This window comes from Scyliorhinus torazame, chromosome 7 (genome assembly GCF_047496885.1).
Source record: "Scyliorhinus torazame isolate Kashiwa2021f chromosome 7, sScyTor2.1, whole genome shotgun sequence".
Taxonomy (NCBI): Eukaryota; Metazoa; Chordata; class Chondrichthyes; order Carcharhiniformes; family Scyliorhinidae; genus Scyliorhinus; species Scyliorhinus torazame.
The window spans coordinates 27,402,309-27,474,397 of record NC_092713.1 but is presented as its reverse complement, the minus strand read 5'-3'; the positions used below and the strand labels follow the sequence as shown (position 1 = coordinate 27,474,397).

The 72,089-nt window shown below is 47.1% G+C and overlaps 1 protein-coding gene across 2 annotated transcripts; it reads right to left on the bottom strand.

Annotated features, from left to right (window-relative positions):
• Positions 1–35,683: 35,683 nt before the first annotated feature.
• Positions 35,684–70,220, bottom strand: znf326 (zinc finger protein 326). Of its 2 annotated transcripts, none has more exons than XM_072510467.1 (13): positions 70,041–70,220; positions 64,327–64,392; positions 60,707–60,788; positions 57,783–58,230; positions 51,977–52,145; positions 50,030–50,085; positions 44,085–44,187; positions 43,892–44,006; positions 42,620–42,767; positions 40,535–40,637; positions 38,426–38,556; positions 37,600–37,695; positions 35,684–36,486 (listed from the first exon to the last, which is right to left on the bottom strand). In XM_072510467.1, the coding sequence occupies exons 1-13, from the start codon at positions 70,150–70,152 to the stop codon at positions 36,361–36,363; spliced, it is 1,755 nt and encodes a 584-aa protein (XP_072366568.1). In that variant the 5' UTR covers positions 70,153–70,220; the 3' UTR covers positions 35,684–36,360. The 2 variants fall into 2 exon arrangements, with proteins under 2 accessions (XP_072366568.1, XP_072366569.1); XM_072510468.1 differs by having other exon boundaries at positions 44,085–44,184.
• Between the last annotated feature and the right edge of the window lie 1,869 nt (positions 70,221–72,089).

Sequence of the window (72,089 nt, the reverse complement as noted above, 5' to 3'; positions counted from 1 at the left end):
CCCGCATGGCAACTCTCTTTTCTCTTCCGACCCGCATGGCAACTCTCTTTTCTCTTCGGACCCGCATGGCAACTCTCTTTTCTCGTCGGACCCGCTTGGCAACTCTCTTTTCCCTTGGGACCCGCATGGCAACTCTCTTTTCTCTTCGGACCCGCATGGCAACTCTCTTTCTCTTCTGACCCGCTTGGCAACTCTCTTTCTCTTCGGACCCGCTTGGCAACTCTCTTTTCTCTTTGGACCTGCATGGCAACTCTCTTTTCTCTTCGGACCTGCATGGAAACTCTCTTTCTCTTCGGACCTGCATGGCAACTCCCTTTTCTTCGGAACCGCATGGCAACTCTCTTTTCTCTTCGGACCTGCATGGCAACTCTCTTTCTCTTCGGACCTGCATGGCAACTCTCTTTCTCTTCGGACCCGCATGGCAACTCTCTTTCTCTTCGGAACCGCATGGCAACTCTCTTTCTCGTCGGACCCGCACGGCAACTCTCTCTTCGGACCCGCATGGCAACTCTCTTTTCTCTCCGGACCCGTATGGCAACTCTCTTTCTCTTCGGACCCGCTTGGCAACCCTCTTTTCTCTTCGGACCCGCTTGGCAACTCTCTCTTCGGACCCGCTTGGCAACTCTCTTTCTCTTCGGACCCGCTTGGCAACCCTCTTTTCTCTTCGGACCCGCTTGGCAACTCTCTTTCTCTTCGGACCCGCTTGGCAACTATCTTTTCTCTTCGGACCCGCCTGGCAACTCTCTCTTCGGACCCGCTTGGCAACTCTCTTTTCTCTTCGGACCTACTTGGCAACTATCTTTTCTCTTCGGACCCGCCTGGCAACTCTCCTTCCCTTCCGACCCGCATGGCAACTCTCTTTCTCTTCGATGCCCACCTTGGTCCATGGTGACGTGACCAACTCATGGGGCTGCAGGGTCTCACGTGGTTTGGCCGGCTGGAAGCGCTGACAAGTCGGGCAGTTGAGCACTGTGTTGGCTATGCCCTCATTAATGCCGGGCCAGTACACTGCCTCTCGGGCCCGTCGGCAGCACTTTTCCACGCCAAGGTGGCCCTCGTGTAGTTGTTCCAGGACAAGCTGGCGCATGCTATGCGGGATGACAATGCAATCCAGTTTTATAAGAACCCCGTCTACTACCGCCAGATCATCTCTGACATTATAGAACTGAGGGCATTGGCCCTTGAGCCACCCGTCCGTTAGGTGGCGCATGACACACTGTAGCAAGGGGTCAGCCGCCGTCTCGCGGTGAATTTGGACAATGCATTCATCCGTGGCAGGTAGATTGGAGGCCACGAAGGCCCAATGGGCGTCAACCTGGCAGACAAATCTCGCTGGGTCACATGGAGTGTTGACTGCCCTGGAGAGAGCGTCGGCAATGATGAGGTCTTTGCCCGGTGTGTATACCAGCTGGAAGTCGTATCGCCAGAGCTTGAGAAGAATATGCTGGAGGCGAGGCGTCATGTCGTTCAAGTCTTTCTTTATTATATTGATCAGCGGGCGATGGTCGGTCTTGACGGTGAATTGAGGAAGTCCGTAGACATAATCATGAAACTTAATAACACCGGTCAGAAGGCCCAGGCACTCTTTTTCTATCTGCGTGTAGTGCTGCTCCGCGGGGGTCATCGCACGTGACGCATATGCAACGGGGGCCCATGATGAGGCCTCATCACGTTGAAGGAGCACTGCCCCAATGCCGGATTGACTGGCATCAGTCAAAATTTTGGTCTCCTTTGCTGGATCAAAGAAAGCTAAGACCGGGTCAGTTTTGTTTTGAGTTCTCTCCAATCGCGCTCGTGGGCAGGGAGCCGTTGGAAGTCTGTCGTCTTCCTGACCAGGTTCCTGAGAGCCGTGGTATGAGAGACGAGGTTAGGGATAAATTTCCCTAAAAAATTGACCATGCCCAGAAATCGGAGGACCGCCTTCTTGTCCTCTGATGTTTTCATAGCTGTGATGGCAGCTACCTTGTCCGCATCCAGCCGCACACCCAACTGGGAGATGTGGTCCCCGAGGAACTTGAGTATCGTCTGACCAAAAGAGCATTTGGCCCTGTTGAGGCAGAGGCCATGCTCATGTATAATTCTGAATACGCGCTGGAGGCGACTAACATGCTCCTGGTGGACCAAATGATTATGTCATTGACATAGAGGTGAACACCTTCAATGCCTTCCATCATTTGTTCCATAATCCTATGGAACACTTCTGATGCAGATATGATCCCAAACGGCATCCTGTTGTAACAATATCTGCCAAAGGGGGTATTAAATGTGCAGAGTTTCCTGCTGGATTTATCGAGCTGGATTTGCCAGAATCCTTTTGAGGCGTCGAGTTTGGTAAAGAGCTTGGCGCGAGCCATCTCACATGTGAGCTCTTCGCGCTTGGGAATTGGATAATGCTCCCTCATGATATTGCGATTCAGATCCTTGGGATCAATGCAAATTCTCAATTCGCCGGAAGGCTTTTTTACACATACCATGGAACTGACCCAGTCGGTCGGTTCCGTGACTTTGGAAATCACTCCTTGGTTCTGGAGGTCCTGCAGCTGCTGCTTGAGGCGGTCCTTAAGGGGACTCTGCGAGGTGCGTGCACCACAGGTGTGGCATTCGGTTTTAATAAAATCTTGTAGGTGTACGGGAGCGTGCCCATGCCCTCGAAGACGTCGTGGTGCTGGTTGATAATGGCGTCGAGCTGCGCCCTGAAGTCGGTGTCCTGAAAGGCAGGCACGTCAGCAGGAGAGAGAGAGTGAACTCTCTGAACTAGGTTCAACAGCTTGCATGCCTGCACGCCAAGCAGGGAGGCTTTCGAGGAGCCCACGATTTCAAAGGTAAGGATGGCTTTGCGTGACCTGTGCGTCACTTCAAGTTGGCACGAGCCGCTGGCAGCAATGTCATTGCCATTATAATCTAATAGCTGGCAGGCTGATGGGAGGATGGCTGGTTTGACACAATCAGATTGGCGGAGGCACCAGTGTCCAGGCGGAATCGTATTTGGGACCGGTTGACCATCAGGGTGGCACGCCACTCTTCGTCTGGATCGATGCTGTATACCGATAGAGGCTGGATTCTTTGCTTCGGGGACACCCTGTGTTTTGTGACGATACCGACTCGAAAAGGCGCCTTCGGGTCCTCGGTGTCAATATCGGATAGCAGGTCCGAATCGGGCTCGGTGACCGTGGGTTGAATGGCCCGGACATTCCTGCGGGTCTGGCTGGAGCGACGAGAGTTGGCAGGCTGAGCTGATCTGCATAAAGCAGCATAGTGGCCAAGTTTGCCACATCGCAGGCATCGTCGGGATTTGGCAGGGCATTGCCACTTTAAGTGGGCGGAGCCACAGTTGCCGCACGTTGTAGCGTCAGTACGTTCGCTGCGCCACCGCGCATGCGCGGTGCGGTCGTACGTGGTGCGCGCCTGCGCAGTACGTTCGTCGCCGTTGCCGTCCCCTCGTTCGGTGCGCACAAGCGCGGGAGTCCGCGAAAAGTGCGTGAAATGGCCGCCCTCGTCCAGGCCCTGGAGTTGTTCGATTGCTTGGACTCGTTCCGCCTCGTGGGGACCTTGCCGTGCCGTTTCAGCCGCTTGGATGTGGGAATACTGACTAGTTATGTGTTCATGTAGCACGCAGGTCTCGATGGCGGTCGCTAGGGTGAGCTGCTTTACCTTGAGGAGCTGCTGGCGTAGGGGGTCCGACTGAACACCGAAAACAATCTGGTCGCGTATCATGGAGCGGAGGTGGACCCGTAATTACAGGACTGCGCAAGGATGCGGAGGTGGGTGAGAAAGGACTGGAAAGGTTCATCCTTACCCTGCAAACGCTGTTGGAATACATAACGCTCGAAACTTTCATTCACCTCGATGTCTCAGTGACTGTCAAACTTAAGGAGGATCGTCTTGAATTTTGATTTATCTTCACCATCAGCAAAGGTGAGAGAATTGAAAATGTGGATGGCATGTTCCCCGGCCGTGGATAGGAAGAGAGCGATCTTCCTGGTGTCTGAGGCAGCTTCCCGGTCTGTGGCTTCAAGGTAGAGCTGGAAGCGTTGTTTGAATATCTTCCAGTTGGCCCCTAGGTTACCGGTGATGCGGAGCGGCAGCGGCGGGCGGACGCTGTCCGTTTTGCAGGATGGCTGCATGCTGGTGGAAGGCAGATCACTTGCAGGTAGGTCTAAGAAGTTCTAATATCCCTCAACTCCTGGTACCATGATGTGTTGGGTGCTCTGGATCCGTGGAACACATACAAGTCACCAACACTTAAAATAGTGCAACACTATTTTATTAAGTTCGAAAGTGTTGAACATACTTTCACTGTGGGTTAACACGAAGTTAGATTAAACTAAAGACCTATGCCTGTCCTAAGCAGTCTTCGCACTCAGCACATGGTGACGATCTGTGCTGCAGGCTGTGAGCTCTGTCCTTCTAGGAGGCTGCATCCCGAATGAGCAGGAACTCTGATGCACCCTGTCTTTATAGTGCGTGTGCTCTAACTGGTGATTGGCTGCGGTGTTGTGTGTGTTGATTGGTCTTGCTGTGTGTCCATCAGTGTGTGTGTCTGCACCATAATATACTGGTGTATATTATGACAAGACCCTTATCTTGAGACTGTACCCCCCCCCCCCCAGTCAGGGGTAACAATCTCTCCCCACCTATCTTGTCAAATGCCTTCAGAATTAAAAGGGCTGCTGTGTTAGTGCTTTTGTCCTCCCAGACGATTGACAAACAACAAAGTTGAAAGTTGTTGGGCTTCCTTTGTTGATAGCTGTAAGTCGTCAATGTTTCAAAGCCATTAAACAAAGTGCTGAGAACACAGGCTTAAGGGTCAGTTTGGTGTGACTCCACGCCCGCCTGCATTTTCTTTGCTGGTGGGATTTGGGCACCTCCAGCTCCACCGGCAGTTATTGCCCAGGAGAGGGCGCTGACGTGCCGCTTCCTTGAAACTGCAGTGCATGAAGCGTAGGTCCACTTTAGAGAGGGAGGTCCAGGGTTTTGACCCAGCAACAGTGAAGGAACGGTGATATATTTCCAAGTCAGGACGGCGTGTGGCTTGGAGGGGAACTTGCAGGGGGTGGGTGTTCCCAGGCATCTGCTGCCCTTGTCCTTCTAGGTCAGTAGTGTCAACCTGCGGCCTGGGGACGACATGTGGCCGATCTGGGTTCTGAGTGCGACCCACAAGACATTTTGTTGACCGTTACCCATGGGTGGGATCGCCATATTCCGCTGATTTCACCCATGTAGTTTTGTACGTATCGGTATGACTGATGTGATACAGGCGTAAAGCGAGGGCGAGTGAAGTGAGGCGTGTGCCAATTGTTCACAACATTGATTGTGAGAGCCGGGCACACGCTCTGCGTCTAAATGTAAATAGTTATTTTGTATTTACCATTTAAAGTTGATGATAGATCTATTAATATATGAATGATTAAGCATTTTCCATAACATGTTCTGAAATATTCAGCGTGTATTAAATGTATTTAATCTTATTCATGGGGTCATGGTTCGTGAACAAGTTCAATTGCAATCTTGCGGCCCAGACGAAGGAGGGCCACTCATGCGGCCCACTCACTCGCCAGGTTGCCCATCACTGTTCCAGGTGTTAATGATCGTGGGTTTGGGAGTTGCTGCGGAAGGAACCTCGGTGACTTCCTGCAGGGTATCTTGTAGACGGTACACTCTGCCGCCACTGTGCGTGGTTGGTGGAGGGAGTGAGTGTGTGTATCCAGTTCTGCATCAAGAAACAGATTGTCTCTCACCATGGTGCAGAATTTGCTGCCCACTTCCAGTGGGGTGATATTTGATATGATCGAAGGGCGGAGATTTCACACCCTGACCCATTATCACAGTTTTCCTATTGCTTGTAGGAAGAGACAAGTCGCAGGCACGGGAGAAATAGGCCTTGTGAGTGAATAGTGCATTACCTTCAGCATAGAGGAGCCCTCGGATCAGGACGAACGGTATTTTTTGCCTTCAGCTTCAGTCTGGGCAGATTGTGTCTGTGCGGAGTCTGTACTTTCTCCCCGTGTCTGCGTGGGTTTCCTCCGGGTGCTCCAGTTTCCTCCCACAGTCCAAAGATGTGCAGGTTAGGTGAACAGGTCATGCTAAAATTGACCGAAACATTAGGTGAGCGAGGGGTGGGGGATGGGGCCTGGGTAGCATGCTCTATCGGAGCTCGGGCCGGTGCGGACCCGATGGACTGAATGGTCTCCTTCTGCACAGTAGGGATTCTATGAGTCTATGATTGTAGAGCTTGCTTCTAACTTGATATGCAGGTAAACACCTACCACAACTGCAGGGAGGGCAAAGGTTCGGAGAGTGAAGAAGAAGGCATCAAATAAAATGGAAAATGGGACACAGCCCGATTTCACTCCACTCTGTAAAACCTCAACTCATAATAATAATCTTTATTACTGTCACAAGCAGGCTTAACACCGCAGTGAAGTTACTGTGAAAAGCCCCTAGTCACCACATTCCGGCGCCTGTTCGGGTACACAGAGGGAGAATTCAGAATGTCCAATTCACCTAACAGCACGTCTTTCGGGACTTGTGGGAGGAAACCGGAGCGCCCGGAGGAAATCCACGCAGATACGGGGAGAACGTGCGGACTCCGCACAGACAGTGACCCAGCCGGGAATCGAACCTGGGACCATGGAGCTGTGAAGCAATTGTGCTAACCACTGTGCTCCCCTGTCAGAAGTGGTGCCGCCAAACTGCATGTTTTCAGGGAAAGAGCAGAACAGATAACCCAACAAACGGCCAGTGATGAGAGACCAAATGTGGAGTTGCCGGCGTTGGACTGGGGTGGGCACAGTAAAAAGTCTCACACCAGGTTAAAGTCCAACAGGTTTGCTTGGAGTCACTGGGCTGGATTCTCCGATGTGCAGACTAAGGGCTGCCGCCGGCGTGGGGACAGTGGTGTTTTACTCCAGAATAAACGGCGCAAAAGCTGCACCGATCCTCCGCCCGGTGGGGGGCTAGCAGCCGAACAGCGTAAAGCCCCCGGCTTTACCTGCGTGTACGGCCGGAGAATTCCCAGTCCATGGCCGCGCATGCGCACGGCAGCGGACGCGCCGTGAAACTTGGCGCCTGCCGCGCGCGGACCCGGTCTGTCACATACTGTCCCCCAGCCACCCCCGGACCACCCCCCAGCAGTGCCCCCAGCTCCCACCAAAGCCCCCTTGCCTGTGGAATGGCGCACCACTGACTGTGGCAACGCTGGACTCAGTCCGGTAAGCAGATACAGGCAACACAGTGTACGCAGATACAGGCAGCACAGTGTACGCAGATACAGGCAGCACAGTGTACGCAGATACAGGCAGCACAGCGTAAGCAGATACAGGCAGCACACTGTAAGCAGATAAAGGCGGCACAGTGTACACAGATACAGGCAGCACAGTGTAAGCAGATAAAGGCGGCACAGTGTACGCAGATACAGGCGGCACAGTGTAAGCAGATACAAGCAGCACAGTTTAAGCAGATACAGGCAGCACACTGTAAGCAGATACAGGCGGCACAGTGTAAGCAGATACAAGCAGCACAGTTTAAGCAGATACAGGTGGCATAGAGTAAGCAGATACAAGCGGCACAGTTTAAGCAGATACAGGCAGCACAGTGTACGCAGATACAGGCAGCACAGTGTACGCAGATACAGGCAGCACAGTGTAAGCAGATACAAGCAGCACAGTGTAAGCAGATACAAGCGGCACAGTTTAAGCAGATACAAGCAGCACAGTGTAAGCAGAAACAAGCGGCACAGTTTAAGCAGATACAGGCAGCACAGTGTACGCAGATACAGGCAGCACAGTGTACGCAGATACAGGCAGCACAGTGTAAGCAGATACAAGCAGCACAGTGTAAGCAGATACAAGCGGCACAGTTTAAGCAGATACAGGCAGCACAGTGTAAGCAGATACAAGCAGCACAGTGTAAGCAGATACAAGCGGCACAGTTTAAGCAGATACAAGCAGCACAGTGTAAGCAGATACAAGCAGCACAGTTTAAGCAGATACAGGCAGCACAGTGTAAGCAGTTACAGGCGGCACAGTTTAAGCAGACACAGGCAGCACAGTGTAAGCAGATACAGGCGGCACAGTGTAAGCAGATACAGATGGCACAGTGTAAGCAGATACAAGCGGCACAGTTTAAGCAGTTACAGGCAGCACAGTGTAAGCAGATACAAGCGGCACAGTTTAAGCAGATACAGGCAGCACAGTGTAAGCAGATACAAGCGGCACAGTTTAAGCAGATACAGGCAGCACAGTGTAAGCAGATACAGGCGGCACAGTGTAAGCAGATACAGCTGGCACAGAGTAAGCAGATACAAGCGGCACAGTTTAAGCAGATACAGGCAGCACAGTGTAAGCAGATACAAGCGGCACAGTTTAAGCAGATACAGGCAGCACAGTGTAAGCAGATACAAGCGGCATAGTTTAAGCAGATACAGGCAGCACACTGTAAGCAGATACAGGCGGCACAGTGTAAGCAGATACAGGTGGCACAGCGTAAGCAGATACAGGCGGCACAGCGTAAGCAGATACAAGCGGCACAGTTTAAGCAGATACAGGCAGCACAGTGTAAGCAGATACAAGCGGCACAGTTTAAGCCGATACAGGCAGCACAGTGTAAGCAGATACAAGCAGCACAGTGTAAGCAGATACAAGCGGCACAGTGTAAGCAGATACAAGCGGCACAGTTTAAGCAGATACAGGCAGCACAGTGTAAGCAGATACAAGCGGCACAGTTTAAGCCGATACAGGCAGCACAGTGTAAGCAGATACAAGCGGCACAGTTTAAGCAGATACAGGCAGCACAGTGTAAGCAGATACAGGCGGCACAGCGTAAGCAGATACAGGCAGCACAGTGTAGGCAGATACAAGCGGCACAGTTTAGCAGATACAGGCAGCACAGTGTAAGCAGATACAAGCGGCACAGTTTAGCAGATACAGGCAGCACAGTGTAAGCAGATACAAGCGGCACAGTTTAAGCAGATACAGGCGGCAGAGTGGAAGCAAATGCAGGCGGCCCGGCTGAAAACCCGGCGTTCCATGCACTGCTTCGAGCAAAGTTTCCCAGGCACCAGTGCAGGCAGGTCAGTGATTGTTCGTGAGGACAGGCATTTGACAAATCTCACATGGCCAGTCAGTTAGCTCAAGGCTAACCACCATGTCATGATATCCAGATCAGCATATCATGGTGCAATCACACACACACTGACGGACAGGCATTTGGACCAACCAACACACACATAACATCGCAGCCAATCACCAGTGAGAGCACACGCACTATAAAACAGGGAACACCACAGTTCCCGCTCATTCTACCAGGAGATAGCTCAGAGCACAGAGATCACAGCGTGCCACACAGACATAGACCATGTGCTGAGTGCCTCTCTAAGATAGTGCTAGGTCTGGGTCCACAGGTTAGCTGGTGAAGCACGTACCCAAGCCAGTAGTTAGTTGTTACCGTTGTTAAGACAATAAAACAGAGTTGTACCATCTACAGCCATGTTGGATCATTTGTGCATCAGAACACCCATCACGACACACCACTCCTCCTCCATCAGCTACGGTAGCATTTAGGAGTAAGCCAGCTGGAGAGTGGAGTAGGAGTTCACAATGGAGAAGTGCTCCATTCAAACAGACCTGGAGCACAAGCATTCAAACGCCACATCCAACCACAGTTAACAAAATTATGCTCATTTTAATATGTATCGTGGTCTTTCATACATCAGAAAAAAAAGTGGCAGTTCTGTCAAGGCAATGCAAACGGAATACCTTCAGTTCTCTGAGTATAATCAGCTTGTGCAGCCTCTTAGGCACACTCCTCAAAGTCTGCCAGCACTCAACTAGCTGACAATGGCTGTGACACCCATTCTGTGAGCATGGGTCTGTGCTATTCACTTGTGTCAAGGCCACACTGATACTTCCAAATCCTCGCCCTTAATTTCAATCTCCCTTGCCGTCATTAATAGTCAATTAGGGAGCGGGGGAGCAAATCCTGCGCTTGTTCTTTATACTTCCACAGAAGATGAGATCAATCTAAAAGCCTGTGTAACACACAAAGAACTACATTAATTATTCACTCCAAATGTTTGGCAGAATGAGTAGTTTTATAAAGAAATAGCTTCTTCAGATTAGCAACCGGCAGGGGCAAGGCCTGCCTAACTAGAAATCCTCTCCGATATCGCCTCTCACAAAGGCTCCATGTCATTCAAACCTCAGCCATGTATGTCTGAAATCTGGATCTAACAATCAACATTGTGTTTTCTAATTTCCGCGCACCCGGTCTTAAGACTCGAAACAACAGTTAGAACAGACGGAGCGACTCCTGCCAAATTTCACCACATTCTTTCCCACCTGCCTATCTAGCCACATCCAACGTGTCCTTAAAGCGAATGCCTAGAGGATAATATGGCCCTAATCTTTCTGGCATTCTAAAGTTCATTATTAATTCTTTCAACACCATATAGGTTTATGCAATTAATGGTACTTTCATTTTGATTAAAGTGCCTCGATCCATGACCTCGGGAATGAATCAGCGGGAGCTGCTTGTTGCGTTGACGATTTGCATTATGGCATAATTAAATGGCGTTCTGCTGCAAGAGCTAGCAAAATACCTGCAAAGTGCACAGCAAGCTTTGCCGAAACCTGTTACACGTTATTTATTAACTTTCAACAGTCGAAGATTTTCACTGGGAGAATGACTATATATTATTTCTAGCTGCCATTTCATTCAGCAACTGCAGAAAATTATTCGCCACAGCCGTTGGATTCAGGGAAATGTTTCACTCACTTGAGGGGCGAAATTCTCCGTAATCGGCGCGATGTCCACCGACCGGCGCCAAAAACGGCGCGAATCAGTCCGGCATCGCGCCGCCCCAAAGGTGCAGAATCCTCCGCATCTTGAGCGGCCGAGCCCTAACCTTGAGGGGTTAGGCCCGCGCCGGACTGATTTCCGCCCCGCCAGCTGACGGGAAAGGCCTTTGGTGCCCCGCCAGCTGGCGCGGAAATGACATCCCCGGGCGGTGCATGCGCGAGAGCGTCAGCGGCCGCTGACAGTTTCCCGCGCATGCGCAGTGGAGGGGGTCTCTTCCGCCTCCGCCATGGTGGAGACCGTGGCGAAGGCGGAAGGAAAAGAGTGCCCCCACGGCATAGGCCCGCCTGCGGATCAGTGGGCCCCGATCGCGGGCCAGGCCACCGTGGGGGCACCCCCCGTGGCCAGATCGCCCCGCGCCCCCCCCCAGGACCCCGGAGCCCGCCCACGCCACCTTGTCCCGCCGGTAAGAGAGGTGGTTTAATCCACGCCGGCGGGACAGGCATTCCAGCAGCAGGACTTCGGCCCATCCGTGCCGGAGAATCGCCGGGGGGGGGGTCCCACCAACCGGCGCGGCGCGATTCCCGCCCCCGCCGAATATCCGGTGCCGGAGAATTCGGCAACCGGCGGGGGCGGGATTCACGCCAGCCCCCGGCGATTCTCCGACCCGGCGGAGCCCCGCCCCAGATCTTAATTACTATTTGTGCTATTGTGAAGAAAACGTGCAACCTTTCATTCCTTCTCATCTTTAATGGGGGCAGCACGGTAGCACAAGTGGCACCAGGGTCCCAGGTTCGATCCCCCGCTGGGTCGCTGTCCGTGTGGAGTCTGCACGTCCTCCCCGTGTGTGCGTGGGCTTCCCCCGGCTGCTCCGGTTTCTTCCCACAGTTCAAAGACGTGCAGGTTAGGTGGATTGGCCGTGATAAATTGCCCTTAGTGATCACAAAGCTTAGGAGGGGTTATTGGGTTGCGGGGATAGGGTGGACGTTAGGGCTTAAGTGGGTTGGTGCAGACTCGATGGGCCGAATGGCCTCCTTCTGCACTGTATGTTCTATGTTCTGTAAGTGCTGCAGGAAATGTACTTTACAATATCCAGTCTCATAATAACTGTTTACTGGATTAAGGATAAACCTCTCTCCCATGTATGTTTCAGTGATAAGTTACTATTTTAGATGTTTTTGTCACTGAAGAATAGTTATGGTGCCCTCTATCTGCTGACTGCGAGATTGTATATCAGCCAGCTCAGACTTCCTGAAAATATAGATGCAGAATGTCAATTGTAACAAGCAGGAATATAAATACCGTCTTAGTTAAATTAACTTTGGTTTATTATTCTTGCATTTTGATCCCTCCACGACCACACGCTTGCAACCTCCTCCTGCCCCACAACTTTCCAGGAGTCTCATTCGCAACTCCTCAGATCCTGAAGCAGTCTGTGTCCCTGTGCAGCAAGACCGGGACAATATTCAGGCTTGAACTCACAAGCAGCAAGTTACATTTGCAATGATCATCTCCAAATTGAGAGAATTTTAACATTTCCCCTTGACATACACTGGTGTTACTGTCGCTAAATCCCTCAGCCTGGCAACTAGAATTTACTGCAAACTGAACTGGATCCGTTATATACTGTGGCCACAACAGCAGGTCAGAGGCTGGGAGCTCTGCAGACAGTAACTCAGCTCATGACTCCCGAAGCCTGTCCACCATCTACAAGGCACAGGTCAGGTGACTGCCCATTGGCCTGGACGACTGCAGTTCCAATGCTCAAGAAGGTTAATGCCATTTAGGACAAGGTAGCTCACTTGAATGGCGCCCCATCCACTTTTCAACATTCAATCCTTCCACCATTGGTGCACAGCGGCTAAGGGGCGGGATTCTCCCCTACTCGGCGGGGCGGGGGGGTCCTGGCGGGACGGGTGGCGTGAGCCACTCCGGCGTCGGGCCGCCCCAAAGGTGCAGAATCCTCCGCACCTTCAGGTGCTAGGCCCGCCCCGGAGTGGTTTGCGCCCCGCCGGCAGGCGGGGAAGGGGCCTGGTGCCACGCCAACCGGCGTCGAAGGGCCTCCGTTGGCCGGCGCGAGTTGGCACATGCGCGGGAGGGTTTGTCTCCGCATCGGCCATCATGGAGGACCACAGCGGCCGATGCAAAGGAATAGAGTGCCCCCACGGCACAGGCCCGCCCGCGGATCGGTGGGCCCCGATGGCGGGCCAGGCCACCGTGGGGGCACTTCCCGGGGCCAGATCCCCCCCCCACCCCCCCGAGAACCCCGGAGGCTGCCCACGGTGCTGCCAGGTCCCGCCGGTAAGGGCCTACTCCAATTTACGCCGGCGGTACTGGCAAAAAACAGGCGGCCACTCGGCCCATCGTGGCCCGGAGAATTCAGGCGGCCCCGGGGCCCATTGAGTCGCACTGGTCCCCGTCATTCTCCGAGGCAGGCGGCGCGATTCACGCCGGGGCGATTTTTTTGGGGGGCTGGAGATTTCGGAGGACGTCGGGGGTGGGATTCACGCCGACCCCCGGCAATTCTCCGACCCGGCGGGGGGTCAGAGAATCCCGCCCAACGTGTGTACCAGCACGGTAGCACAGTGAGTAACACTGTTGCTTCACAGCTCCAGGGTCCCAGGTTCGATCCCTGGCTTGGGTGACTGTCTGAGCGGAGTCTGCACGTTCTCCCCGTGTCTGCGTGTGTTTCCTCCGGGCGCTCCGGTTTCCTCCCACAAGTCCCGAAAGACGTGCTGTTAGGTGAATTGGCCTTTCTGAATTCTCCCTCTGTGTACCTGAACTGGCGCCAGAATGTGGGGTCTAGGGGATTTTCACAGTAACTTCATTCCACTGTTAATGTAAGCCTACTTGTGATAATAACGATTATTATTATCTACAAGATGCACCAAAGCAACTCACCAAAGCACCAAATGCAATCAATGGTACTTTCATTTTGATTAAGTGCCACAGCCCATGGCCTCAGGGATGAATCAGCGTGGAGCCGCTTGTTGCTTCGAAGGTTTGCATTATGGATAATTAAATGGCGTTCTGCTGCAAGAGCGCCTACACTGGTCCAACAGCAGAATAGTGGCAAATGGAAGTCAACCTGGAAAAGTGTGAGGTGATGTATTTAGGGAGATCAAACAAGGCAAAGAAATACATGATTGATGGGAGAATACTTTCAGGTGTAGAGTAAGTGAGGGACCTTGGATTGAAGGTCCACAGATCCCCCAGGGTAGAAGGACAAGTTGATAAGATGGTTAGGAAGGCATATGGAATCCTTTCATTTATTCGCCGAGTGTAGACAATAAGAGCAGGGAGGTAATGCTGGAAATGTATAAACCATCAGTGAGGCACAACTGAAATGAAATGAAAATGGCTTATTGTCACAAGTAGGCTTCAGATGAAGTTACTGTGAAAAGCCCCTAGTCGCCACATTCCGGCGCCTGTTCGGGGAGGCTGGTACGGGAATTGAACCGTGCTGCTGGCCTGCCTTGGTCTGCTTTCAAAGCCAGCGATTTAGCCCTGTGCTAATCCAGCACTTGAGTACTGTGCACAGTCCTGCTCACTTCAGTACAGAAAGGATGTACCGTACATGGGCTGGTTTAGCACACTGGGCTAAATCGCTGGCTTTGAAAGCAGACCAAGACAGGCCAGCAGCACGGTTCAATACCCGTACCAGCCTCCCCGAACAGGCGTCGGAATGTGGCGACTAGAGGCTTTTCACAGGAACTTCATTGAAGCCTACTCGTGACAATAAGCGATTTTCATTTCATTTTCATGTAATTGCATTGGAGCGGGTACAGAGGACATTTACAAGGACTTTGCCAGGACTGGAAAAATGCAGTTATGAGGAAAGATTGGAAAAGCTAGGATTGTTCTCGTTGAGACTGAGGGGAGTGATTGAGGTGTCCAGAATTGTCAGGGGCCTGGACAGCATGCGTGAGAAGGGCCTATTTACTTTGGCAGATGGGTCAGTGACTAGGGGGCATAGATTTAAAGTGATTGGTAGAAGGATTGGAGAGGAGATGAGGAAAAATCCTTTTATCCAGTGGGTTGTGGGGGTCTGTAACTCTCTGCCTGAAAGGGTGGAAGAGGCAGAGACCCTCGACCCATTTAAAATGTATCTGGATGTGCACCTCGAGTGCCGTAACCTGCAGTACCTCGGACCAAATACTGGACAGTGGGTTTAGGTTGGGCAGCTCATTTTCCGGCTGGTGGAGACACGATGTGCCAAGTGGCCTCTTCCTGTCTACGATACTATGACAGCGCCTGCAAAACCTGCAACTTCTACCATCTAGAAGGACAAGGGCAGTAGGTGCATGGGAACCCCCACCGCCTGCAAGCTGCCCTCCAAGCCATACACCATCCTGACTTGGAATCGAACCGCTGTCCCTTCCCTGCCGCTGGGTCAAAAACCTCAAACTCCCCAACAGCACTGTGGGTGTATCTCCACCACAGGGACTGCAGCAGTTCTCGAAGGCAGCTCACCGCCACTCCCTCAAGGGCAATTCGGAAATGGGCAATAAACGCTATCCTGGACCGCGATGCCCACGTCCAATGAATGAATACATTTTTTTTTTTAATTTCCAGGATCTCGGCATTCCTCTAATTCTAGCCTCTTGTGCAATTCTCAATCTCCTCTGCCTCACCCCTGAAGCTGGGCCTTCAGCTGCCTAACTCTTTTTGCTCCCCACCCCTTCTTTCAAACACTCCTTATTTTACAACCCCAGCTGATGTTAATTCTGGCCGTGTTAGTTCCCAAAGTGGAAGTTGGATGGATAGATCATAACGTTTGCTTTAAACCGGCGGGGCGGTTACAGGGAAGGTTCGCAGGAACCTGCTAATGAACTTTTAACAAAATAATAAAACATAGATTAACCAAGAAAATGAACTATATTAAACTGGACGATGAGGTTGGAAACATTTCAACACAGGCACCAGAAAATTATTCAAACTCACACTATTCCTTTCATCCCAGAAACCCTTACAGACACAACATCCCAGTGAAGGCTTGCCACTGCCACAACACCAAGGTTTCTTTCTTGGGTTAACTCAGCATCAAACAGTTTTCTTCTGGCAGACATCTGAGCATTCAATCGACGTTTTCTTCAGTTAGAATCGCTCCCTGAGCCGGCCAAAACGGAACTTCAAACTCACTATTGCTTTAACTTCAGAGCAAAAATGAACTCTGTTGCATAAGATGAAACGGTTGGAAGGTTTTCACCACAGGTACCAGAAAATTGTTCAAATTCACACTGTTCCTTTTATCCCAGCAACCGAGGATAAATCCCAGCATATCCCTGCCCTCTCCCATACTCCTTGACACCTTTAGAGTCTAGGAATCTATTTCCTTGTTAAATATATCCAGTGACGTGGCCTCCAGAATAGAATCGTAGAATCATGATCCAGAATCCAGAGTCTTCTGTGGTAGAGAATTCCACAGACTCACCATCTTGTGGGTAAAGAGGTTTCTCTTCATCTCAGTCCTGTATTCTGAGACTGTGACCTCTTGTTATAGACCTGCCCAGCCAGAGGAAACAACATCACTGCGTCCAGCCAGTCCAGCCCTGCCAGCATTTTATACATGTCAATACAGTGGGCAGCATGGTAGCGTAGTGGTTAGCACAATTGCTTCACAGCTCCAGGGTCCCAGGTTCGCTTTCTGGCTTGGGTCACTATCTGTGCGGAGTCTGCACGTTCTCCCCGTGTCTGTGTGGGTTTCCTCCGGGTGCTCCGGTTTCCTCCCACAGTCCAAAGATGTGCAAGTTAGGTGGATTGGCCATGCTAAATTGCCTTTAGTGTCCAAATTGCCCTTAGTGTTGAGTGGGGTTACTGGGTTACGATAGGGTGGAGGTGTGGGCTTGGGTAGGGTGCTCTTTCCAAGAGCCGGTGCAGACTCGATGGGCCGAATGGCCTCCTTCTGCACTGTAAATTCTATGAAATCCCTCCTCATTCTTCTAGAGTCCAGTGAATACAGGCCTAGTCGACCCAATCTCTCCTCATACGACAATCCTGCCATCCCAGGAATCAGTCTTGTGATCCTTTGAACAAAGAACAAAGAAAAGTACAGCACAGGAACAGGCCCTTCGGCCCTCCAAGCCTGCGCCGACCATGCTGCCCGTCTAAACTAAAATCTTCTACACTTCCGGGGTCCGTGCTGCATTCCCTCGATGGCAAGTATATTCTTTCTCAGATAAGGAGACCAAAACTGCACACACTACTCCAGGTGTGGTCTCACCAAGGCCCTGTATGGCTGCTGTAAGACATCCTTGTTCCTGTACTCAAGATCTCTTGCATTGAGGGTCAACATACCATTTGTCTTCTTAACTCTTTGCTATAGCTGCATGCTTGCTTTCAGTGACTGGATACAATGACACCCAGGTCCCTTTGTATCCCAATCTATTACCATGTATGTAATACTCTGCTTTCTTTCTTTTTCCTACCATGTATTTTCCCACTCCACTAAATCACTTAGACCTTTTAAAATTCTCTTCACCATTTACACTCTCTCTAAGTATGGATACCACTATTACACGTGAGAACACCACCCACCAGGTACGCGGTACATACTCGTGTGACTCAGCCAACGTTGTCTACCTCATACGCTGCAGGAAAGGATGTCCCGAAGCGTGGTACATTGGCGAGACCATGCAGACGCTGCGACAACGAATGAACGGACATTGCGTGACAATCACCAGGCAGGAATGCTCCCTTCCAGTCGGGGAACACTTCAGCAGTCAAGGGCATTCAGCCTCTGATCTCTGTGTAAACGTTCTCCAAGGCGGCCTTCAGGACGCGCGGCAACGCAGAATCGCCGAGCAGAAACTTATAGCCAAGTTCCGCACACATGAGTGCGGCCTCAACCGGGACCTGGGATTCATGTCGCATTACATTCATCCCCCACCATCTGGCCTGGACTTGCAAAATCCTACCAACTGTCCTGGCTTGAGACAATTCACACCTCTTTAACCTGGGGTTACCCCATCTCTGGATCTGTAAAGATTTAATCACCTGCTAATGCTCGCATTCCAGGCATTGTCTGGCATCTTTGAACCTTTCTATATATATGTTTCTGGAACATACCTCTTCATTCACCTGAGGAAGGAGCAGCGCTCCGAAAGCTAGTGACATCGAAACAAACCTGTTGGACTTTAACCTGGTGTTGTAAGACTTCGTACTGTGCTCACCCCAGTCCAACGCCGGCATCTCCACATCTAAGTTTCATGTCATCAGCAAACTTGGAAATATTACATTTGGTTCCCTTATCCAAATCATTGATGCATATTGTGAATAGCTGGGACCCCAAGCACTGATCCCTGCAGGACCCCACCAGTCACCCACCGCCTGACACACCAAAAAAGACCCATTTATTACTACTCTCTGTTTCACGTCTGCCAGAGACGGATTTACAGTTTGTGGGGCCCCGTGCTCACCTTCAATTCTTGCCTCAAAGCTTACGACTTGTCAGAATGAAGGTGAAGATGTTCAACATTGCAATGTGAGCTTTGAGGCGAGCAAACATGGAACTTGCTGATGAGATGGAAAAATCCGACGATAACATTGCTGCAGCACAGGCCAGTGCAAGACAGAATGTGCCAGTCCAGAGGAAATACTCCAATCAACAAGATGCATACGCTGCCATCAGTATATTTCACAGAGTCTCATTCAGTTTCAAAAATAAAAGTTAACTTCCTGACTTCCACTCACAAAATCAAAGACGTTATTGCTATAAATTCACGTGAGTGGAGTCCAGTGATTCCAAGTCCAGGCTTTGTCTGCCAGGATACCGTTCTTTGTCCCAGAGACTTTCTGAAGGCCAGTCTTGAGAATGATGGTTAGATCTACCATCATGTGACTGGCAACAGCCAATATATCAGACCAGCAATGATCCATTTTGAAAAACAGAATTTAAACAAGAAAATATGGATGAGGGGCAGATTTGTAAGATGTTCTTTCTTTATTCCTTGTTGGCATGGCATTTGGAGAGCTTTTGTTCTACACTTTTCCTTTACAAAATCATCAATTGCATCATCGTAGGTAAAATCTTGTAAAGATGCACTTTCTTTTTTTTAAATAAATTTAGAGTACCCAATTCATGTTTTCCCAATTAAGGGGCAATTTCGCCTGTTCAATCCACCTAGCCTGCACATCTTTGGGTCGTGGGGGCGAAACCCACGCAAACACAGGGAGAATGTGCAAACTCCACACGGACAGTGACCCAGAGCCAGGATCGAACCTGGGACCTCGGCGCCGTGAGACTGCAGTGCTAACCACTGCGCCACCGTGCTGCCCTAGACGCACTTTCTTTTTTTAAAATATATTTTATTAAAGTTTTCAAACACAATTTTTCCCCTTACAAATCAACATAAATGGTAACTGTAGCGCACAAAGACTCACGAGAGACGAATAGAGATGAAGTCGATGAGGCTTTATTAAGCGTGACTTGTTCCCCGCAGTTCAGTAACAGACTGGCCTGCGGGGGAGAACTCCTGGTTCTTATACTCCACCTTCAGGGCGGAGCTAGAGGTCAACAGCCAACCAGGACCCGGGATCTGTCAGCCAATGACATCACGGCTTCACAGTCCCACATGACCCCTAATGCATACTACCACATTCACCCCTTGTTAAAAATGAACCCGGCGGGGTGGTGCTTCGCATGGTGGTAGAGGTTTACAAGGCTGGTCCTGGGAGGAAAAACTTTTGCATGTCATCACAATATGTACAGGGTTCTTTTTTTTTGTTTTGAACTATTTACAGTATTCGTAAGAGGGAAAAAGGGAAAAGAAAAAAATTCTCGTTAAAGTCCACAACATTCTAGTGTTACACCGATGCCACAAGTCGGTCAGGCGGTCTGGTCGTCCTTGTCGATCGCCTCAGCCCTGGTGGTGGTGGTGCTTGTTCCAGTGTTGTCGCCTCCGGGAGCTTTACGGTTTCTGCTTCAGCTTCACTTCTGGTCGGACCTGGGAGGAGGACCGATCCTCCCGGGAAGGGGGCTGTCGCGGGGTGCGCCGGTGGCAGGGAGGGGGTGATTGGTGTCGGGGGGGTGTGCGTGTTGCCGGCGGGCGCCAGATCTCGCAGGGAGACCGTGTCCTGTCGGCCGTCGGGGTACTCCACGTAGGCGTACTGCGGGTTCGCGTGGAGGAGGTGAACCCTCTCGACCAACGGGTCCGACTTGTGCGCCCGCACATGTTTCCGGAGCAAGATGGGTCCTGGGGCCGCCAGCCAGGTCGGCAGCGACGTTCCAGAGGAGGACTTCCTGGGGAAGACAAGGAGGCGCTCCTGAGGCATTTGGTTAGTAGTGGTACACAGTAGCGACCGGATGGAGTGGAGGGCGTCCGGGAGGACCTCCTGCCACCGTGAAACTGGGAGATCCCTGGACCGTAGGGCCAGTAGGACGGTCTTCCAGACCGTGCCGTTCTCCCTCTCTACTTGCCCGTTCCCCAGGGGGTTGTAGCTGGTCGTCCTGCTCGAGGCTATACCCTTGCTGAGCAGGAACTGGCGCAGCTCGTCACTCATGAAGGAGGACCCCCTGTCGCTATGGACGTATGCGGGGCAACCGAACAGTGTGAATATGGTGTTAAGGGCTTTAATGACTGTGGCCGCTGTCATGTCAGGGCAGGGGATGACGAAGGGGAAACGGGAGTACTCGTCCACCACGTTCAGGAAGTACGTGTTGCGGTCGGTGGAGGGGAGGGGCCCTTTGAAATCCAGACTGAGGCGTTCAAAGGGACGGGAGGCCTTGATCAGGTGCGCACTATCCGGCCTGAAAGAATGCGGTTTGCACTCTGTGCAGATGTGGCAGTTCCTTGTGACTGTACGGACCTCCTCCACGGAGTAGGGGAGGTTGCGGGACTTTATAAAATGGTAGAACCGAGTGACCCCCGGGTGGCAGAGGTCCTCGTGGAGGGTTTGGAGACGGTTAATTTGTGCGTTGGCACATGTGCCGCGGGATAGGGCATCGGACGGCTCGTTCAGCTTTCCGGGACAGTACAAGATCTCATAGTTGAAGGTGGAGAGTTCGATCCTCCACCTTAAGATCTTGTCATTTTTAATTTTGCCCCGCTGTGCATTATCGAACATGAAAGCTACTGACCGTTGGTCAGTGAGGAGAGTGAATCTCCTGCCGGCCAGGTAATGCCTCCACTGTCGCACAGCTTCCACTATGGCTTGGGCTTCCTTTTCCACTGAGGAGTGGCGGATTTCTGAGGCGTGGAGGGTTCGGGAGAAAAAGGCCACGGGTCTGCCCGCTTGGTTAAGGGTGGCCGCTAGAGCTACATCGGAGGCGTCGCTCTCGAACTGGAAGGGGAGGGACTCGTCAATGGCGCGCATCGTGGCCTTTGCGATATCCGCTTTGATGCGGCTGAAGGCCTGGCAAGCCTCTGTCGACAGAGGGAAGGTCGTGGTCTGTATTAGGGGGCGGGCCTTGTCTGCGTACTGGGGGACCCACTGGGCGTAATATGAAAAGAACCCCAGGCAGCGTTTTAGTGCTTTTGAGCAGTGAGGGAGGGGAAATTCCATGAGGGGGCGCATACGTTCGAGGTCGGGGCCTATTATCCCATTGCGCACTACATATCCCAAGATGGCTAGCCGGTTTGTGCTAAAAACGCACTTGTCCTCGTTGTATGTGAGGTTCAAGGCTTTAGCGGTCTGGAGGAATTTTTGGAGGTTGGCGTCGTGGTCCTGCTGGTCGTGGCCGCAGATGGTTACATTGTCGAGATACGGGAACGTGGCCTGCAACCCGTGTTGATCAACCATTCGGTCCATCACTCGTTGGAAGACTGAGACCCCGTTTGTGACGCCAAATGGGACCCTTAGGAAGTGGTATAATCGCCCATCTGCCTCGAAGGCTGTGTACTTGCGGTCACTTGGGTGGATGGGGAGCTGATGGTAGGCGGACTTGAGGTCCACGGTGGAGAAGACCTTATATTGGGCAATCCGATTGACCATGTCGGATATGCGGGGGAGAGGGTACGCATCTAGCTGTGTGTACCTGTTGATGGTCTGGCTATAGTCTATGACCATCCTTTGCTTCTCCCCTGTCTTTACTACTACCACCTGTGCTCTCCAGGGACTATTGCTGGCCTGGATTATGCCTTCCTTCAGTAGCCGCTGGACTTCGGACCGAATGAATGTCCGGTCCTGGGCGCTGTACCGTCTGCTCCTAGTGGCGACGGGTTTGCAATCCGGGGTGAGGTTTGCAAACAAGGATGGGGGCTCAACCTTGAGGGTTGCGAGGCCGCAGATAGTGAGTGGGGGTATTGGGCCGCCGAATTTGAAAGTTAGGCTCTGCAGGTTGCACTGGAAGTCTAATCCCAGTAATGTGGGCGCGCAGAGTTGGGGAAGGACGTAGAGCCTGTAGTTTTTAAACTCCCTCCCTTGCACCGTTAGGGTCACTATGCAGAAGCCTTTGATCTGTACGGAGTGGGATCCTGCAGCTAGGGAAATCTTTTGCGCACTGGGACGGATGGTCAAAAAACAGCGTCTTACCGTGTCGGGGTGGATGAAGCTTTCAGTGCTCCCGGAGTCGACCAGGCATGGTGTCTCGTGCCCGTTGATCAGCACCGTTGTTGTCGTCGCCTGGAGCGTCCGGGGCCGTGCTTGATCCAGCGTCATTGAGGCCAGACGTGGTCGTAGTGCTTCAGCGTCTTCCTCGAACCCCGTTGAGCCGTCGATGCTGGGGTCCATTGTTGCCGTCCAAGATGGCGGCGGGGGTGAACAAAATGGCCGCCCCCATGCATCGCACATGGCTGGGGGGTCACAAGATGGCAGCGGGGGTGGACAAAATGGCCGCCCCCATGCGTCGCACAGGGCTGGGGTGTCCCAAGATGGCGGCGCCCCTCCTCCCCTCGTGGTGGCCGGGACCCAAAATGGCGGCGCCTGCGGGTCGCACATGGGGCGCTGGGGGGGTTGGGGAGCGTTTGAAACGCGCAGGACTCCTTGTTCTCCGGGGACAGCGGTGGCCGGGACCCAAAAAGGCTGCGCCTGCGGGTCGTACATGGGGCGCTGGGGGGGGGGGGGTTGGGGAGCGTTAGAAACGCGCAGGACTCCTTCCTCTCCTGGGACAGCGGCGACCTCCCGGGACCTGCACACAGCCGCGAAATGGCCCTTTTTCCCGCAGCTCTTGCAAATTGCTGCGCGGGCCGGGCAGCGCTGCCGGGGGTGTTTCGCCTGGCCGCAGAAATAGCAGCGGGCCCCCCCGGGACGACTTGGCGTCTGAACCGCGCAAGCCAGTGGGGTGGGGGGGGGGGGGGTTTGTCGCGACGGGGGTCCACGGAGCCCAAGGGGCTGCCGCGCGGTCGGGGCCGTCTGCGCGGGCGTTTCGCGCGGCCACATCTAGTGAGGCTGCAAGGGCCCGTGCCTCTGAGAGTCCTAGCGACTCTTTTTCTAAAAGTCTTTGGCGGATTTGGGGAGAGTTCATACCTGCCACAAAAGCATCGCAAATTAACATGTCCGTGTGTTCAATCGCGTTTACCGGCGGGCAGCTGCAGGCCCGTCCCAAAATTAGCAGCGCGGCGTAGAATTCGTCTAGCGATTCTCCGGGACTTTGCCGTCTCATTGCGAGTTGGTAGCGTGCGTAGATCTGGTTCACTGGGCGAACATAGATGCTCTTTAGTGCTGCGAACGCCGTCTGGAAATCCTCTGCGTCTTCGATGAGAGGGAAAAGTTCCGGGCTTACCCTCGAGTGCAGGACCTGTAGTTTCTGGTCTTCTGTGACCCGGCCGGGGGCCGTTCGGAGGTATGCTTCGAAACAAGTCTGCCAGTGTTTAAAAACTGCTGCTGAGTTCACTGCATGGGGGCTGATCCTCAGGCATTCCGGGATGATCCTGAGCTCCATAGTCCTTTAAGCACGCTTAATAAATTGTAGCGCACAAAGACTCACGAGAGACGAGTAGAGATGAAGTCGATGAGGCTTTATTAAGCGTGACTTGTTCCCCGCAGTTCAGTAACAGACTGGCCTGCGGGGGAGAACTCCTGGTTCTTATACTCCGCTTACAGGGCGGAGCTAGAGGTCAACAGCCAACCAGGACCCGGGATCTGTCAGCCAATGACATCACGGCTTCACAGTCCCACATGACCCCTAATGCATACTACCACAGTAACGTGATAACTGATACATAACATTGTTTAAATAATATAGTAAACTAACCAAATAACACAAAGTAATGCTCCCCCCACCCCTCTCCCCATCTAGAACACAAACAATTTACCCCCCCCCCTTGGGCTGCTGCTGCTGGCTATCTGTCTTCCCACTAACGTTCCGCTAGATAGTCGAGGAACGGTTGCCACCGCCTGGTGAACCCTTGAGCCGATCCTCTCAGCGCAAACTTCATCCGCTCCAGTTTTATGAACCTCGCCATATCATTTATCCAGGCCTCCACGCGGGGGGGGTTCGCTTCCTTCCACATGAGTAAAATCCTACGCCGGGCTACTAGGGATGCAAAGGCCACAATATCGGCCTCTTTCGCCTCCTGCACTCCCGGCTCATCCGCTATCCCAAATATAGCTAACCCCCAGCCTGGTTTGACCCGGACCTTCACCACCTTCGAGATCACTCCCACCACTCCCCTCCAATACCCCCCCAGTGCCGGACACGACCAAAACATATGTGTGTGGTTCGCCGGGCTTCCCCCGCACCTCCCGCACTTGTCCTCCACTCCGAAGAACCTGCTCAACCATGCTCCCGTTATGTGTGCTCTATGTAGCACCTTAAATTGGATCAGGCTAAGCCTGGCACACGAGGAAGAGGAATTTACCCTACTTAGGGCATCAGCCCACAAACCCTCCTCAATCTCCTCCCCGCGCTCTTCTTCCTATTTTCCCTTCAGTTCGTCTACCAACTCCTCCCCCTCTTCTCTCATCTCCCGGTATATCTCGGACACTTTGCCCTCCCCGACCCACACCCCCGAAAGCACCCTGTCCTGGATCCCTTGTGTCGGGAGCAGCGGAAATTCCCTCACCAGTTGTCTCGTGAACGCTCTCACCTGCATATACCTAAAGATATTTCCCAGGGGCAGCTCATACTTTTCCTCTAGCGCGCTCAAACTCACAAACGTCCCATCTATAAATAAATCTCCCACTCTCCTGATTCCTGCCCGGTGCCAGCTCTGGAATCCTCCGTCCAGCCTCCCTGGGGCAAACCTATGGTTGTTCCTGATTGGGGGCCACAGCGAGGCTCCCAGCACACCCCTCTGTCGCCTCCATTGCCCCAGATACTTAATGTTGCCGCCACCACTGGGTTCGTGGTAAACCTTTTCGGGGAGAGCGGTAGTGGCGCCGTCACCAGCGCTTTTAAGCTCGTTCCTTTGCAGGACACCATCTCCAGCCTTTTCCACGCCGCTCCCTCTCTCTCTATCATCCATTTATGGATCATCGCCACGTTGGCGGCCCAATAGTAGTCGCCCAAATTCGGCAACGCCAGTCCCCCTCTGTCTCTGCTACGTTGTAGGAACCCCCTCCTTACCCTCGGGGCCTTCCCTGCCCACAAGAAGCTCATGATGCTCCTATCTATTTTTTTGAAAAAGGCCTTAGTGATCAATATAGGGAGACATTGGAACACAAATAGGAACCTCGGGAGGACCATCATCTTAATCGCCTGCACTCTGCCCGCCAGTGACAGCGGCTGCATGTCCCACCTTTTGAAATCCTCTTCCATTTGTTCCACCAGCCGAGTCAGATTGAGTCTGTGTAATGTTCCCCAGCTCCTGGCTATCTGAATCTCCAGGTATCGGAAGTTTCTTTCCACTCTCCTTAGCGGCAGGCCATCTATCCCTCTACTCTGGTCCCCAGGGTGTATCACAAAAAGCTCACTCTTTCCCATGTTAAGCCTATATCCCGAGAAATCTCCAAACTCCCTCAATATCTGCATGACCTCTGTCATCCCCCCCCACTGGATCCGCCACATACAGCTGTAGGTCATCCGCGTAGAGTGACACTCGGTGTTTCTCGCCCCCTCTAACCACCCCCCTTCATTTCCTGGAGTCTCTCAGCGCTATGGCCAGTGGTTCAATTGCCAACTCGAACAGTAATGGGGACAGCGGGCATCCCTGTCTTGTTCCCCTGTGTAGTCGAAAATACTCCGACCTTTGCCGATTTGTGACTACACTTGCCATTGGGGCCCCGTAGAGGAGTTTAACCCAGCCGACAAACCCCTCCCCGAACCCGAACCTCCTCAGCACCTCCCATAGATACCCCCACTCTACCCTATCAAATGCCTTCTCTGCATCCATTGCTGCCACTATCTCTGCCTCCCCCTCTGCTGGGGGCATCATTAGCACCCCCAATAGCCGTTGCACGTTGACACTCAATTGTCTCCCCTTTACGAACGCTGTCTGGTCTTCGTGCACCACCCCCGGGACACAATCCTCTATCCTCGTTGCCAGCACCTTTGCCAGCAACTTGGCGTCCACATTTAGGAGTGAGATAGGCCTATAGGACCCGCATTGCAGCGGGTCTTTATCTCGCTTCAGGATTAGTGATATCGTCGCCTCCGACATTGTCGGGGGTAGGGTCCCCCCTTCTCTGGCCTCGTTAAAGGTTCTTACCAGCAGCGGGGCCAACAAGTCCACATATTTTCGATAGAATTCCACCGGGAACCCATCTGGTCCTGGGGCCTTCCCTGCCTGCATGTTCCCCAGCCCTTTGGTCACCTCGTCCACCCCAATTGGTGCCCCCAGCCCTTCCACCTCCTGCTCCTCCACCCTCGGGAACCTTAGTTGGTCCAGAAACTGCTGCATCCCCTCTTTTCCCTCCGGGGGTTGGGACCTATATAACCTCTCGTAAAAGGTCTTAAACACCTCATTTATCTTCCCTGCTCTCCGCACCGTGGCTCCTGTTTCATCCTTAACTCTCCCTATCTCCCTCGCCGCTGTCCTCTTTCGAAGCTGGTGGGCCAACAGGCGACTCGCCTTTTCCCCATATTCATATCTCATCCCCTGTGCCTTCCTCCACTGTGCCTCCGCCCTCCTTGTGGTCAACAGGTCGAACTCCATCTGGAGTCGTCGCCTCTCCCTGTATAGTCCTTCATCCGGGGCCTCCGCGTATTCTTTATCTACCCTCAAGATCTCCCCCAGTAGTCTTTCTCTTTCTTTGGCCTCTGTTTTCCCCTTGTGAGCCCTGATGGAGATCAACTCTCCCCTGACCACCGTCTTCAGTGCTTCCCATACTACCCCCACTCGGACCTCCCCATCGTCGTTGGCCTCCAGGTACCTTTCGATACATCCCCGCACCCTTCCGCAGACTCCCTTATCCGCCAATAATCCCACATCCAGTCGCCAGAGTGGGCGCTGTTCCCTCTCCTCTCCTAGTTCCAGATCCACCCAGTGTGGGGCATGGTCTGAAACAGCTATGGCTGAGTACTCAGTTCCTCCCACCCTCGAAATCAGTGACCTTCCCAAAACGAAGAAATCTATCCGGGAGTATACCTTATGGACATGGGAGAAAAAGGAGAACTCTTTGGCCAGCGGCCTAGCAAATCGCCACGGATTCACTCCCCCCATTTGGTCCATAAACCCCCTAAGCACCTTGGCCGCTGCCGGCCTTCTTCCGGTCCTAGATCTAGATCTATCTAACCCTGGGTCCAGCACGGTGTTGAAGTCCCCCCCCCCCCCCCCCCATTACCAGGTTTCCTACCTCCAGGTCCGGGATACGTCCCAGCATCCGCTTCATAAATCCCGCATCATCCCAATTCGGGGCATATACATTAACCAACACAACCTCCATTCCCTGCAGTCTGCCACTCACCATCACATATCTGTCACCACTGTCCGCTACAATGTTCCTAACCTCGAACGACACCCGTTTCCCCACCAATATGACCACCCCTCTATTCTTTGCGTCCAGCCCTGAGTGGAACACCTGTCCCACCCATCCTTTCCTTAACCTAACCTGGTCCGCCACCTTCAGGTGCGTCTCTTGGAGCATGGCCACGTCTGCCTTCAGTCCTTTTAAGTGCGCGAACACTCGGGCCCTCTTAATCGGCCCATTTAGGCCTCTCACATTCCACGTGATCAGCCGGACTGGGGAGCTGCCCGCCCCCCTCCCGTCGACTAGCCATCACCCTCTCTGGGCCAGTCCCACGTCCCGGTTCCGCGCACCCACCCGTCCCCCAGGCGGTGCATTCCCGCCCCGACCACCTTTTCTTTTACCAGTTCCCTTTCGATCTCCGCAGCAGCAACCCAGTTACCCCCCCTCCCTCCCCCCCCAGGCCCCCATCTAGCATGGTTACTCCCCCCATATTGCTTCCGAAAGTCAGCTGACTTCAACTGCCCCCGGCTCCTAGACGCACTTTCAATCGTCAATATTGCTGAACTTGTCAAATGTTCCTGACTCATCGTACTTCGCGAATAATATTTAACTCTTCAAAAGAACATCCATCGGAAGCATTTGTGACAATGTCATGGATCTGCCTGGAGACAATATGGACAATATTCAAAGAGCTTCAATTGGTATGCGTTTTGCCAGGTAATTAGATTAAAAGGTAGTTTAGATCATAATCAAGTGTGAATAGCTTATGGAGGAGAAACAGATTATAGACGATTGGGAAGGTCCCTGAGATATACATATGTCAACGTATAAAAGATAGACGAATACACAAAAGGCATAATCATAGAGCAACAAAGGTATAATTGAGCAGTCCCTTAGAAGGAAGGGAGGCAGTTACCATCTTGCAGTCTCAGAAAGTGGACAGGTCAATTTCCAGCCAACAAACCTGAAGGCCAAGTTTACAACAAACAAACCTCTAAATCTTAGAGCCAAGGCAGTGCAGAAAACCTTCGTAACAGTAGTTTTAAAATATCTTCTCTGGGCTCGGAAAAGATGGTTCCCAGGCTTGAGTATCATCGCTGCATTGTGTGGTAACTATAGCTGCTTATTCAATTTGCATGTTGTTTGAGGAACAGGGAACGTCTTACAGAGTTCCGGTATCGCAGATATATTTGGTAACAAGGGGTACATTCTATATAAATGGTGTGTCTTTACTAATTCCACGTCTTAATTGTGTGGGAGTAGAGTCATCCTGTTTGTTCGTGTTTGTCTTTTCTTTGCTCTAATAAATAATCTTTAACATTTGTTACATGATGACTGGGATATTTATTCTTGCTGGGGCTTCATTTGTCTCCTCACAAAAAAACAAAATAAAATTATACACCCCCATGAACCAGTGTTCCACATTGGGATTCCCTTGTAAATAATAAGTGTGCTTAGTGACAATAGGTATTGTTAAAAAAATATTTTCTGAATGGTTTCCACATTTGAAAAGGTTGCCTGCAAACCATCTGTACAAATCACTTGGTGATCTCGAAGCACAGAGCTCATCATTATCAATTAAATGAATGAATTGTTTCATTCCATCTTCAAACAGATTTGTGTCTATGTCCTCCCGGTTGAGCTCATTTAACTACCCAGCACAGTAGCACACGTGGCTAGCACTGTGGCTTCACGGTGCAAGGGTCCCAGGTTCGATTCCCTGCTGGGTCACTGTGTCTACATGTTCTCCCGGTGTCTGCGTGGGTTTCCTCCGGGTGCTCTGGTTTCCACCCACAGTCCAAAGATGTGCAGGTTAGTGGATTGGCCATGCTAAATTGCTCTTAGGCTTTGTGACTCTTGTTCACAAAGACCACAGAAACTCAGTTCATTAACAAAGCTAACATTTATTTACACAACATATTAAAGCTCGACCACATACTCCTATAGTAAACAATAGTTTTAGTAATCTACACTCTACTAACACTAGTCTCTACATGCTATCTATAACTGTATTCTGCACTCTCACTGCTCCTCTTCAGCCCTCTCCCAGAAGCCTGTGAGTCATTGCTTTATATAGTTCTGCATCTAGCTCCATCTAGTGGTTAATTTTTAAAAAAAATATAAATTTAGTGTACCCAATTCATTTTTTCCAATTAAGGGGCAATTTAGCGTGGCCAATCCACCTAGCCTGCACATCTTTGGGTTGTGGGGGCAAGACCCTCGCAATCACGGGGAGAATGTGCAAACTCCACACAGACGCACACTTTTCCAAGATGGCGCCGGAGCGAGGCGACTCTCTGCGAGCTCTCCCAAACAGATCCATTTTTTACTTAACCTATACTCGTTCTAATCTTTAAAAAATTAACTCTAAAACTAACATTATTACTAACCTCTCTCTCTTATCTTCTCTTGATTTTTGTTTATTCCCTTTTCTTCTCATGTACTTAATGATCTGTTGAGCTGCTCGCAGAAAAATACTTTTCACTGTACCTCGGTACACGTGACAATAAACAAATCCAATCCAATCCAGACAGTGTCCCAGAGCCGGGATCGAACCTGGGACCTCGGCGCCATGAGGCAACAGGGCTAACCCACTGCGCCACCGTGCTGCACTTCTACTGGCTAATTATGATATGACATTAACCCTTTATATTCTGAACATTTCACATTATGTCACGACTATAAAGCTGCATCTTTGATCTTGGATTTCAAACAACATTCACTCTACTCTCCTCCTGCCCATTCCCCTCCCTCACAAATCCACCCTCCACGGGTACCTCGCAACCCCATCACAAACTCTCCCTCCATGCAACCCAGCCCCACACTCTCCCTCCATGCATGTCTGCAACCCAATCCACTCACACTCTTCCTGCCCCCACACCCTCACACACTTCTCCTCCACCCCACCCCTCATACTCTCCCATTCTCACTCACCCTCTCGCCTGGGGCCTTCAAGGAAGCCTGCCTCACCCACGCTGTGACTTCATCATGGCCACTATGCCTTTCCCTTTGTTTCAGTGAGTGGTCATGCGCCGGTTGCTGGCCTGGAGTAGGGGCCTCAAACAAATGAGCCTATCAGCAGTAAATGCAGAGTAATCAGCCTCTGCCAGGATGCCCTGCCATTGGCCGACACTGGCCATGTGGAGCTGATGCCTACTGGGTCCGCTGCAGCGCATCCTCCTGCGTTGGTCAAGGCCCTGTGCTTAGCCACGATGTGCATCATTGTGAATCCAGCTTGAAGGGCCGAGTGGCCTCCTCCTGCTCCTATTTTCTATGTTTCTAAGGCAGAACTAACTACACGGTAGCAGTGGTTAGCACTGTTGCTTCACAGCTCCAGGGTCCCAGGTTCGATCCCCGGCTTGGGTCACTGTCTGTGTGGAGTCTGCACGTTCTCCCTGTGTCCACATGGGTTTCCTCCGGGTGCTCCGGTTTCCTCCCACAAGTCCCGAAAGACATGCTTGTTAGGACATTCTGAATTCTCCCTCAGTGTACACGAACAGGTGCCAGAGTGTGGCGACTAGGGGATTTTCACAGTAACTTCATTAGTGTTAATATAAGCCTATTTGTGAGAATAATAAAGATTATTAAATTGTTAAATACTCTGGCATCTCCTTTTTCTCTATTGCTAATTCCCCTGTTCCGCACTGTAAGGGAACTGTTTGTTTTCGCTGATCCTTTTTTCATACTCGGAGCTTTTGCAGTCCACTTTTGTTGCTTGCAAGCTTACTCTCACACTCGATTTTTCCACTCTTAATCAATCTCTTGGTCCTCCTTTGCTGAATTCTGAACTTCCCCAATCCTCAGGCTCGTTACTTTTTCTAGCAACTTTATGTGACTCCTCTTCAGATCTTATACGATGCTTAATTTATTTTGTAAGCCACAGCAGGGCCGTCTATCTTGCTTTGAGCCAGAAAGGAATGTACAACTCTTGCATACATTCATTCCTAAATATTAGCCATTGCCTATCACGATGGGCTGAAAAGCCTTTCTGTGCTGTAAAACTTTTATGACTCTGTGACACCATCATGCCATATAATTAAGTTTCCCAATCTATCTCTGCCAACTCAAGCTTCATGCCGTCGTTTCCTTTGTTTAGATTTGGGACTCTAGTTTCAGATTGGGCTTCTTCGCTTTGCATCCTAATGAAGAATTCCATCATAACATGGTCACTGTTCCCCAAGGGTCCCTGCACAAGATTATTAATTAATAGCTTCTAATTGCATAATATCAAATCTATGATAGCATGTTCCATAGTTGGTTCCTGGAGGAGGGGCACTGGAGGGGTGGGGAAATCAGATCCAGAACCCAACCCTGGCCTCGAACATAGCCTGGCCTTTGGCAGGCCCAGGGAGAGTGAAGTCCAGGGAGGCCTGAGGACAGTGAAGTTCAGATGGATTCGTCACAAGATGGCGCCCGAGCGAGGCGACTTTCTGCAAGCTCGCCCTAAAAGATCTTCCCCGCTGTTACCACTCGTAAACGACCATCTTATGGACTGACCTCATTAACACTACACCCTGTATGCTTCATCGATGACGGTGCTTATACACATACCTTGTGTTGCCCTATTATGTATTTTCTTTTATTCCCTTTTCTTTTCATGTACTTAATGATCTGTTCAGCTGCTCGCAGAAAAATACTTTGCACTACCTCGGTACACGTGACAATAAACAAATCCAATCCAATCCCAGGGAGAGTGGAGTCCAGGTGGGCCTGGGAATATTGAAGTACAGGTGGGCCCGAAGAGGGACGTTCGGGGGGCACAGGGAGAGTAGTGACTGATTTGAGTGATTATTGGGGAGTGAGACTGAGTGAGCGACTGTGTGGAGGGAAGTGAGTGTGTGTGTGTGGGGGGGGGGGAGTGAGAATAGGTGAGTGGAGGGGAGTGCGAGAGACGGATCACAAGACATTATTGTAACTAGTTTATAAAAAGTTTTACCTCGTCTGCAAATACATCATCTTTGCCAGGTGGGGAAGTTAAAACAGGGATAAGGTGTAAAGGGAAAACAAATTTACAAGGTATAAAAAACACAGCTGAAGATGCACTTTATGCAGTCAACCTGAAAGTGGTTGCAATGGCAGGATTCTTTCAGAATGGAGTTATCAACATTTGACTGATGTACAAATATTTTATTAAAGGAAATATATTCACCCAAATTTCTATATATTTCCAAAATCAATGCTAAAGAGGCATTAATTGCCAGCCCACTTCCATTTAAGGTGACAAACCTAAAATCCAATGGCTAAAGGGAGAAATGTTCCACAGAAAGTTACCCATGAACAGAAAGGCAGGTTAGTGCACAGGTAATGGAACTGACCACGAATTCTTTCCTTGTAAGTGGGAGTTCATCAGCATTTCATTTCGACAACTGGTTGAGGAACTACTTCAGGTCATACATACATAGCTGGAAGAGGTTTGAAAAGGAGGTGCTTTTAACAAGGATGTGGTTATTTTGACAGCAATGGACCAAGATGGTTACATAAAAGCTTGTTCTGTTCAAAAATCAACAGTTGCAGCAACCTCTGGATTTTTATTCAGAGCAAAACGACTGCTTAACCAATCACTAAAAAATGAGGTGGGAGAAATTGCATTTATGCAGAGCCTTTCATAACCCAGGAGGTGCCAAAGCATTTTACAGCCAGTCTCTGTGCTAACGCAGAGAAATACAGCAGCTAATTTTCATCCAGCAACGGTCCCACAAACAGGAATGAGGTAAATAACCAGATGTTTTGAATTGGTTAAGGGATAAAAATTGGCCACGGCAACCTGCTCGTCTTCAAATAACATTGTGATTTTGTTTTTACATCCGAGAGGGCCGATAGATCTATTTGTCTTGGCTGAAAGACGGCACCCACGGCAGTGCAGCTCTCCCCCGGTATTGCAGACAAAGTGTCAGCCCATGATTATGTGCTCAAATATCTGGAGTCACCTGCAATACTTTTCTAGACTCAACATACATAAACCTTTACGTTTTACATGAAATCACGGACACGATGTAGCGGCCATTGCCACATTGACTTGGTGTTCCTCGCGAGATTTCCAACGCTCTGGGGAGGTTTGACTTTTAACTTTTTTTGCTACCTAATTGTGTAGCACAGCCGGGACCATCCGAAGTTTGTGGTTTAAATCACTTTTTCGGATAGTTCTTTATGTAGGGCAATTGCCCAGAGGAAGTTTCCACTTCTGGGAAATTACCATGCAAACTCTGACCTGTAAAGTTCTGAGAGGGATTCCCTAACGCATCTTTCAAATCTGATACTGGGGAGCTTGGAGGGAATGGGTCACCTTTTATAAATTCAGGCAACATCTGAAACTACTGCCTGTGCCTTAATCGATAGGCCCAGAACAGGATACTAATATTGTAGAGCTAATTCAACTAGTGATTCACTGGCTAAAGATCGAGGGAACAGGAAGTACATCACATGGACAGAATGACCAAGTGGGAGGTGGGATAGAATCTAAAGAAATCGAGCTCAGGGCTAGGACACTGGGAAACCTGAAGGAATGTCTGCCTGCAGATAACAGAAAAGAGCAGCAACGGCAGCTGAACAGATGGTCTTGTTCTTTGTGACAAGGGTATGAGATCTTCACTAGTTTTTGTAGGCGAGAGAATGTAAACCAACATATTGGGCACAGTTCTCCGAAAATATTTTCACGTGTGGCCTCCGGCGGGAAAAGGGGTGCAATTCCTGTCGAGTATCGGTACGATCCAGATCGCGATCCACCCACACTTCAATAATTTTTTGGAGAGGGGGGCGGGTTTGCACCAGCAGAGCGGGTCAGGGCGCACTCATCTTAAAGTGATAGTGAAGGCACCCCCCCCCCCCCCCCCCCCCCCACCATCAATTAAAACATACCCGGCAATGGGGCTACAGTGCCCCACCCCAATATCAACACCCCCCCAAAAAAAAGATCCCCCCCCCCCCCCCCGTCAACAACAGCCCACTATGGGGTCACCAAATGATCCCTTCATTTCTTTACTTTCAGCCCCCACCCCTTGGCACTGCCCCTGACCTGCCATGTCCCCAATCACAGAGGCTGCTGTGTCCTTAGAGCCCCATGCGTGATTGGGGACATGACAAGGGGTTAGCACTGCTGCCTCACAGCGCCAGGGACCCGGATTCAATTCCGATTTGGGTGACTGTGTGTGGAGTTTGTACTTTCTCCCCGCGTCTGCGTGGTTTCCTCCTGGTGCTCCGGTTTCCTCCCAGTCCAAAGATGTGCAGGGTAGGTGGATTGGGTATGCTAAATTTCCCCCCTAGTGTCCAAACATGTGCAGGTTAGATGGGGTTATGGGGATAGGCCCTAGGTAGGGTTCTCTTTCAGCAGATTGGTGTGAACTTGATGGGCCGAATACCCTCCTTCTGCATTGTAGGAATTGTATGTTCTATTTTGAAATAAATTTAGAGTACCCAATTAATTTTTGCCAATTAAGGGGCAATTTAGTGTGGCCAATCCACCTATTCTACCCATCTTTGGGTTGTGGGGGCGAAACCCACACAAACACATGGAGAATGTGCAAGCTCCACACGGGCAGTGACTCAGAGCCGGGATCGAACCTGGGACCTCGGCGCAGAATTCTATGTTCCCCAATGGTGGAGACCAGTACCAATTTCCGCCGGCTTCACATTACACCGACAAGTGGGAGAATACTGGGAGCCTGGAGAATTCGGTTCAGTCTCGGCATATTTAGAAGATGATTTAAATATACCAATTTGGTTTACGTCCAGCGAGACTGGAGAATCTCTCCCATTATCTTTATAATGTACAATCACTTAACCATGTAACTGTTTCAGTGTTGTAGTGTAACCGTGTGTGGGGAATCTGTCTTGTGGTGCTAAAATGGAACCTTGAGGTAAAAACACCCAGACCAAAAATATCTGAAGAACGGGACTGAACTGCACTGTGGGCTCGAAGACGCAAGGCAGGATGGTTAATTTAATCAAGACACAGCTTTGCTGCTGCAAATGACAAATGTAGAGCGTTTGCACCAGGGAAGATAAACAGACTGTGCCTCATTAAGGGACATTAAGTGAGCCTCCCTCTCCCAACTTTGGAGATGATAACCATGTTGCACACTCTTCAATATTAACTGCAACTGGAGAAAGTGATCATGCAGCTGTCGAATATTTAATTTTGTTCGCAAAACAACAAGTTAATAGATTACATATCTAAAATTCTTTATTGCCATTAGTAGCGTACAAAGGTGTACATAGGATAACATCAATGAAAGGAAGAAGTCAGACTTTGACTTCACAATACAGGTAAACAAGCAAAACCTTTCAATACGAAGCAGTAGTCGCTTATCAAACTAGTTGTATTCTAATTAGTACCAATATAAATGTCCAAGGAAAATTACAGTATTTCCTTACCTTTCTAAACGATGCAACAAAGAAGCACTGGGTAACTGAACACTACAAAGTTCTAAACAACCTACATACTAAGATGCTTAAAAAGTTTTTTTTTTTTTAAAAAGACACTAATGAAGATTGTTCAGTATTGGCAAAAGCAAAGGGCCCATTGAACACATTCCCCCTCTAATGCAACTCCCTTTTGACTAGGTTGTTCATTCCTCAGTCTTAACATTTCTTTAGTATTTAGAACAGTTAGCATTTTCTCTACTAATACATGGTTATACGTGGAAATCTAACACTATTTTGTTAACAGAAAACACTAATACACAAGCTGCATAAAAAGTATTTCAGTTACAATCAGCCAAGGAATATTAAAACACCACACCAGTGCTTTAGAATAACAAAGCAAACATATTTTTCTCCATTACTACTGCATTTTTACAGGTTCAGAATTGATCAGATTATTACATCCCCATTCTGAAGATGTTACTGACTAATTGGTTCACTTGCAGCTTCCTCCACATCGGCCTTAGCTTCATCTTGTTCTGCTGCTTGATCTGGCAGCTTTTGTTGCTGCAGTTGCTCCTGAGGATTGTCAAAAGGGTTTTCACCCTGCACACAAGCAAGAAACCAAATTGTGAACGCACAAATTTTTATTATAAAATTATTTTATGGCTCAGTCATTAAAGGGCAAGCTACAGGAAAGCAAACCAAGCACTAGGTTTTATTTCTAGCGGGACAGAATTGAAAAGTAGGGAAGTTATGCTAGGCTTGGAGCGAACTTTGTTGAGTTCTAGTTGGCATTTTATAAGAAGGATATAGAGGCACTGGAGAGGGTGCAGAGGACAGTTGCAAGGATGATACCAGAAATGCCTGGATATACAGGTCAGGAAAAGACAGACAGGCTGGCCCTCCCCTCTCGTGAAAAAATGGCTGAAGGCCAACCTAATAGAGGCCTTTACAATAGAGGCAATCATTATGATTGTTGCCAAGAAATCCAATATGGAATTCAGAAGAAACTTCTTCACTCAGACCTATGCAAATGTGGAAAACGCTGTTACAAATAGTGGTTGAAGCATGATACAGATGCATTTATGGGGAAACTAGATAAGCATATGATGGAAAAAAGAGATAGATTGCTATGATGGGAGATTTAGGTAAAACAAGGAGGCTCCAGCAGAGCGTGGACTGGTTATCCAAATAGCTTGGTTCTGTGCCATATATCCTATGTAATTATGTATTAAATTATAATTTCATTTCATAAAGCCATTACATTTAGCAATGAAGAGATTAGATTATATACGTCTACCACATCATCACGCCTCCATCATGAGCGGATGTCTCCAACTTGAACCTTATCTGTCTGATTTATTCAATCATTTTTTCCATACTGCCCCCCAAACCATGCTAACTCATTGTGCTGGAACCTATAAATGCTTTGGTATTGGCAGAAACTTGGTAAACAAATGGAGTCTACTTTCCCCTTACCAAAGCCACCAAACTAGCTATACATATCACAATCAGTACCTAAACTATAGAACAGCTCTCATGGCAAAGTTCTCATTGATTGAGCACCTCGCCTCCCTCCACCACTTCCAACTTTTGCAATGACGTCCCATCTTACCATGCCACCGCCCTAGATCCCACGGTAATATGCTAATATCTTCCCTGTAAACTCTGACTCAAACGTGAGTGATTTATGCAGTTACAACATTTCAGCCTTACCTTTAAGAACATGTCAAATTTAGCCTTTACGGTTGGGTTATTGAGCATGCTGCTGGCTGTGAGGAGGCTTTCCCTTCTGACCTGGTCATGGTAATTCTGGAAAAAAGTTAGCACCAACAGGAAGGAACAAAATCAGTCGTAGAAGAATGCTCACATTCCCTTAAAGTTTAATAGTCTGCGAGGCAACAATGCCCAGGACAAACAAGAAACTTAAATATTCTAGATGCAGAAGTTATACTGAAGCACCTTGGATTTAACTCTTAAATGATAACGGGTTCTGTTAATTTCTGTCTAGACCTATGCCAAACTAAGCCCCACTTACCTATCACATCAATCTCTGCCTATATCTGCGATGTATCACTTTCAAAATCTGTGTCCTCATTCACAAATCTTTCCACAGCTTATCCACCCTGTGTCCCTCCGTACCTACCCCCCCCCCCAAAAAATCTCTTCTAGATCAACAGCTCAACCCAAACTCTCTCTTCTTCCCATTTAGAACATCTGCGGGTTCCATATTTGCTCTCGCAGTGGCAAAAATCTCCAGCTATTAGCAGCTTCTCTCTCCCACTTCTCGCTCTTGATTCTGGTTTGGTGCTGGTACCATCTCCTTTCTTTACCGGGACACTTTACAACTATAAAGACTATGCAAGAGTAACTTGCTATTGGGCAACTCAAAACTAGTATAATATGCACTTTATCAATACCATTTATAAATTAATACAAGTTGCAATCTCACCCACAATGAGGCAGTTTAGTAAATTCTTGACTGGACAAGATACTTTTTTTTAAAAAATGATGCTGGCCCCAAATACTTTAAATAAAATACCTTCTTGCTGTTGGTATGTTCATTAGACTTCAAATGCTGTTGTACAGAGTGAAATAGGAAAGGAATATAGGTATTGCAGACTGCACACTGAACAGCTTCAACTCTTTTCATTTGATCATCTGGAGCAACGCCTATAAGCCAAAAGGAAGAAAATAAAAATATGTTTTAATAAGATTATTCCAAGAGCATAGATGCTGAGAAGAGATTCCCATTTTGGACTCCTACATTCAGTTGAAGAACTAAATCCAAGAATGTACAATTGTGGTTATATTCCCCCATTCATTGTGCCCAGCTTTCACAATGTTAATTAACTGTTACCTTTGAATAACAATTATTTGCACAACACAATGTATGAATTCAGTGAAACGCTGCATTTATAGACTGAAAAACACTATCTGCAAGAAGTCTATCATATTGCTACTGCAAAATATTTGAAACCTGTTTAGCGAATATTTTATTTTTCTTCAGAATTTTCATTGATGGCAAAAATATCTTGTAGGCTAGTCAATACATATTGGATACAAATGTAATTGTAACCAAAAAGATCATTCTGAAGTACAATTTACATATTATCCTCGATGCAGTTCAGATGGATTTCCAGAAAGATTTTGATATGGTTCCACATAAAAGGGTGTTAGCCAACTTTAAAACTCATGGAATTGAAGAATAAGGATAATCGATATGTCTTCTAAATGGAAGGAAGTGATGAGTTGTGTCCCATGAGGATTTGTATTGGGGTTTCAACTTTTCATTATACTGTACTTATTCAAGGCTTTGATGACACTACACAAAGCCATATATCTAATTCTACCATTTTTCATGAAAAGGAAACTGTCAGGAAGGCAGCCATTTGCTTGAACATGATTAATCTGCCCTTTCAACATGGAGATCATTACCAGTGAAACTTTAATTTTCACATTCTATCTACTCACCTATTTATTATAAATGTTTAAAAAGGGAAATGCCACATTCAGAACTGTTGTATAATCAACACATAGGAACAGGAGTATGCCATTTGGCCTCTCGAGCTTGTCCTGCCATGAGATCAAGGCTGATCTGTAGCCCAACTCCATATACCTGCCATGGGCTCATATTCCTTAATATGTTGGCTTAACAAAAATCTATCTCTCTTAGATTTATTAACAACTGTCCAGCTTCAACCGCTGTTTGTGGAAGAGTTCCAAACCTCTATCACCCTTTGCACGAAGAAGTGCTTCCTAAACATCTCTCCTGAACAGTCTAGCCCCAATTTGTAGACTATGCCTCCCAGCTTCAGAATTTCCAACCAGTGGAAATCTCCAGTAGCATCTCCAACCAGGGCAGCATGGTAGCACAGTGGTTAGCACAGTTGCTTCACAGCTCCAGGGTCCAAGGTTTGATTCCCGGTTTGGGTCAATGTCTGTGCGGAGTCTGCACCTTCTCCCCGGGTTTGCGTGGGTTTCCTCCAGGTGCTCCAGTTTCCTCCCACAGTCCAAAGATGTGCAGGTTAGGTGGACTGGCTATGCTAAATTGCCCTTGGTGTCCAAAAAAGGTTAGGTAGAGTTACAGGGACAGGGTGAAGGTGTGAGGATAGGGGAGGGGGGGGGATGTATGGGCTTAAGTAGGGTGCATTTTCCAAGGGCGGTGCAGACTCAATGGGCCGAATGGCCTCCTTCTGCACTGTAAATTCTATGAAATAGTTTATCTTTATCTACCCTGTCTTTCCCTATTAGTATCTTGAATACTTAGATACATACTTAGACCTTCCAAATTCGAGCCAAAACAGGCCTACTTCGACTTCGTGTCATCTCTCCTCATAACTTAACCCCTGTAGTCCAGATATCATTTTGTAAACCTATGTTGCACTCCCTCCAGGGCCAAAATAGCCTTCCTGAAGTGTGTTGCCCAGAACTGCTCATAGTACTCCAAGTAGGGTCTACCCAGGGTTTTGTATAGCCACAGTATCATTAGAAAAATAAATTCTACAGCAATGAACATGCTGTACAATTATTCAGAGGTGTACATCAGCCAATAACCAGTGATGTCCACCACTGTCATTAAAGTTCACTCTCTGTAAAACAAACCAAACTACAAATAAAAACAGCAAGATTCACAATATACATAACCTACCCATCAAAACATCCTTTGAGAGTTTCTGTGCTGGCTCCTTTTGCTCCTGTTGTTGCAGTTGTTTACGAGCAGCAATCTTTTTATTCTTGTTGACCATTGATGCCTGAATAAATTATATTTTCAACAAGATATTGAAAGTCTTGTTAAAAGACCAATAAAGCAAATTCTATTTTGGGAGGAAATACAATATTCTATCAAATGTAATTAAAATTAAAAGATTAATGACCTAGATAAGATTAAAAACTAGTAATTTGATTAGATTTCAGATGAAATTATAAAACCAGTTGAAAGTGCCGAGGCAATGCTGTGGAAGCAAGGTGATAGCACTTTCAACTCGAAGGTTCACGACAGTATGGATTCAAACCCCATACCCAGTTTTCATCTCATAGCCTCAGCTGATGATTAACTTAGAGGGAATCCTGCACAAGTCTTCCTGACGGTAAAAGTCTCACACATCTATTCAAGTGAATGCTATAAATCTCATGCCACTAATCAAAGAGCAGGTGGTTTTCTGGCCCACATTTCTCCCCCAAACACACCATCAAAAAATATCTCAACAGCTAATTCAACTTGCTTCCACAGCATTGCCTCGGCATTTCAACTGATGGGTTCACTGCATTTCAAAAAAGTCTGAAGTAGATTGAGAATTTAATGCATTTATATACGGCTGTATTGCAAGTATTACATGGATAGGTTACAATCACTCAAACTTCAAAATGATTTCACAACCTCACATTTCGTGCTATGTATCTTTCTGAATGTGCAAACACTCAACAGCATGCAAGCAATTAAAACAATGATCTACATATCACGCCGTTCAGCTTTTCAAACTGCTGTCCAAATTCAAGCGCAAATTAAATAGCAAACATAATCCCATTCCTTCAGCTAACTTTCCACTTTAGATAAATCAGCATTTCATACAAAAAAGGATTGCATGTCCATAATAAAAAAGAAAATCAAGAAAGAGAATCTTCTCCATATTTTATTGTAAAAGCCCTGGGGTACTAATCAATAGGCAGGCTCAATTTGCACAGTAAACTAGAGCTGTTTAGCAGCAAGGGTATGAATGCCACAGGCTGGACTGTTTCCACATTGTACACAAGGATCAGTGTAAGAAAATTTAATTATTTAATTCAGTATTCAACCAGCCCCCTAGTGCCTTGTAGCAGAAAAGCTGTATGAACAAGGCTGTAAGTAACGAATCATGCACTTCTGAAGAAAGGATTTTGCAGGAAAACTATGTTATGTGGAGAATAACGCATACGTGGGAATTAAAACATGGCAGTAATCTATTCAAGAGGTCCAATAGTTATCAGAAATCAGAACAAGAAAACAAAATGATTTTTAATTTGGATAAGTAAAACAGAACTATTCTTAAAATCATGCTTCAAAATAATGCCAATTTCTTCAGTTTATATGCAGATTAATTCAGTCTTGGGTCTTGTGTTAGGTGTTAGCCATGATACAGTACAGCAGCAGGTGGCTTCAGACTTTACCCCAGAGATTTGAGCACACAATCCATAGCTGACGAGAAGGAATACTGCATTGCTGGATATGCCAGCTTTCAGATAAACAAAGGCCCTGCCTGGCCTCTCAGGTGAATGTAAAGGATTCCACAGCACTATTCGAAAAGGAGTGATTGGCCCTGGCCTAAATTTATCCACCAAACAAAATCACTAGAATCAATTAATCTGCTCATGTAGCTCTCGTTTCTGTTTGTAGGACCATCGTTTGCACAGGTTTGCTGCCACATACCCCTCCATTACAACAGCTAATTGCCTGTAGAACGTTTGCCGATCCTGGGGCTGTGAAAGACACACCAAAAATGCAAGTCCTATCCTCAAGTTGGCACAGTCTGTACTGATCAATTATGACATTCACCCCCAGAAGTGATTAAAGAAAAACCTCCAACTAGATTGTAAACTATAAATGACATGAAATATGATGTGGTATTTGTATGAAAACAAATTTCAAATTAAGTTAGACAAATTAAGTTAGAAATATGTGTGGACTGCTACCGAGATAGATTTGTAATAATGTATGTATATTCAGTTCAAAATTCAAATCACGTTCACAGAAACATACATGAAGGAAGTCAGCAGCTCCTTTTTCAAACTGAATGTTCTTTCCAATGAACTCAAGTGTCTCCTTATGGTAAGGAGTTTCGAGATGAGCCTCAATTTCTTGTTCCTCGGTAGTTCGAAATTTACAAAGAGAGCATGTGAATGCATTCCTAAAAAGGAAAATGTTCAATTCAGATGCACAACATACAGAAACTTTGAATTTTACTTTTGTCTTCCGAAACAGAGGATGGAATGGTTTTGGAAAGCTGCTGCTCTGCTTCCTCGATAGATTCTAATCTCTGCTCTGAACTAGATTTCTCAGGCGTCGTAGTGGTATTGCCATTGGACTAGTAATCCAGAGACCTAGGGTAATCTGAGGACCCTGGTCAGGAACCCACCATGACAGGTGGTGGAATTTAAACTCAGAGTCCAGGATCAGGTGTCACAATCTGAGGATGCATAGAATCATAGAATTTACAGTGCAGAAGGAGGTCATTCGGTCAATCGTGTCTGCACCGGTCCTTGGAAAGCGCACCCCCCCATCCCATCCCCTTAACCCAACCCACCTTTTTGGACAAAAATGCGGTGTGATCATTTAGGATGGAGTAGAAATATCTTCACCCAGAGAGTGGTCTGCCTGTGGAATTTGCTACCACAGAAAGCAGTAGAGGTCAAAACATAGTGGGCAGGATACTCAGTCCTGCAGACACGTTTTCTGGGGTGACGTGCCCCGCCTGCAGTGGGGAACCTCTGTCCCGGCAGCTGGCCAATGGGGTTTCCCATTGTGGCCGCCACCCCACCCCGTCGGTAAATCCGCATGCGTGAGTGCGCTGCTGGTGAAGCGGAGGATCTCGCTCTACGTGTTTCATGAAGCACTTTGAAATAATACTTCAGGCGAAGGGGATCAAAGGATATGGGGAGAGGGGAGGAGAGAAAAGAGAGGCGGGATGAAGCTATTGAGTTGTTTGATCAACCATGGTCATGAATGGCGGAGCAGGTTCGAAGGATCGAATGGCATCTTCCTGCTCCTATTTTCAATGTAAACTTGAATAGTACTGTTCAAACCCAGGTGATTCTATTTTTGTCCCAGGTTCATTTTCAATAACAACCAGTTTATCAACATACCTGAATTTGATATCCTCTTCACTCCATCATGAAACTTATACAAACTGGACTTCCTAATCCATGGGCGCATTAAAAATAAACTTAATCAATGTTGTAATGCGATTTGTGGCATTTATCTAGTTAACGGCTGGCTTTGATAATAAGTAGGTACCACTTCATTTAAACATACCGGTAATCCTCGCCATATTTTTCAGTATTCTTCTCACGTCTACGGCGCTGCTTCTCTCTTCTTGCCTCAAGTTTCTTTTTCTCCTCTTCATCTTCATTTTCAGTTTTCTTTTTACCTTAAATGATGATTTTTTTTTCAAATAAAAAGTACTAATGAAGTAACTATATACTTTAGGAATAATTAATTTACTTACCTTCATTCTTGTCAAAGCATTCATATGCGTCAGGTTCATATGCATCTTTTGTAAAATCTTCATCCTTTGTTACTCGATCCTGAACCACATTTGTTACAGTCTGCTGAAAAGGTACAGAATTAAAACATTAAATAGAAGGAACAATAATAAAGTTTGTAAAGCTGCAGTCTAACTCCATGGACAATTTTATACCTTCTGATAAGCAACAGATGGCTTTTGAACTGCAACCAATCTCAGGTAAAACATGAGTATGGTATAGTTCACCATAATAATGTACTTTATCTAAACTTCTAAAATGAAATGAAAATCGCTTATTGTCACAAGTAGGCTTCAAATGAAGTTACTGTGAAAAGCCCCTAGTCGCCACATTCCGGCGCCTGTTCGGGGAGGCTGTTACGGGAATCGAACCGTGCTGCTGGCCTGCAATACAGAAAGCCACATAAAATATAGGAAAAGTAGTAGCAGGAAGAGGCCATTCAGCCCTTCAAGCTTGCTCCGCCATTCATTATGATCATGGCCAATCATTCAACTCAATAGCCTAATCCCGCTTTCCCCCATATCCATTGATCCCCTTCGTGCCAAGTGCGATATCCAATTACTTCTTGAAATCATACAATGTTGCAGCCTCAACTACTTCCTGTGATAACAAATTCCACAGGCTCACCATTCTCTGGGAGAAGAAATTTCTCATCTCTGTCCTTAATGGTCTACCCTGTATCCTCAGACTGTGATTTCTGGTTCTGGACACCCACCATCGGGAACATCCTTCCTGTATCTATCCTGTCTAGTCCTGTTAAAATTTTATAGGTTTCTATGAGATCCTCCCTCATTCTTTTGAACTCCAGCGAATACAATCCTAACCTATTCACTCTCTCCATGTACGTCAGTCCTGCCATCCCAGGAACAGCCTGGTAAATCTTCGCTGCACTCCCTCTATAGCTGGAACTTCCTTCCTCAGATAAGGAGACCAAACCTACACACAGTATTCCAGGTGTGGCCTCATCAAAGCCCTGTATAATTGCAGCAAGACATCCCTACTCCTATACTCGAATCCTCTCGTAATGAAGGCCAACATACCATTTGCTTTCTTTACTGCCTGTTGCACCTGCATGCTTACCTTCAGTGACTGGTGTATGAGGACACCCAGGTCTCGTTGCATGTTCCCCTCTCCTAACTTATGGCTATTCAGATAATAGGCTTCCTTTTCTTGTTTTTGCTACCAAAGTGGATAACCTCGCATTTAACCAAATTATACCGCAGCTGCCATTCATTTGCACACTCACTCAATTTGTCCAAATCACACCGAAGGATCTCTGCATCCTCCTCACAGCTCACCCTCCCACCCAACTTGGGGTCATTTGCAAATTTGGAGATTTGACATTTTATTCCCTCATCTAAATCATTAATATATATATTGTGAAGACTTCTGGTTGCGGCGATGCACTGCTAAGCCGCACGTTTCAGCAGCTCCCGTTCTAACGGACTTTGGGCTCTTTTTGGGAGCCCCAACGGAAATTTTTTCGGACCAAACCCAGTGTGGGGTGACGAAGTAAGGAGTCCCCCCTGGTGTGTATGGAAAAGATCGGTGGTAGTGGCCAGATTGCGAAGGATCCGTTGGAGCAGCGGCAGAGAAGGAAGAAGCAAGATGGCGACGGATGGAGCCCAGACGACATGGGGCCCGGACCAGCAGGAATTCCTTCGACGGTGTGTGGAGGAATTAAAGAAGGAGGTGCTGGCGCCGATGTTGTTGGCAATCGAAGGGCTAAAAGATACGCAAAAGGCCCAGGCGATAGAGCTCCGTGGGGTGAAGGCAAAGGCAGCTGAGAACAAGGATGAGATTCTGGGCCTAGCGGTAAAAATGGAGACGCACGAGGTGCTACATAAGAGGTGTATCGAAAGGCTCGAAGCCCTGGAGAACGGCTCGAGGAGAAAGAACCTCTGGATTCTGGGTCTCCCCGAGGGAGTGGAGGGAGCTGACGTTGGGGCTTATGTGAACACGGTGCTCCATTCGCTTATGGGAGCTGAGGCCCCCTCGGGCCCCCTGGAGATGGAAGGGGCTCACCGGGTCCTTGCGAGGAGACCAAAGGCTGGAGAACCACCAAGGGCGATAGTGGTGAGATTTCACCGCTTCACCGACAGAGAGGCGGTTTTGCGCTGGGCCAAGAAGGTACAGAGTAGCAGGTGGGAGAATGCGGTGATACGAGTGTATCAGAACTGGAGCGCGGAGGTGGCGAGAAGGAGAGCGAGTTTTAATCGGGCCAAGGCGGCGCTACACAAGAAGAAAGTAAATTTTGGGATGCTGCAGCCCGCGATTGTGGGTCACATACCAAGATAGACACTACTACTTTGAAACGTCGGACGAGGCATGGACCTTCATCCAAGAAGAGAAACTGGACCAGAACTGAGGGACTGATGCTATGGGGGAGATGACGATGTTGATGTACAGAAATGTAAATTGGGGAATGGGAGGTTCACAGTATTGGGACGATAGATGGGTTTTTCCCCCACCCCCTCTTCTTGACGGGGAGACACTTAGAAATGTGGGCGCCGGTGGAAAAAGGGACAGAGGTGGGGGATGGGGAATGGGGGAGCTGCGCCATAGGGGTCGGGGCTGATCCAGGAAAGCACGGGTTTTTTTCCCGCGCTAGGGAGATGATGGCGGGAAGATAGGCGCAAGGAGGATGAGAGTTCCACACACAGGGGGGGGGTCAAGGAGAGAGCGGGGGAAGCCGGGGTCAGTTGGAGTCAGCTGACTTTCGGAAGCATTATGGGAGGAGTGACCATGCTAGATGGGGATCTAGCGGGGGGGGGGGGGTCAACTGGGTTGCTACTGCTGGGAGCTGGCAAGGGAAGAGGTGGTCAGGACGGGAGTGCGCCGCCTGGGGGACGGGCGGGTGCGCGGGACCTGGACGTGGGACTGGCCTAGAGTAGGGGATGACTAGTCAGCCGGGGGGGGGGGGGGGGGGGGGGGGGGGGGCAGCCCCCCAATCCGGCTGATCACGTGGAACGTGAGGGGCCTAAATGGGCCGATTAAGAGGGCCCGAGTGTTCGCGCACTTAAAAGGACTGAAGGCAGACGTGGTCATGCTTCAGGAGACGCATTTGAAGGTGGCGGACCAGGTTAGGTTAAGGAAAGGATGGGTGGGACAGGTGTTCCACTCAGGGTTGGACGCAAAAAATAGAGGGGTGGCGATATTGGTGGGGAAACGGGTGTCGTTCGAGGCTAGGAATATAGTGGTGGACAACGGTGGTAGATATGTGATGGTGAGTGGTAGATTGCAGGGAAGGGAGGTCGTGCTGGTAAATGTATATGCCCCGAACTGGGATGATGCGGGATTTATGAAGCGGATGCTGGGACGTATCCCGGACCTGGAGGTAGGAAACCTGGTAATGTGAGGGGGTTCGAGGGTGGCAGGAACGGAGTATTCGGCCATAGCCGTTTCAGACCATGCCCCGCACTGGGTAGATCTGGAACTAGGAGAGGAGAGGGAACAGCGCCCACTCTGGCGACTGGATGTGGGACTATTGGCGGATGAGGGGGTCTGTGGAAGGGTGCAGGGATGTATTGAGAGGTACCTGGAGGCCAATGATGATGGTGAGGTCCGGGTGGGGGTAGTATGGGAAGCGCTGAAGGCGGTGGTTAGGGGAGAGCTGATCTCCATTAGGGCTTACAAGGAGAAAAAAGAGGGCAAGGAAAGGGAGAGATTAGTGGGGGAGATTTTGAGTGTGGATAAAAGATATGCGGAGTACCCGGACGAAGGACTATATAGAGGCGAAGACTTCAGACGGAGTTTGACCTGCTGACCACAGGGAAGGCAGAGGCACAGTGGAGGAAGGCACAGGGGATGAGATACGAATATGGGGAAAAGGCGAGCCGGTTGCTGGCCCACCAGCTTCGTAAGAGGATAGCGGCGAGGGAAATAGGGGGAGTTAGAGATGAAACGGGAATTACCGTGCGGAGTGCAGGGAAGGTAAATTAGGTGTTTAAGACCCTTTTATGAGAGGCTATATAGGTCCCAACCCCCGGAGGGAAGAGGGGATGAAACAGTTCTTGGACCAACTAAGCTAAGGTTCCCGAGGGTGGAGGAGCAGGAGGTGGCAGGTCTGGGGGCGCCAATCGGGGTGGACGAGGTGACTAAAGGGTTGAGGAACATGTAGGCAGGGAAGGCCCCGGGACCAGGCGGGTTCCCGGTGGAATTTTACAGGAAATATGTGGACTTGTTGGCCCCGCTGCTGGCGAGAACCTTTAACGAGGCCAGAGAAGGGGGGACTCTACCCCCGACAATGTCGGTGGCGACAATATCATTAATCCCGAAGCGAGATAAAAATCCGCTGCAATGCGGGTCATATAGACCTATCTCGCTCCTGAATGTAGACGCCAAGTTGCTGGCAAAAGTGCTAGCGACGAGGATGGAGGATTGTGTCCCGGGGGGTGGTGCATGAAGACCAGACAGGGTTTGTAAAGGGGAGACAATTGAATGTCAACGTGCGACGGCTGTTGGGGGTGATAATGATGCCCCCAGTGGAGGGGGAGGCAGAGATAGTGGCAGCGATGGATGCAGAGAAGGCATTTGATCGGGTAGAGTGGGAGTATTTATGGGAGGTGTTGAGGAGGTTTGGGTTCGGGGAGGGGTTTGTCAGTTGGGTCAAACTCCTCTATGGGGCCCCAGTGGCAAGTGTAGTCACAAATCGGCAGAGATCGGAGTATTTTCGGTTACATAGGGGAACAAGGCAGGGGTGCCCCGTCCCCATTACTGTTCGCGCTGGCAATTGAACCACTGGCCATAGCGTTGAGAGACTCTAGGAAATGGAGAGGGGTGGTTAGAGGGGGAGATTGAGGAGGGTCTGTGGGCTGATGCCCCAAGTAGGGTAAATTCCTCTTCCTCATGTGCCAGGCTTAGCCTGATACAATTCAAGGTACTACACAGAGCACACATGACGGGAGCAAGGCTGAGCAGGTTCTTCGGAGTGGAGGACAGGTGCGGGAGGTGCTTGGGAAGCCCGGCGAACCACACATATGTTTTGGTCGTGTCCAGCACTGGATGAGTACTGGAGGGGAGTGGCAAGAGTGATTTCAAAGGTGGTGAAGGTCCGGGTCAAGCCAGGCTGGGGGTTAGCTATATTTGGGGTAGCGGAGGAGCCTGGAGTGCAGGAGGCGAAAGAGGCCGATATTCTGGCCTTTGCGTCCCTGGTAGCCCGGCGAAGGATCTTACTCATGTGGAAGGAAGCGAAACCCCCCGGCGTGGAGGCCTAGATAAACGATATGGCAGGGTTCATAAAACTGGAACGGATGAAATTTGCGTTAAGAGGATCGGTTCAGGGGTTCTCCAGGCGGTGGCAACCGTTCCTTGACTATCTCGCGGAACGTTAAGGGAAAATAGATCGTCAGCAGCAGCAGGCCGGGGGGAGGGGGGAGCACTATTTTTTGTTACTTTACTATTTTATTTAATAGTTAGTGTTATCCTTTATGTTGATTTGTAAGGTGGAAAAATTGTGTTTGAAAACTTTAATAAAATATATATTTTTAAAATATATATAGTGAATAGCTGGGGTCAAATGAGCTCCCTGCCCATTTGAAAAAGACCCGTTAATTCCTACTCATTGTTTCCTGATCGCCAACCAGTTTTCTATCCATATTAATACCCCCAATCCCATGCGCTTTAATTTTAAACGCTAATTTTTTATGTGGAACTTTGTCACAATTTTAGACGCTAATTTTTTATGTGGGACTTTGTCAAAAGTCTTCTGAAAGTCCAAATACACTGGCACCCCTTCATTAATTCTACTAGTTACATCCTCAAAACATTTCTGTAGTACATTGTTTTCATATTTATCATTTCATGCAAGCCCCCCCCCCCCCCTTCCAGCATGACTATCTGTTTAGTACCATATTAAAGACACTTTTAGACAATCTAGCAATAAGGAAATATCCAGATTCAATGAGACCTTTATCGGAGCCTTTGTTGTCTTGGTCCCAGCACTGCTAGCCTGAGCCTTGGCCACTGAAATAAATTCAAATGGATAATTTTCTGTCATTAAACTAGTCTGTTACATTAATACTAAACTATGTCACACACACATTTATGATTGTATAAACAGTACAAAGCAATGCTTGATATTTAAAATGTAATTGTGAAGAATTATAAATTTAGTTATGAAGCACAACAAACAATAATACCTTTCAAGTTAGTGTAAAAAAATGTTTATTTTTTCCAAATATTGATACTTTATACTACCCTCAAATGATACTTTATTGAACAATCAATGCACTTACTGCATTACATGGTGGTCCTCTTCATAATAAATAGCACACTCCGGAGTACAAGGACTGCAAGTTCCAACATTTAGAATAAGGGAGCCTTACTTCATGAGTAGTTGTGTATTTCTTTTTGTAGGAGTTGATCTGGAACGTACCATAGCAATACAAAAACCGCCCTGTGGCTATTTGATTAACAGCAAACCATTTAGGGCAAGCCTGGAAGTGGATGGGAATGGCCTAAGCCCACTTATATCAAAAATGCAATTTTATCAGTGTGCTCAGAATTAGAAAAGTTGGATATTTGAGATCACTTTTTCCAACAAAAAGTAATGGGGTCAATTTTAACATGGGTGATGTTTTTGAGGTGCAGCTCTCAAAGCCAGCAGAGAAACAGGCTGGGTATTCTGTCTCAGTTTCTGATGCTCTCAGCTCGCTAGGAAGTGGAATGGAGCAAGAAGGAAGCCTAAATGGGTTTTAATAATCCCATTTATTTTCCTACAGGACCATCGGCCTGTTCATGACAGATCACTGAACTTAGTTCCATTTGTGGGAAAATTTTATACATTCGCAGCTCACACACTAATAATAATCTTTATTAGCGTCACAAGTAGGCTTACATTAACACTGCAATGAAGTTACTATGAAAATTCCCTAGTCGCCACACTCCAGCGACTGTTCAGGTACACGGAGGGAGAATTCAGAATGTCCAATTCACCTAACAGCACGTCATTTTGGACTGTGGGAGTAAACTGAAGCACCCGGAGGAAACCCACGCAGACACGGGGAGAACGTGCAGACTCTGTAGTGACCCAAGCCGGGAATGGGACCCGGGTCCCTGGCATGTGAAGCAATAATGCTAACTACTGTGCTGCCCATGACTAACTCCGTAACTTGTTTCAATCTTACCTCTGCCATTTCACCGTGCTATGTCTCAGCTCATTGCCCCGTTAGAGTTAAATAATAGAGACCAGGATTTGAAGCCAGATTTTTCTGTCGGGGCTAGATCACAGATTACAATTTGCCTATTGAGCTATCAGGGAACTTCTAGCAAAAGTTTAACTTCTTATTGAAATGGCAGAGGTAAGACTGAAACAAGTTACAGAGTTAGTCATGGGTGCCAGGTAGCACAGCAGTTAGCCCTGTTGCTTCACCAGCACCAGGGACGCGGGTTCGATTCCGACCTCGAATGACCGTGTGGAGTTTGCACATTCTCCCCGTGGGTTTTCTCCAGGTGCGCCAGTTTCCTCTCAGTCCAAAGATGTGCAGGCTAGGTGGATTGCTAGATTGCCCCTTAGTGTAAAAAAAAAGGTTAAGTGGGGTTGGTGTGGAGTCGATGAGCCGAATGGCCTCCTCTGTACTCGAGAACGGTGCCCTTGCAAAGTTGGTTTCGTCGTTTACACGACATGTGCAAATAATTATGGAGTTTTTGGCAGACAGTTGAGGGTTGACTTACTCACGTATAAACAGTAATTGCTCGACTTTGAGTATTCTTGGCCAAGGTCAAATCTGTTCACTTAACTAGCATGAGAGAATTTACTATTAATTCGGCCCAGAACAAACCCAGTCAAAGTTCCTTGAGTTAGTAGTGGTGAGAGAATCGAGCATTCTGCATAAGGCCACATGTCAGTACTTACCAGCTGCTTTTAGAGCTTTTTCAGCAGCTGCTACTTTCTGTTTCTTTATCGCAGCTTTGTTGGCTTGTGCCCCTTTCCTTTTCATGCCTCTTCCAACATTTGATGAAAACCCACCTCTGTTGTATGACAGACCACTTCCAGATCTTGAGAACATATCTAAGTCTGACAGCTGTAATGTATTTTAAAAACCAAGCACAAATATTACAAAGCTGGGCATAAACATATGCAAATGTTCATACAAGTCAACCTAGCCAGTATGTCTAAATCTAGCTAAAATCTGTGAGTTTAAAACTCTAATCCTAAAAGGTCATTTCTTAAAAGCCAAGCATGCACTTAGTTGCACATCATGCAAACTTTGCCTTATAGCAACAAATTTTGAGTAGATTTCACTGTGATTTCAATATCTTATATTTGGAATGTCATTAATATCCTTCAAAATGCTCACCATTGAAACTATTTAACCTATTAGGATTCACCTATCTTCCTTGCCCTTTTAAGGTTGTTAGTGCTTAGAATCACTGGAGAAATTAAGTTCCCACTTCTCATACATCAAATATTACCATTTCCTGTTACTTTCTTCCTCATCTCCCCATTAAAATTACAACACCCAGGTCCTAGTTAAACAATGAAACTATATGTGCAAACAACGGTTCAGATTCTGAATCTATAGAGATGGTTTTTAAAATGCCACTGGATCCGAGGATGATCATTAGATCACAGGTTGCATTTATTGTTGCAGGGCCTCATTGTCCTATGAGGATTATTTTAATTCAGGGAAGGTGGCAACTGATAACAAGAGGCTGGCTTTGAAAATCATTCATTCATGAGATTAAAGCAGCAGAGGTATACACAAACTAGTGAATAGAATAGAAAAAGGATCTAAATATACTCAAATCATCGTTGCATTTGAAAGAGAATATTAGAATGCAAAAAATGTATATAATAGTGGACTATTTGAGTAACAATAACATTTGAAAACAGCCCTTCACAAACCAAGAACTTCATTTTTACCTCAAATGTAGCACACGATGTGCATCACATGAAAAAAATTCTGACTTAAAGGCAATCAACAAAAACTTCTGGAAAAAGTCTAATAATTTTGGAAACTGTCAGCCCCAGATTTACAAATATTCTGCGTGTAACGGCATTTTGAATTCATGCAGTAGGAAAGTACATCTGTATAGAACACTCTGTATTCTTTAGAGAAAAATAGAAATCGTATCATCTTTGGTCTCCCTAGGTCACAAAAGCTGTTGACAGGCTACCTTTGGAGCAGTTCCAGCTGTAAACATCCAGGCGCAGGGGAAATGATGTTCCCCACTCAGGCTCAGGAGATACACAGCAAGAGCCATGGGGGAAGAAAACAAGTCAAAATAACTAACTAAGCTAACTTGTTTCACAAATGCTAATTTAGGACGTGAATCACAACAGATAGAAGCCTTGTGTAAAACTACTCAAATTTCATGAATTTGAATAAATGGCTCTGCACCCAAATCTATTTATTGATGTCCTGAATTACTTAAGCTTTGTTAGACTGAATTTTAACCTTAAGTGAATTCATTGATTCTTCAAAATAAATTCTTTGATTTGTGAAGAAATGTTTTCAAATGCTATCATATTTTTGTGTTCTAGTGTTCACTTTGAAATACAAAGATTGCAAGCAGAATTTGACCAATTAGATTTTTGCTGTTCTATTGACTAGCTCAAGTAATGTAAATGGGACAACTTTGCTCCCATCTATGAACAGGTGAACAGAAAAAAATATTCTCATTTTAAAACTGTGATACCTCTGCAGGATAATATTTTGAAACATCACTAGATGCTTAAAGCATGCTTTGTAACTAAACAGATTAGTGGAATTTCAATACTGCTTTTATTGTCCTGGCATTCTTCAAGAGGGAATAAATACACAAACAAACCTGAACCTACTGCTGTATTCTAACTTCCTGGTGAAAAGCATGACGTAATCTTCTAACAACCCAGGCGGCAAGTAAATTATTTGAACCAGCCAGTGTTGTCTCATCAGAAAATGAAGTAATGTTTAATGTTGTAAATGCATCTTTGTACAGCTTTCTAGTCCCACTGGAAGTTAAGTGATTCCACTTAGTTGGGCAATGGTTGATCCAGGTCTCATAAACCACATGTGGCTCTCCTGCTACTTAAGGGCTCTTGGATTTAGTGGTTGCAGCACTTGTTTTCTACTTTGAGTACTATGTACACAATTGTTTTGCAGAAGCAGTTTTCAGAGGTACAGGGCTACAGTCCAGGGCAGGGAGGCTGTGCTTGCAAGTGAGACTGACAATTTCTCCTCAGGGGAACTGCAGCAGCATGAACAGAAACAAGTAGCCATGTTGCTAGTTTGGTCATCGTTCAAAGATGTGATGAATCTATTTATAATGATGTATTGCTTATAAGGGTAATGGAGTAAAAAGTTTCAGTGCTAATGGTGAAATATCTAAACGCATAGCAATGTCAAGAGCTATTCAACTACATTCCTCAAAGGAGGGAAATTAAATTGGTTGTAAAATTCAAAAATTTTGTTTGTAAGTAGAAATCTTTCCGTTGGTACCAGCTGCTTCGCTCCTGCCCAGACAAGTTCTACAAAGAGTTGAGGGAACACAACAAATGGGATGACATCACACTAGGTAGATGCGGAGAGGATGCTACCCCAAGTGGGGGAATCGTGGACAATGTGACACTGTTTCAAAATAAGGGGTCTCCCATTTAAGATGGAGTTGAACAAGAATTTTTTCTCTCAGAGGATCATTAGTCTTTGGAATGTTCGTCTACAGCAAACAATGGAGGGTAGGTCATTGAATATATACATGACGGAATTAAACAGATTTTTGAATGGCAAGGCTATCTGGGGGGTTGGGGATAAAGTAGAGCAGCCCATGATCTTGCAGCGCAATGGGCTCAAGGGTCCAAATGGCCTATCCCTGCTCCTATTTCTAATATCCTTATGGGTATGCTGTGTTCTTGCTGAGCTAAAGCTTTGAAGCTGAATACGGGCTGAAAATACAACATTTTACAACTGTTGACCATATGGAAAATGTTTCTACAAAACACTGCAGAGCTGAAATATTTGGAGAAAAAAAATCCACTTTACTAAATCAGAAACAGTATACAGTGCAGCAAGTAATTAGGAAAGCTAATAAAATGTTATCCTTTATGGTGAAAGGTACTGATTACAAAAGTAGGGAGGTTATGCTTCAGCTGTACAGGACATTAGTGAGACCACATCTGGGACAGTGTACAGTATTGGCCCCCTTATTTAGGGGAAAATGCAAATGCGTTCAAAACAGTCCAGAGAAGTTTCACTAGACAATAACAGAAATGGGCGGGTTGTTTTATGTGGAAAGATTGGACAGATGAGATTTGTATCCACTAGAGTTTTGAAGAGTAAGAGAGAAATTGATCAAAACCTTTCAAGATCCTGAGAGGTATTTATTGACAGGGTGGATGCGGAGGACGTTTTTTGTTAGGCATCTAGAATTAGGGGCCACTGTTTAAAAACAAGGGGTTACTCTTTAAGACAGAGATTAGAAGTTTTTTCTCTGACAGCTGAGTGTCTCTGGAACTCTCTTCCTCAAAAGGAAGTGGAAGCAGTCTTTAAATATTCTTACGGCAGAGCTAGATCAATTCTTGATTAACAAGGGGGTGAAAGGTTATCGGGAGTAGGCAGAACATAGAATATACAGTACAGGAGGCCATTCGGCCCATCGAGTCTGCACCAACCCACTTAAGCCCTCACTTCCACCCTATCCCCATAATCTAATAGCCCCTCCCAACCTTTTTGGATACTGAGGGCAATTTGTCATGGCCAATCCACCTAACCTGCACGTCTTTGTACTGTGGGATGAAACCGGAGCACCCGGAGGAAACCCACGCAGACATGGGGAGAACCTGCAGACTCCGCACAGTGACCCAGCGGGGAATCGAACCTGGGACCCTGCCGCTGTGAAGCCACAGTACTATCCACTTGTGCTACCGTGCTGCCCAAAGGATTGTGGGGTTGAGGTTAGAATCAGATTAGCCATTCATGGCAGAGCAGGTTCAAGGAGATGAATAGCCTACTCCTAATTCATATCCTCGTAATGATGCATAATGTAGTTAATTTACTAGCTGACTTAGATGTAAATGATTTCAGTATATCTAGAATTGGTGGACGTTCATAGCTGCAAAACGTTTGTCTAAACTAGAAAGCCCATTGACTCAGATTTTGGGGTGAGAGGTAACTATGTTACTGGCAAATAGCAGTACAATATGCAGCAGTTACAAAGCATAGTTTAAGACATCCAGTGATAGAAAACAGGTACAGTATGAATGACCTATAATTTTACCCACTAATTTTATTCAATTTGTATGGTACTAGAAAACATCCTGCAGCATTACACTAAAATCTTAGTATCTAAACAATGTAGAACCCTTCCCAAAAATCACATACGTGCATAGTTTATATTTAGTGTGCACTCATTTAGATGCAAGTCTCTTGCATCAAATAAGAACTGCTAAAATTAATCAGCAATAACCATTTACAAGCCCAAACAGTTCATATTAATTGTTAAAATGCACAAGTCAACAGACTTTCAAGGTACATTGTGCACACATCTCCAAGAAATCTAAACATAAATAAGCAGTTAAACTGTTCACGGCACTGTCTTTTGTTTTCACCCAATCGTTTGTGCTTTATGGAAAACTGTTTTTTGTAAAATCCAATTTACCATCAGATATAAATGAATATAAAATGTAAACTTTTGCAGCTCAAAAATGTGTTAAATCAACTTGGAAATATTCAAATTTGTTTATTTTAAGTAAGCAAATAGCCTCTCTTCCTCATTGTCATGAGGCGTTCTAGCCTCATCCTACCAGAAAATAGCTTTCTACTCTCAAAAGCTACATTTATCAATCTAGTAATTCGTAAGATCCCAGAAATGGGACATTGGTCATTCTGATCGTCACCATATCATAAATCACACAGTATGCGTTTTCATGCACACAATGAGCACAGAATAACTTTTCCTTTAATAAGAGTTTAGTTTAGCAGTGGGTTGGAACACAGCTCCAGCAATCCTGCTTCGGGATTCAGATCAGAAGATAAATCTTTAAAGAAAAAAAGATGGGCCTGGACACACCAGATGGCCTAATCTGATTCAAGGTCATCCCGAGCAAATCAGGCCTGGTGGTAAAACTAAAATGGCACTGTTTTTTTTTTTTTTAAAGTGCTCTCAGGCTTTTAACAAGTCTTAAGAATTGTGCTGAATCCAGCACAATTTCCATATCTACCTGACCATGGTGGATGGATGCAACAGCCAAAACAACCACAAGGTCCACCTGCAACCAAGCCTTTCACTTCTCCTACGAGAATGCTGGTGAATTGGCAGAGTTATCACTTAGACTGCCTCACATATGAAAGCTGGTGCAGCAACATTTTTCAGACTTTAATAGTGAAGTTCGGAGTAAATTTTGCTACAACCCAATTCTCTAAGAAAATGTTTTATTTTCAATTACCAAAAATCCCCACAGTGGAGATTATATTCCAAAATTTGGGGGGTTTCAGTAAGGGAAATGGTATTTATGATAATAGCAACTCAAAAACAGTCCAAAATTAATACCTACAATTAACAATAGTTTCAATTCACTTTTAAAACAATGCATTAATTGAACTATTAATCAACTGTATTAACTCATGTGAATAATTTATTTTCCCTCACTAGCAAAATAATGCTAGTGACCAGAAAAGTTAATTTTGTACCCTTTATAAAAAGGTGGCAAGGGAATAGAATCTCAAAGATTCTGTACTTACTTCTCTGCCTCGACCTCTGCCTCCTCCTTGTCCTCCCAGAATCGAAAGGGATCCGCCTCCATACTCGTTGCCAGTATAAGCAAGCATTCCCCTCCCCCGAGAGCCTACAGATGAAGGCTTCGAAAGGAGTGAAGAAAAGCTGCTGTAGGAAGAGTAACTTCCTCTTCCTGTTCCTGTTTCCGTATCAGCCCACACCCTAGGCATTGAACTTGAATGTGTGTAGGTGTCATCCCAGTTAGACCTGCCATTATCATATAACCGGCTCTGGCTTCTACCTTCATAAGGGTCAAGGTATTGATCACCGAAATTCCTGTAGGAGCTCTCGGATCGATCAGGATAGCTATCCCCAAAGCGACTTCGTCCTGGTTCATGTAAATCGTAGCCAGATCTATACAGATCACGGCCATCCAGAGCAGACCTGGAGTCATGCGACTCATAAGGTCCAAACCTGGAAAAATTGCACAGTAAGGAAACCGGTAAAGTTACCAGTGACATACAATAAAAACCAGAACAAAACACTGTTTACCTGCTAAAAAGGGTTCAAATATTCATTCCCTTTTTTGTAGGTATATATTCTTGTTGACGTAAACATACATATTTATAAATTATATACAGCATTAGTTAAAATATTAAATGTGCTATGAAAATAAGTTTTCAAACTCGAAAGGTAGCATTTTACCTTGATTTAAGACTTACAATTAAAAAGACAGTCCATGATTTAGAACTGTTCTTCCTGCATTAAGTAGAAGTCTTTTTTGTATTGAAACCATTAGTCAATACTGCAGTCAGTATTTAATGTTGACCATTTAATACAAGTTGCAACTTTCCTTTTTTTGAAATAAATAAGCGTGAAAACTTATTTACAGTAATAAAGTTAACGCATTTCAGTAAAATGATAAAACCTACCTACAATATGAAAGCATTTTCAGTTAGCAAGAATCATAAGCAGCTAACCTTTAGAATATTGTCTGAATTATTTATACAAAATTATGCAAACATTTGCATTAATAAAACTTTTATTTTTTTTAAAAATTACATTCTTTGAACAAGTATCCAGAGCATTTTTCTTTCTATGCAAAAGTAATGTTAATCCATTTAGTTTTCATATCTGCAGCAATTTAGCATGGGAGATTCCAACAGCCTCGCATTTTGAACAGGATTATGATTGGTATAGTTTTTGTAGTATCTGAAATCATCAGTACATTTATATGCTGTGGATTTGTTGATATTTCTTTTGGGAGTTAAAAGCTGAACATTCCAGCTCTGTGATATCATCTGCACCTCAGTGCAGAAAGAGTATATTCTGATTATCATTGGTTGATCCATTCTCGTGGGGCTTTTTTAATTAATTCATGGGATGTGGCTAGGCCAGCATCTATTGCCCATCCTAAATTGCCCTTGAGAAACAACCTGAATTTTCACTCAATGAAGTATTTTTCTGAACTAAGAGAATTAACATTAAAAGTAAAGCTTACAAATCCTTTCACATATAAGCATACAGAATGAGGAGCCAGATCCTACATAAAACTAAATACTACCGGCTATTGTAGCCAATTTTGGAATTGGGATCTGAAATTCAAAGAGCTTAAGTATGAGCACAGTGAACTATGAGGTGGGTGCATCAAGCTCTTTCAAGTCAAAATGCAATGCAGAGATCAGCCTACAATACCCCAACACAGCAAGCCTCAATTCCAGGTTTGGAAGAGTCTTGTCCAATATCTCTATTTTCACCCTTTCTCACTCTTCCTTTCATTCATTCATGGGATTGAGGCATCGACAGCAAGGTCAGCATTAATTGCCCAACCCCAGAAGTGAGATGGTAGTGCCTTCTTGAACTGCTGTGCTGTGAGATAGAGGCCCCTGTGACAACAAAGGAAGGGCAATATGGTTCCAAGTAATGACATAGTGTTCAACTTGGAAGGGGGATTTGAACAAGTAGTGCTATATTTTCAGGGTAGCAATGCAGTGTGGCTTCGTGCCCACTGGCAATACAATTAAAGGCAAGCAAACAAGCTTTGACTTGAAACATAAAAGGCCATTATGGAAAGAATTCCATTGTCTCCTCTGTCCAAGTTACATTTGAAGATGTTTCCAACAGCCCAATGCTTAGACATTTGAAATTGCTATCTCCATTAAGGATCAAGCAAATTCCATGTGAGAAGTACTTTCAGGTGATCCTTTCAATTTCTCAGTGATAATAACTTTTGTACGTTTTTGCACTCATTAGGTGAGAAATAGGTGTGTTGGGGAATGGAAAGCTTTTGCATGTTTCGGATAAATATATTAGTGATATTTCAATTTATTCTAAATAATCTACAACCACAACAGAAGTATTTGCCCCATTTTAAGTAACTCTGTTTAACATATCATCTGACCCTATGGTTACCAGAGAATAATCCTTCTAAAAATAACCAACTATGCCCAGAAATTAAATACTATTTCTCTGAATTTGTTGAGAATTTTTACCCTGCTTGGAGACTACACAATCTGGAGACTTTACAGTCATCCACCCCTTTAATTTCAGTAGTGCTGGCTTTGGTGACCCAATGACCAGATTCTCCTGGAGCTTAATCTTAAAAACTCACTCTCTAAACCCAATAGGACAGTGAAATAATGAAATCACTCCTATTCCTTTTTGGTTAAAATGCCAGGAAAATTTCAGAAAGTCTAATTAGCAGCTTCTGCTGGAATAAATCAACCACTGCAATAGAAAACAGGCCAACACAATTTGCCTTAGAAATGAAATAATTGTGCCCTGTTATCAATTTTTAAAAGACATTTTGCCTGGTTAACTTGACCTTATCGGAGCTCCAGCATTTGAAATTTGTAATTAGTTTAATACATTTTCCTTAGCAATAAATTAAAAATCTGCAGCATGACTCTAAAGATATACAATAATAGGTGATCAAGATTGCTTCGCCTACCTCTCACTCCTACTAGGATAAGATTCCAGGAAAGACCTGGAGTTCCCATAAGAGCTACGCTCATAGTCACCACTCATCATACCTTAAATTGAAAGAAAAAACAAAGTTAAACTTTTCAGTTGAGCGTCATTAAAATGAATATTTTCATTTAACAGTTAACTAATGAAATATTTAACAAACCAATCACTTGCAGCATTCAAAAATAAATGGCTCAGTTGGGTATCAAGGCAAAAGGGGGACAAAAATTATTAAAATGCAAGTAACAGCTGACTGGAAGACCTAGATTGGATTAGCGAACGCTTCTCAGTTTCTTTGTATTAATGCATTCCGCTTAAATCGCCATCGTGTTCATTGTGGATATAGAACAGTGCATGACCATACAGACATGTAGCCCCAGGTTCAACATTTGTTCTCTACTGAATTGGCTGATCTCAGGAGGTAGGTGAGGGATGAGTTCACGAACATACAATACACTCTTTGGACTCCATTGTGAAGAACAGGCAAGTAACAACATGAATCATGCTTGCCACTGGCACCTGTCTCCCGTCTCTGCTATCATACCAGTCTCCCGTCCATAGTAGCAGCTTTCTACACTCTCCAGTTCATGCTCAAGGCAACTGCTGTAAACTAACAGATAAGCCCTATCTTGCAAAACTGTGTGTTTTCTTACACATGTAGGTATTCAAAATGCTAACTGCCCAAGTGAAACCAGCAAGATTATCATACGCGTGCAACCAACCATTTATTAAAATAAACATTTTACAAACTTTCCTGACAGAAGCCTACTTAGAAGACATTGGGAAGACTCCATTCTCATTGACCTAACAGAGCAATTGTTTTCTCAATGAACTGATCACATATTAATCGACTACTATTTAGCACAGCAATGTTGAAATGCTTACACAAATATTAAAAATGGGTATGGTCAACACTTGGGCAGCTCGTTACACAAGATCACATTTTAATCTTTTTAATTCTTTCATGGGGAGTGACTGCTTTCCCATCACAGTTTGCCCATGATTTACTCAACAGACCATGTTAGCAAAACGCATATCCCATTATGAACAGGATAGAGTATCTTACCATGTTATCAGCATTACACACAAAGCCAATTATTCTGCGTAATAGCGTATGAAAGGTCATTGACCTGAAACGTTAACTGTTTCTCTGTCCAGAGTGGCTGACTGACCTGCTGAATATCTCCACCACTTAGTTTGCATTTCAGATTTCCAGCATCCAATTGCGCCATTGCCTGCCTCTACACCAGGTGAGCCCAATTGTGGTCACAGTTCAAATTTCCTATTTTAGACCACATATATGCTGTCCCCGCCACTTTTCACCAATCATGCCCATTTTTCCCTTGATAAATGCATTTCTTGAGTCAAGCTTATTGCAACTGAAATGTAAGACTTGACATTAATATTCTCCATGGTGAATATTTTTCAAAACCTGCAAAACCCTGAAGTAATAAGAACTAGACCTTTAGAATTTTATCAAAAATTCACCCGCTCAAGCAGTCACAAATAATTGTACTCAACAGACTTAATCACAAATTACTGCTTAAGCTATTCATTTCAGGAAATTAATTTGCTGCTAAGGAGGGAGCCTGGGATTTACATCCTCCAATTGAAAAACATATAATAATTAAGGCAGAGACTCCTGTAGCCAGAAAATATGGAGTCAATGCTTCAGGACAAACTTCAAAGTTTCACATCTTCACAGGATATGATAATCATGAGGAATCCCAGGGAGATTTCAAGATATTAAATTCATTTTTCAGCTGTCTAAGAGATGTGCTCAAACTCCTGAGTTGATACTTGATTGTGCCTTACATCTAGATTGCATTTTTCACATTCACATAATTTATATTTTGCTTGCAAATCTGTCGGCAGTGAGAAATTCTGCGTGCCAGGTTTACAGCACCCCTAACAAAAATAAGCAAATGCCAAGCTTTCACAAGACTTAACACCGATATTGACAGTGGTGTAAAGCTGGCAGCAGAATTAGGAGCATGTCAATTTTAGTAATCTTTCAGTTTGCCTTTCACAACTTTCCCTAAATGCACTGGTAATGAAACTTATTCTCTGAATGATGCACACAAACTCAAAAGTTCACATCAGGGGCGGGATTGTCCAACCCCCCGCCGGGTCGGAGAATCGCCCGGGGGGGGCGTGAATCCCGCCCCCGCCGAATTCTCCGGCCCGCGATGGGACGAAGTCCCGCTGCTGTCATGCCAGTCCTGCTGATGTGAATCAACCCACCTACCTTACCAGCGAGACCGGCGGCGTAGGCGGGCTCCGGGGGGGGCGCCCCGCGGGGCAATCTGGCCCCAGGAGTTCCCCCATGGTGGCCTGGCCCGCGATCGGGGCCCACCGATCCGCGGGCGGGCCAGTGTCATGGGGGCACTCTTTTCCTTCCGCCTCGGCCACAGCATCCTCGATGGCCAATGCGGGAGTGACGACCCCCCCCCCCCCGGGCATGGATGACGTCAGCAGCCGCTCCCGCGCATGCGCGGACTTCCGCCAGCTGGCGGAGTCCCTTCAGCCCCGGCTGGCATGGCGCCAAAGGCCTTTCCCGCCGGCGCGCCAACCACTCCGGCGCAGGCCTAACCCCTCAAGGCGAGGGCTTGGCCTCTAAAGGTGCGGATCTCTCCGCACCTTTGGGGCGGCCCGACGGCGGAGTGGTTCCCGCCACTCCATTCCCCCGGGTAGGGGAGAATCCCGGTCCAGGTTTTGCAATGGAACATTGAACACAAATCAAATTTTGTGTTGCCTTAACTGATTTTGTAAACTGCAAGAAAAAAACATAAATACACTTCAGACTTTAACATGCAACGCACTACAGAAATTATGCTACAGGGTTCAACTTCTGATTGATTTCATTATCACTACTGTACTGTTAATCTCATTCGCAGATTTTCCACTGAAATGTATTATTCGGATGCTTACCGATGTTATATTAGCAGTGCAAACTTTACAACTGCATGGTGGGCAAATTGCTAATGCATCTTGATCCCTGTAGTATATTTAAAAATTTAGCATAGAAAGTGAAAATTGTTTGACAAGTTGCAACTACTAACATCACGAATAATGGTCTTAAATGGTTTGCTTTATAAGCTAAGGGACCGAATTTTGAAGTGGGAATTCTGAATTGTCAGTCACTAGGATTGTTTCTAAATGCTCAGGTTTGAAGCATGAAGATTTCTTGCAAATATGTGAAGGACCAGCATGCAAAAGCATGTCTTGGTATGCAAAAGATCACTTCCATACAGACACAGCACATCTACTGAAAGATGCTAAATTTATTACGGACAAGGAGGAAAATTACCCAATACTTCCATTTCACCTAGGAATATACTTCAAAATTGATTGGAACAGTAGAAATATAATTTAGACATTATACAGGGCTTTTAATAGTGCCCAGTCGAGACTGGGATACAAGCAATATAACACAGTATATGGTTTTATTTCAGATTCACAGTTTATGAGGTATTTGTTTTGTACTGATAAACCAAGATGTCTGCTCATCACACAAAATTGTAGAGGCAAATTAAACGTGAAGTCAGGTTGCTCAACAAATCTTCGGTGCTCAATTGACATTGCTCAGCTTTCAGTTCCCACCTGATTTCCAGTTTTCCCGGGCGTTCCAATTGCTGTTGTTGCCACTGTTCAGCCATTCCGATCCACCTGCGATGCACAAATAAAAATTCAAACCACAATTTAGTCCAATCAAGGATAAACCAAATGAAATTCCTAAAATTCTCAGGTGGCTGCAGTATTGCCTTATTGAGGCTTCAAAGCCGAAGTGGTCTTGGATGGATCCAATTTTTGATGATTTTTGTATCCTTTCAAGACGTTAATTTTACACCAACCAGCTACTTTACGTACAAGGAATGGACTATTTTTGAGAATACCAGCAACTTCTCGGGTTGAGATTATCTCAACTGTTAACGATGTGCATCACATAGATTTTCCTGGTGTTGAAGATCCCGAATAGCTCAATTAATTAATCCCATCATCTCGGGCAGCACAGTGGTTAGCACTGCTGCCTTACAGCACTGAGGACCCGGGTTCGATCTTGGCCCTGGGTCACTATCTGTGTGGAGTTTGCACATTCTCTCCATGTCTGCGTTGGTCTCACCCCCACAACCCAAAAGATGTGCAGGTTACGCCAAGTTGCCCCTTAATTGGAAAAAAATAATTGGGTACTCAATTGATCCCATCATCTGATGTGATACAGACCCACGAACCACATGGGTCTAAGTTCTGTAATTCTTCTAACTTCTAAAATTGTTTGTCCTAAATTGAGTCTTGGATTAGCCTGTTAAACTTTACAAAGACTGCAAATGCCATACCCTTCCATTGGTTCCATTCTCCTCCCAAGCCCCCCCATCTGGCTCTACCAGAGATAAGCTTCCAATTGATATTCTCCAATCGCAAAGAGTGCCTGTTTCAGTTCATCTGGTGTTTAAACTATCACATCCATTGAAAAAAAAAGTGTAGCCCAGGGCCTACCCCACTATTGCGGAGCTTGCAATAGGATCACAATGCTTTGGCACATTACTTTCCTCTGATACAATGAGTATACTTGCAAAGTATCACACTGGCTTTCAAGTGCTTTGGGCTGTTCTGGGGCTATTACGCCTGCTCGTAAACACAAGTCTATCAATATCCTTCACAGCCAAATAATCTGTCACTCCATCAACATTTATTTGGAAGTAGCTGAATGAGGAATCCGAGTGTAATGACCGCCTATGGACCCATATCGCAAAAGGGAGTCAACAACTTCAGGAACAAATGGAAGAGAAAAAAAGTCACTTGACATCGCTGCAGCGCACCCAGATAGCTAAAATAGTCTCTGTAATGAGCACTGCTTCGTATTTTCTCAGTTGGATTGCATTCCCACCCACTATCTCGCCAACACTTTCAGCCACATCATGGTTAGTACAGAAACGTAACTTGCAGGTTGCTTCACTGAGCAAGCCCAAATATACTGTTTGCTCATATTATATATATATGGAAACACACATAGAATATAGCAGGAGGGGGCCCTTTGAGTCGGGAGGAAACCCACGCAGACACGAGAAGAACGTGCAGACTCCACACAGACAGTGACCCAGGCCGAGAATCGAACCCAGGAGCTGTGAAGGAAGTGCTGACCACTGTGCTACCGTGCTGCATAAGACAACACTTGCAATGTCGAGATCCTCAACCATCTTGTAATAGCGTTGAGAACAGATGTTAATACTAACAAATGTGGCCAAGTCTCAGACACAACAACCACAGGGGAGCACTTGATGTGTGGCTTGCAAGGCGGTGGTCTTGGGAGTCACATTTAGATCAGACCAGGTGTGGGGAGGGGGAGCTGAAGAAGAGAATGTGTGAGTGAGTGAGAGATTTGTCACAATTACTGGTGTTAATTCATTATTCCCCGTTTATCCAAGTAACGGATTTTAAATTCCCCAGCTGCAGTGGTGGGATTAGATCACCTCGCGATGCTTCTGGATTCCTAGTGCAGTGACATTATTGCTGGGCTACTGCCCTTCAGCAAAATAAAAACCTTTTCATAACAAACATTTTGTATTCCCAACAGGTATATCTAGAGAAAGGCTATGGCGTGCAGTTGTCCAAGATAATTGAACTCCTGACCTAGGACGACCATTTTATCATACAATTGGAAGGAGATACCAGAAATATGCAAAATTGTAAAAGCAGAACTACTGGTTTTACTTGTTACCTTTCCAGATGATTTTAAATGAATGTATCAGCTTCAAGCAAGCAGATTGAAAGCATCACCCACAACAGTCACTAGATGGAGCTTCTGCACTGTTCCAGGAATGTGCAGAGTATTTGTTTGTAAATGGCCAATATGTAAAGTCTGCAATGTTCATGAAAATATTCAATTTCTGCCATCTGTCACATCTATTCTGGCATCTAACAACCGAGAGTGTCTAAGACTCACGCGTATAATAATAATCTTTATTATTGACACAAGGAGGCTTACATTAACACCCCAATGAAGTCACTGTGAAAATTCCCCAGTCGCCACACTCCGGCTCCTGTTCAGGGACACCGAGGGAGAATTCAGAATGTCCAAGCACATTTTCCAGGACATGTAAGGAACCGGAGTACCTGGAGGAAACTCACGGGGAGAACGTGCAGACTCCACACACAGTGACCTAAGCCAGTAATTAGAAATCATAGAATTCAAAGAATTTACAGTACAGAAGGAGGCCATTCAGCCCATCGAGTCTGCACCAGTCCTTGGAAAGAGCACCTTACCTATCCCCGTAACCCCAACTAACCTTTTTGGAAAGGTCAATTTAGCATAGCCAATCCACCTAACCTGTACATCTTTGGACTGTGGGAGGAAACCGGAGCACCCGGAGGAAACCCATGCAGATCACAGGGAGAACGTGCAGGCCCTGCACAGACAGTGACACAAGGCAGGAATCGAACTTGGGACCCAGGAGATGCAAAGCAACTGTGCTGCCCATTTGGTCAGCAAGTCTCAATAAAAATGCATGGGGGAGGGGGCAGGACTACGGACAGCTGCTATAGCTACAAGAACTCAAAACACAATGCCAGGCAGCATCATCTCTTTGGTGCCATTATTCCCTCCCTATTTAACTCTCGATGCCAATCTCAAATCAGCTCCAACATATGGCTAACAAGCTGATTTACCGACATTGATCTCAAACGTGCCGCAATTCCATGCTTACAATTAGAAACAGAAGATCAGAAAATAGGATTGGCCATTCGGCCCTTCAAGCCTGCTCCGCCATACATTATGATGGCTGATCATCCAACTCTATATCCTAATCCCGCTTTCCCCCATATCCTTTGATCCCCTTCGCCCCAAGTGCTATATCTAACTGCTTCTTGAAATCATACAATGTGTTGGACTCAACTACTCCCCTGTGTACACAAATTCCACTCTCTGGGTGAAGAAATTTCTCCTCATCTCTGTTCTAAATTTCTCCTCATCTCTTTCCCCCATATCCTCAGACTGTGACCCCTGGTTCTGGACACACCCACCATCGGGAACATCCTTCCTGCATCTACCCTGTCCAGATCTGTTAGAATTTTACAGGTTTCCCTGAGATCCTCCCTCATTCTTCTGACCTCCAGCGAATACAATCATAACCGATTCAATCTCTCCTTGTACATTAGTCCTGCCATCCCAGGAAGCAGTCCCGTAAACCTTCGCTGCACTCCCTCTATAGCTAGAACATCCTTCCTCAGATAAGGAGACCAAAACTGCACACAATATTCTTTGCTCATCAGAGAGTCCTCATTCAGAGGTCCCCTATTGCACCTCAGTTAGAAATATTTGGTGCAGGCCAAATTCTCGGGTCTCAGGCCGTCAACAACTTGCATCTTATTCCCAGGGTGTTTCACAGGATCAGCACCAAACAAAATTTTAGGTTTTTTTAGGGCACGTGACCAAAGGTTTTCCCCAAAGATGTTGGTCTTAAGGAACGTTTTGAAGGAGAGGTGGGTTTTTGTGGGATCCAATTCAAGAGTTTAAGGCCTAGGCAGCTGAAGACATGGTTACCAAGGGTGGAACAAAGATAACAGAAATGAACAAAGGCCAGAATTAGAGGACCAGGGAAATCATGGAGGGTCTTAATGGCCAAGTACATTAGAGGTGGCTGTAAAACTTGAGAATGAGAATTTAAAAATTGATGTAGTGCTGGGCCAGGAACAAAGGAAAGGCAGCAAGCAGAGAGCTGAAAAGGAACAAGATTTGATCAGAGTTCGGATACAGGCAGTTTTGGTTGTTCGGCTTTGGTGGAAGACAGGAGGCTGGTCCGAGCAGCAATTAAATAGTCGAAAGATAAAGGGTGGACAAGGCTTTCAGCAGATGAGCTGATGCAGGGACTGTTTTAACAAAAATTTAACAAAATCAATCGTGACGTCGGAATTCAAAATTGAAATCTGGTATATGGGTGTGATCACATCATTGATGGGTTTTTTTAAAAGGTCTATTTGCTGATTGAGTTCCCATTTGTGGTTCAACATTTCATATACTACGCCTCGGCAAAATTATTACAATCCTGAACAAAGCTACCAATTACTCGATTTATTTATGTTATGACAATCTTTTAATGGCATGCAAAAAGCCATAATTGCGCATCAATTCAAACACTTAAAACAGCTGAAATTAAAAAAAAGAGGCATCACAAATTTCGAAAAAGTTAATCAATTTTAAGCTTGGAACGTTACTCGGGCTGTGAATACCACCTGAAACTTTAATTGTGCAATTTGTTTGAATTTATAATGAAATAAACCAATTTATAATTAAATAAAGCTCAACTAAGCAATTAAATACCAACTTAAGCGCGTGTGTTTATGGATTTACTGTTTTAAAACCCCATAATGAAACACTGGATTGTGTTGCCTTTTCCAGAAGGGCCCAGAATGGAAATAAACCAAACAAAGGAAACCTCCGCAACCAGAGTGTGAGATGGAAATAGATAAAGGCAGTCGCAGTGAATGAGTTGTCTGTAATCCGGGGGGGGGGGGGGGGGGGGGGAAGAGAGAAGAGGCAAGACATTGGCTGTAATTTTTTTTTGGGGGGGGGGAAAGGGTGGTGGCTGTAATTTGGGGGGGGCAGGGTGGTGGCTGTAATTTGGGGGGGGCAGGGTGGTGGCTGTCATTTTGGGGGGGCAGGGTGGTGGCTGTCATTTTGGGGGGCAGGGTGGTGGCTGTAATTTTGGGGGGCAGGGTGGTGGCTGTAATTTTGGGGGGCAGGGTGGTGGCTGTAATTTTGGGGGGCAGGGTGGTGGCTGTAATTTTTTTTTTGGGGGGGGCAGGGTGGTGGCTGTAATTTTTTTTTTGGGGGGGGGTGCAGGGTGGTGGCTACATTGCCGCTGGGGTTTGGGTTTCTGAGGAGAAAGGGCGCGGGATCTACCAACGATTGACAAAATGGCTGCCGACCACCTGGGGCTGGGGAGAGGGTTAAACCCCCATCGCTCCCTGCGCTGTTGTACAGCCTGTGCAGTGAGACGGGGACAGTGGGATGAGGAGGGTGGGTAATTCCCGCTATCCAGACAGGGGGCCGGGCTCAGCCACCCCTCCCCCAGCACTCGGCACGGCCGCCATTTTAAACGCGCTGCGCGGCCAGGCGGCCTGTAATGGGGGCGGCCGCCCCGCCCGCCGGCCCCATAGTCTCTCTCTCTCGCGCACACACCGGCAGAGGCTCGCTGCTCCCAGGCCGCTTTACCGGCGAAGAAGCCGCCGCCTCCCCCGGGGCCTCGGGAACGCGACGCTCCCGTAGAAACAACGGCTCGCGGACCGAGAACAACGACAATCCCTACACCGGCTCCTACCTCTCAGACTCTCCGACTCGGTGGAACCCCAGGTCCGGTTCGACCCCCTCAGTCCCTCGGCGTCGCTGACTCCCCAGCCTCGGCTCACTCCTCTCAGACCGTCCATGTCCATCCGCCTCCTCCGCCGGTGCCTCGCGCTAACTCGTCCCCCTGTGCCTCCCGCTAACACTTCCCCCTGTGCCTCCCGCTAACACTTCCGCCGGTGCCTCCCGCTAACACTTCCGCCGGTGCCTCGCGCTAACTCGTCCCCCTGTGCCTCCCGCTAACACTTCCGCCGGTGCCTCGCGCTAACTCGTCCCCCTGTACCTCCCGCTAACATTTCCGCCGGTGCCTCGCGCTAACCCGTCCTCCGATGCCTCCCGCTAACTCTTCCGCCGGTGCCTCGCGCTAACCCGTCCTCCGATGCCTCCCGCTAACTCTTCCGCCGGTGCCTCGTGCTAACCCGTCCCCCGGCCACCTCCAGGCTTTCTCAGATCTGTTGCTCCAGTTCACAGCAAATGTCCTTTCAAATATTGCTCTAGGGTTTTGTTTCCACTCTTTGCTTGTTATCATTTAATGTTAATAATTATTTTAAGTTATTGCTTGCAAAAATGTTCCATCATCTGTCTGGTTTATCCAGGCTTTCCTATCATTGGGGAACTGAAAAAATTCAGAGACTGAATAGACTTGGACTGTTTTCATTAGAACAACAGAGGTTGAGGGGTGACCTGATGGAACTCTACAAGATTATAAGGGGCATGGATAAAGTGGATAGGGAGGCACTCTTTCCCAGGGTGAGGGGTCAGTCAGCAGGGGGCATAGGTCTAAGGTCCGTGGGGCAACGTTTAGAGGAGATGTGCGAGGCAGGTTTTTTTTACAGAGAGTGGTTGGAACGGGTTGCCAGAGGAGGTTGTGGTAGCAGATACATTAATGCCGTTCAAAAGACATCTTGACAAATCTGGGAGCGCGTGGAGGCGGCTTCGTGCAGGGGCACCACTTTGGCAGCCCTGGTCATGGATCCCCTACGGCTGTCGCCGGCCAGGTACGCCACCAGCCCAGTAGTGGGGGCGCCCCTGCGGGTATGGGGCCAGTGGAGGAGGCATGTAGGGGAGGTGGGTGCGTCTGTCGGGGCTCCAATATGTGATAACCATCGATTCGCCCCCGGGAATATGGATGGAGGGTTTCTAACATGGTGGGGAGGGTGGGCGATATGTTCCTGGAGGGGAGCTTTGCGAGTTTGAGGGGCTTGGAGGAGAAATTTGGGCTGGTAAGGGGAAATTACTTTAGGTACTTAGGTACTTACAGACAGGGGCTGGTTTAGCACACTGGGCTAAATAGCTGGCTTTTAAAGCAGGCCAGCAGCACGGTTCAATTCCTGTACCAGCCTCCCGGAATGTGGCGACTAGGGGCTTTTCACAGTAACTTCATTTGAAGCCTACTTGTGACAATAAGCGATTTTTTTTTTTTTTCATGCGGGACTTTGTACGTAGACAGGTCCCATCCTTCCCACGCCTCCCGCCAATAGGGATCCAGGACAGAATAGAGGAGAAGGAGGAGCGGGTAGAGTCTCGGATATCTACAAGGTGCTCATGAAGGGGGAAGAGTCCCAGACGGAGGAACTGAAACTCAAATGGGAGGAGGAGCTTGGTGGGAGATGGAGGACGGGCCGTGGGCGGAAGCCCTGATTAGGGTAAACTCAACCGCAAAATGTGCCAGGCTCGGCCTGATTCAATTCAAGGTCGTTCACCGGGCTCACATGACGGTAGCTCGGATGAGCAAATTCTTTGGGGTAGAGGACAAGTGCGCTAGATGCGCGGGAGGACCAGCGAACCACGTTCACATGTTTTGGGCATGTCCTAAGCTTAGGGGGTACTGGGAGGGATTCGCGGAGGTCATGTCCCGGGTGCTGAAACAAGGGTGGTGATGAGTCCAGGGGTGGCAATTTCCGGGGTTTCGGAAGACCTGGGAGTCCAGGGGGAGAAAGAGGCAGATGTGCTGGCCTTTGCTTCCCTAATAGCGCGGCGGCGAATACTGCTGGCACGGAGGGACTCAAAACCCCCGAAGATCGAA

Coding starts and splice junctions, on each gene's coding strand:
- znf326 (XM_072510467.1), bottom strand. CDS start 70,152: ATGGACATGGACGGTCTGAGAGGAGTGAGCCGAGGCTGGGGAGTCAGC. Junction 44,007..44,084: donor ATGCTTTGACAAGAATGAAG/GTAAGTAAATTA, acceptor TCATCATTTAAG/GTAAAAAGAAAACTGAAAAT. Junction 42,768..43,891: donor AAATATGGCGAGGATTACCG/GTATGTTTAAAT, acceptor TTTCCTTTTTAG/GAATGCATTCACATGCTCTC.